This window comes from Condylostylus longicornis, unplaced genomic scaffold, assembly GCF_029603195.1.
Source record: "Condylostylus longicornis isolate FDR11 unplaced genomic scaffold, ASM2960319v2 ptg000072l, whole genome shotgun sequence".
NCBI lineage: Eukaryota > Metazoa > Arthropoda > Insecta > Diptera > Dolichopodidae > Condylostylus > Condylostylus longicornis.
In genome coordinates, this window is record NW_026578040.1 from 5692411 (window position 1) to 5764499 (window position 72089).

Sequence of the window (72089 nt, forward strand, 5' to 3'; positions counted from 1 at the left end):
GAAATTCGCTGGAGGAAAAAATTTCATGGGATGAATTAATAGCAACTATTAAATCTTTCAAAGGATCGTCTCCTGGTCCTGATGGGATAACGTATAAGATGATAGAAGAATCCGGCACTACTTTTCAATTACGGCTTTTAAATTTGTATAATGAAATCCTTGATAATGGTATTATTCCACAAGTTTGGAAAAATTGTACACTAAAGCCGATTAAAAAGCCGAATAAGGCTCCACATGAAATAAATAACTACAGAAATATATCTTTACTTAATACCATGGGAAAAATATTAGAAAAAATTATTTCCATAAGACTTAATTATGTAGCAGAGAACATTTTCAGTGATTCAATTCATGGCTTCAGAAAATGTAGAGGCCCTCAAACAATTATGCAGAAGATCGATTATATTGCAAATTTAGAACTTAAGAACAAAGGCCACATGGATTTAGTGAGTTGTGATCTTCACCAGGCTTTCGATTTTGTGCATAAAAGAAGAATTTTAGAAGTTCTGAAAAATTGGAAAGTGGGTGTTAAATGTGCAAAATATATTTATAATTTTATGACAAATAGAGTAGCAGCAGTTGAAGTTATGGGCTGTCTGTCCAGTAAGATTAAAATAGGGATGGGAATCCCTCAGGGTTCTCCTTTATCTGTTACACTTTTTAATGTTTTCATGAGCACTTTACCCAACCACATGATAAATTTTCCAGAAATTAAGCTTTTTATCTACGCTGATAATGTATTGATGTGCTGTGCAGGTGATAGAATGTCAAGAGAGAGAAGTGTGAATCGGGCCCTTCAATGTTTAGATGATTGGGCGAAAGAAAATGGCTCTAGCTTTCCTAACGATAAAACAGAAGCTATTCATTTTTGTCAAAAACGTGCTTGCGTGAAACCAGAAATTATCCACAACAATAAATTAATAACTTTCAAGAGCAATATAAGAATTTTAGGCATAGTTGTTGATTCCAGGATTAAGTACAATGTACATACTATTAATGTTATTAACAAAGTGAAGAAATCTAATGGTTTGTTAAAATTTCTATGTAGCAGAAGATGTGGACCGCCCCCTGAAACAGCCCTGAGAATAGCTAGATCGCTAGTTATGGGTACAATTGATTTTGGATTGATTTTCTATGGTTTTTCAGCTAAATCCAATTTACAAAAGCTTCAAGCAGCTTTGAATCAGACTGCCAGAATATCATTGGGTGCATTAAGTCCCACAAGATTAGATTCATTATTATTATTATCAGGATTCCCTTTATTGGAACATAGAACTGAAGAATTGGCTTTAAGCTTGGCTTCTAAAGCATTTATGGACGTAAATCACCCGCTACATGAGTTATTTCAAAACAGTTTATCAGTAGTAAATAAAGCAAGTGTTTCTATGGCGATAAAAACCTTTGTGAAGTCAGAAATAAGAGTTGGAACTATGGATTTCTCTAGTAACAGAAAACCATGGTGCAACGCTTCATCTTTAATTGATGATGAATTGGCGAACTTTGGAAAAAACGATCTTCACCCTGAAGTACACAGAAAAAGATTTCTAAATTATAGAAACAATTTTATTAGCAAAAAGTTTATATTTACGGATGCTACTAAGAATTATAATGGCGTTGCTATTGCTGTAGTTAACGAAAACTCTCTAATGAGAAGTTACGTCCTTCCTCCTGACGTGCCAGTTTTTGTGGCTGAGAGGTTGGCTGTCCTAAAAGCAATCGACTTAACAGAAAATTTTGAAAATGATGAATTCATTATTTGTACTGACAACCTAGCCCTTGTCAATCAATTAAAAAATACAAGATCAAAATCAAAAACCGCAAATTTAATTATTCAGAATCTTCTTAAAAACAATGGACGAATAAGAATTGCCTGGGTTCCTGGACATGTGGGAATTGCAGGTAATGAAAAGGCTGATGCAGAAGCAAAGATGACTCTTAATTCTCCAATGGAGTCGATAATACCCGCATCTTATACCTATGCCAAATCTCAAATAAAAAATTTTATTAAGGAATCCAGAAAAAATTATTGGGATTCCACTTGGCAACATTTAAGTGTGATGGAATTAGATAGGGAAGATACATGTTGCAGCAAAGAAAATATTAGATCTGATGCAATCAAATATAACAGGTTGAGACTAGGCTGTGCTTTATTTACTCATGGACATCACTTTAGAGATATTGAGCCAGAAAATTGTAGTAGATGTGAGGCTAGGCTTTCAATCAAGCACATTTTATCAGCATGTGAAATTACAAAAGATTTTTGGCCTATTAACTTCAAAACCCCTATTAAGGCACTTATAAATGACTCCATTGAAGACAGAAAAATGTTAAAGTGGCTATTGATGATTCATGGATTGTGGAATAAAATTTAAATCAGCTAATTTTCATAACTTAGAATTTTACTGAAAAATAAATTTTTCGTAATTAGTTTTCGTAGCTTTCATAAATTTCATAGATAGAAGAACTGATTAATTTTTATTATCATTTTAATATCAATTCTAAATAGTAAATATTGCATATATTCAGGAGAAAGGCTGTTTATGTTAATAGTTTTGTACTTGTTTAATAGTTTTAATAGCAAGTAAAATTTTAGAAATTTATGATTATAATGAATTGATTACTTTTTAATTTAATTTATTTTTTTAATTTATTATGAAAAATAGAAAAAATTTTGTTTTTTTTATTTATTTTGTTAATTAAATGAAATATGATTTTGTCATTACCCTTAAATATTAATTTAGATTTAAAAAAAGAAGATATTTTTGTACGATAAGCTTTGATTGTAAATGTTTTGAATATTATAATTTACTTTGATTCGTTGGCTCACAGATCAAGTTATCAAGAGTCATAATGTATTTGTCATAACATTTATGTATATGAGAAATAAATATAAAAATAAAAATAAAAAAAAAAAAAAAAATAAAATTACACTAATTAATGTGAAGGAATTTAAGAAAAAATTAATGGAATAAGTTCTTACCATAAAGCTGCAAATAACAACTAGAAGAATGAAAATTTTCGGAATGTTTTACTGAACTTTTTTCAACAATAACAACAATATTAAGAGATTTGCATCGGGAATCAATTTTCAAAACATTTTTAATACCAAAAAGAAGACATGTATTGTACAAGGGGTTTGAAATATGTGTTTTTGTAGAAAAAATGTTGGAACAACTCAAATTAAACAAATCTAATAATCTGGACTAGAAAAACTGCTTCTAAGTTTATTGTATAAGGTAAACAGCTGTATTTTCGACCAATTTTTCACACCTCTTACTAAAACACATCTTACTTTGATTTTCCTTTATTACATCATTGGTTTCGATCGGTTTAAACAAATTTTTAGATAAAATTTTTAATTTTTTATTCAGTTTGTTTCTATTTTGATCTTTTTAGTGTACCTAATTCAGTCCGTAAACAAGCTATAATATAAACTTATGGAGAAGAATATTATGGAAAGGAATATTATCCTATTATAGACACGAATCAACAAATTATTATGGACATGTTTACAGAACTTCTACACCTTTGAAGATAGAAAGCTGAAATTTTATACGAACATGCAAATTTTTGATACCATTTTTCTTCTACATCGTACCTTACAGGAGTCTGAAATTTTAGCAGCTCTTAGATATTCATAAATATTTTATTTCGTTAGAAGAATATTTTTTCCCGTCTCCACCCCTTCTCAACTTATCGCATCTTGAAATTTGTAAAATTTGAATTTTTGACGCCTTATATTTTAAAAACCACAAGCTTTTTTAAATTTCTATAAACGCAAAAAACCAACGGTAAATTCCATGACACTAAAAAGTATCTTTATTTTTCTTAGCTCATGCAATTTACCATTAAAATTGAGCATTATGTTAACCCCTCTTTATATTAATTTTTGCTTTATTTCAAAGACTGCATAAATCGCTCATCCTAAATATAATATGCAATCGTTTCGTTTATGAATGAAAATATTTTTAATATTTTCATTCATAAACGAAACGATTAATGGGAGGTGTACATAGACTGTATTTAAAAGCATTATTTTCACTTGTTGAAGAGAAAAATGCTACAATAAAAACCATTGGTTTGGCCCAACTTTATTATTGTATATATTTTAAAATTGCATTTTCTAATAATTTGCTAACATACTTAGTTTCTCTCTATATAGTTTCTATATAGTTGCTAGTTACTTAGTTTCTCTAACAAGAAAATGAGTATTAAGTGAATGTACCTAAAGCGGTCTTAAATGTTTTTAATCATTTTTCTAACTCTGAAGAAAAACCATAGAACCACAATAATAAAAAATATATTTTTTCTTAAATTTTAGGTGAAATTACAACATTCTCTGAAAAAATTGAACTATTCATGCTCCACAAAAACTAAATAATAAATTCAAAATTATATCGGAAGCGCTGTGGACCCGAAAATCAACTTAATTGTAAAAAAATAATTTAAAAACCTATTTAATTTTGATTTGTAACTTAATGTAAATTTTTTTAGAAGCAAATTATATGCATGGGACCGAATTATTGCCGTTTACCTAAATATAATTGGAACAAACGATGAAAATATTCAAATATCAACAATAAAATTGATAATTTTGAAACGTATTCATTCATCATTTCATTGTCTCAAATAAATTCCAAACTTCATAATGTTGCAAAATGTAAAAACAAACTAGTTTTATAAAATTTCACAATGAAACCTTAAAACTTTACATTAATAAGCGTAAATGCATAATATGTAGGGTATTTCTGACAAATTTATATTTTAAAAACTTTAAAATCATTATGATCATTAAAATTGTAATGATTTTTTCATTTAATTTTGTTTATTTAATTTATACTAAAGATGAAAATTACAATACAACTTTGTACTGTAATTTCTTGCTTTTCTGGGCCCCTAGAGAGAGGCAAAACACTAATTCTTGCTTTTTTCTGTTAATAGTGTTAATATAATTTTGATTTAATAAAAATATTTCACCTATTTTCTAATTTTTATGTTTAAATACAATGTAGGCAAAATTTGTGTTCGAACTCATTCACTACAATACAACCGAAACTTTAAATAGCAAACCCGAATTTCATTAAATTTCATTAAAATTGGGAATAATATTGCCGTTTCAAGGGAATATACATGGAAAACGTTTCAACAACTTAATCTAACCTAACACATAAACTAAACCTAATATTGATTCCCATTACACACCCCAAACTAAACCCTACCCGACTTGAATATAAACAAAATCTATAATTTAATCGCGCAATTTTAGTATAAATATATTCAAGAAAATTTTTATTTTTAAATATTAATGAGGATATTTTTTTTTTTTCATGAAAATTAAAAATTGCTTTTCAATTCAAAATCAGAATGAACATCATAAGTCAAAATTATAATTTCAATCAAAAATATTGTACATATTATAAAAATAATCAGAATTGAATCAAAATTTTAAAATTAATAACAAAATAGCTAAAATTACACTAATTAATGTGAAGGAATTTAAGAAAAAATTAATGGAATAAGTTCTTACCATAAAGCTGCAAATAACAACTAGAAGAATGAAAATTTTCGGAATGTTTTACTGAACTTTTTTCAACAATAACAACAATATTAAGAAATTTAAAAAGAAGACATGTATTGTACACGGAGTTTGAAATATGTATTTTTATAGAAAAAATGTTGGAACAACTCAAATTAAACAAAGCTAAGAATCTGGACCAGAAAAACTGCTTCTAAGTTTATTGTATAAGGTAAACAGCTGTATTTTCGACCAATTTTTCACACTTCTGACTAAAACACACCTTACTTTGATTTTCCTTTATTACTACATTGGTTTCGATCGGTTTAAACAAATTTTAGATAAAATTTTTAATTTTTAATTCAGTCTGTTTCTATTTTGATCTTTTTAGTGTACCTAATTCAGCCCGTAAACAAGCTATAATATAAACTTATGGAGAAGAATATTATGGAAAAGAATATTATCCTATTATAGACACGAATCAACACATTATTATGGACATGTTTACAAAACTTCTACCTTTGAAGATAGAAAGCTGAAATTTTATACGAACATGGATCTTTACTAGAATCTTATTTCTGTAGAAGGAAATTTTTACCTATTTCTCCCTCCCTAGAAGTTATACCCCCCTAAAACCCTAAGGATGCCATTTTTAGCACTTTTCCAAAAAATTTTTTGAAAAAAGTGCTTATTAGTTTCACTCTGTCCGTCCGTCCGTCCGTCCGTCCGTCCGTCTGTCCGTGTGACTGTTTACAAAACTTCTACACCCTTGAAGATAGAAAGCTGAAATTTTATATATACATAGATCTTTACTAGGAACTTATTTTTGTAGAACAAAATTTTTACCTATCTCCCCCCCTCTAGAAGTTATACCCCACCAAAACCCTAAAAATGGCCTTTTTTAAATATTTGTTGCAATGAAACCATAAGTATTTTTGAAATTTTGCAAACGCAGAAAGGCAGCGGCTTGCTTCCCCTAGCGCGGTATGCTATAGTTAAACTTTAGAAAAACAAAATGGCCGCCCAAATTTACCGTTATCTAAAGTCCTTTTTTTCCAAATTTTTGATGTCGTTTTTCTTCTAGATCCTATATTCTAGAACTTTGAAATTTTAGGGGCTTTTAGACATTAAGAAATAGTTCATTTCGTTAGAAGAATATTTTTTTCCATCTCCACCCCCTCTCAAGTTATCGCATCTTGAAATTTGTAAAATTTGAATTTTTGACACCCTATATTTCCGAAACCGCAAGCTTTTCCAAATTTTTATAAACGCAAAAAGCTAACGGTAAATTTCGTGACACTAAAAAATATAATTATTTTTCTTAACTCACACAATTAACCCTTAAAATCGAGCATTATGTTAACCCCTTTTTATGTTAATTTTTGCTTTATTTCAAAGACTGCATATATGCGTCATCCTAAATATATGCAATCCTAGTAATAGTTTTGTATATGAATGAAAATAATTTTTATAGTGTGATAGGTATACATAGACTGTATTTAAAAGCAGAATTTTCACTTGTTGAAGAGAAAAGTGCTACAATACAAACCATTGGTTTGACCCAACTTTATTTAATTATTTATTGCCGTGAAACCACAATCATTTTTCAAATTTTGTAAAAGCAGAAAAATAGTGGCTGGCTTCCTCTATTGCTGCATAACATTTCTGAAATGGCCGTTAAAATTTACCGTTATCTAAAATCCGTTTTTCCCAAATTTTTGATACCATTTTTCTTCTACATCGTACCTTACAGGAGTCTGAAATTTTAGCATCTCTTAGATATTTATAAATATTTTATTTCGTTAGAAGAACATTTTTTCCCATCTATACCCCTTCTCAAGTTATCGCATCTTGAAATTTGTAAAATTTGAATTTTTGACGCCTTATATTTTAAAAACCACAAGCTTTTTTAAATTTCTATAAACGCAAAAAACTAACGGTGAATTCCATGACACTAAAAAGTATCTTTATTTTTTTTAGCTCATGCAATTAACCCTTAAAATTAAGCATTATGTTAACCTCTCTTTATATTAATTTTTGCTTTATTTCAAAGACTGCATAAATCGCTCATCCTAAATATAATATGCAATCGTTTCGTTTATGAATGAAAATAATTTTAATAGTGTGGGAGGTGTACATAGACTGTATTTAAAAGCAGTATTTTCACTTGTTGAAGAGAAAAGTGCTACAATAAAAACCATTGGTTATTGTAGCAATTTGCTAACATACTTAGTTTCTCTCTATATAAAACTATTTCCTCAAAAAAGGAATAACAAGAAAATGAGTATTAAGTGAATGTACCTAAAGCGGTCTTAAATGTTTTTAATCATTTTTCTAACTCTGAAGAAAAACCATAGAACCACAATAATAAAAAATATATTTTTTCTTAAATTTTAGGTGAAATTACAACATTCTCTGAAAAAATTGAACTATTCATGCTCCACAAAAACTAAATAATAAATTCAAAATTATATCGGAAGCGCTGTGGACTCGAAAATCAACTTAATTGTAAAAAAATAATTTAAAAACCTATTTAATTTTGATTTGTAACTTAATGTAAATTTTTTTAGAAGCAAATTATATGCATAGGACCGAATTATTGCCGTTTACCTAAATATAATTGGAGCAAACGATGAAAATATTCACATATCAACAATAAAATTGATAATTTTGAAAAATATTCATTCATCATTTCATTGTCTCAAATAAATTCCAAACTTCATAATGTTGCAAAATGTAAAAACAAACTAGTTTTATAAAATTTCACAATGAAACCTTAAAACTTTACATTAATAAGCGTAAATGCATAATATGTAGGGTATTTCTGACAAATTTATATTTTAAAAACTTTAAAATCATTATGATCATTAAAATTGTAATGATTTTTTCATTTAATTTTGTTTATTTAATTTATACTAAAGATGAAAATTACAGTACAACTTTGTACTGTAATTTCTTGCTTTTCTGGGCCCCTAGAGAAAGGCAAAACACTAATTTTTGCTTTTTTCTGTTAATAGTGTTAATATAATTTTGATTTAATAAAAATATTTCACCTATTTTCTTATTTTTATGTTTAAATACAATGTAGGCAAAATTTGGGTTCGAACTCATTCACTACAATACAACCGAAACTTTAAATAGCAAACCCAAATTTCATGAAATTTCATTAAAAAAAAAAAATTATTGCATACAAAAAAAAATTTTTTTTTCAAAATGTAAAATTTGGATTTGAACTGAGGTCCCCATATTTCATATTATAAGGCAAAATTTTAAAATTCTTAAAGATTAAGACCTAAATCCGGACATAGAGTGGACAAGACACTGTTCCTAGCCTTGGGAATAATATTGCGGTTTCAAGGGAATATACATGGAAAACGTTTCAACAACTTAATCTAACCTAACACATAAACTAAACCTAATATTGATTCCCATTACACACCCCAAACTAAACCCTACCCGACTTGAATATAAACAAAATCTATAATTTAATCGCGCAATTTTAGTATAAATATATTCAAGAAAATTTTTATTTTTAAATATTAATGAGGATATTTTTTTTTTTTCATGAAAATTAAAAATTGCTTTTCAATTCAAAATCAGAATGAACATCATAAGTCAAAATTATAATTTCAATCAAAAATATTGTACATATTATAAAAATAATCAGAATTGAATCAAAATTTTAAAATTAATAACAAAATAGCTAAAATTACACCAATTAATGTGAAGGAATTTAAGAAAAAATTAATGGAATAAGTTCTTACCATAAAGCTGCAAATAACAACTAGAAGAATGAAAATTTTCGGAATGTTTTACTGAAATTTTTTCAACAATAACAACAATATTAAGAGATTTGCATCGGAAATCAATTTTTAAAACATTTTTAATACCAAAAAGAAGACATGTATTGTACAAGGAGTTTGAAATATGTATTTTTATAGAAAAAATGTTGGAACAACTCAAATTAAACAAATCTAAGAATCTGGACCAGAAAAACTGCTTCTAAGTTTATTGTATAAGGTAAACAGCTGTATTTTCGACCACTTTTTCACACTTCTGACTAAAACACATCTTACTTTGATTTTCCTTTATTACATCATTGGTTTCGATCGGTTTAAACAAATTTTTAGATAAAATTTTTAATTTTTTATTCAGTTTGTTTCTATTTTGATCTTTTTAGTGTACCTAATTCAGTCCGTAAACAAGCTATAATATAAACTTATGGAGAAGAATATTATGGAAAGGAATATTATCCTATTATAGACACGAATCAACAAATTATTATGGACATGTTTACAGAACTTCTACACCTTTGAAGATAGAAAGCTGAAATTTTATACGAACATGCAAATTTTTGATACCATTTTTCTTCTACATCGTCCCTTACAGGAATTTATATTAAATATTCATAAATATTTTATTTCTTTAGAAGAACATTTTTTTCCGTCTCCACCCCTTCTCAACTTATCGCATCTTGAAATTTGTAAAATTTGAATTTTTGACGCCTTATATTTTAGAAACCACAAGCTTTTTTAAATTTCTATAAACGCAAAAAACCAACGGTAAATTCCGTGACACTAAAAAGTATCTTTATTTTTCTTAGCTCATGCAATTAACCATTAAAATTGAGCATTATGTTAACCCCTCTTTATATTAATTTTTGCTTTATTTCAAAGACTGCATAAATCGCTCATCCTAAATATAATATGCAATCGTTTCGTTTATGAATGAAAATAATTTTAATAGTGTGGGAGGTGTACATAGACTGTATTTAAAAGCATTATTTTCAGTTGTTGAAGAGAAAAGTGCTACAATAAAAACCATTGGTTTGGCCCAACTTTATTATTGTATATATTTTAAAATTGCATTTTCTAATAAATTGCTAACATACTTAGTTTCTCTCTATTTAGTTTCTATATAGTTGCTAGTTACTTAGTTTCTCTAACAAGAAAATGAGTATTAAGTGAATGTACCTAAAGCGGTCTTAAATGTTTTTAATCATTTTTCTAACTCTGAAGAAAAACCATAGAACCACAATAATAAAAAATATATTTTTTCTTAAATTTTAGGTGAAATTACAACATTCTCTGAAAAAATTGAACTATTCATGCTCCACAAAAACTAAATAATAAATTCAAAATTATATCGGAAGCGCTGTGGACTCGAAAATCAACTTAATTGTAAAAAAATAATTTAAAAACCTATTTAATTTTGATTTGTAACTTAATGTAAATTTTTTTAGAAGCAAATTATATGCATGGGACCGATTTATTGCCGTTTACCTAAATATAATTGGAACAAACGATGAAAATATTCAAATATCAACAATAAAATTGATAATTTTGAAACGTATTCATTCATCATTTCATTGTCTCAAATAAATTCCAAACTTCATAATGTTGCAAAATGTAAAAACAAACTAGTTTTATAAAATTTCTCAATGAAACCTTAAAACTTTACATTAATAAGCGTAAATGCATAATATGTAGGGTATTTCTGACAAATTTATATTTTAAAAACTTTAAAATCATTATGATCATTAAAATTGTAATGATTTTTTCATTTAATTTTGTTTATTTAATTTACACTAAAGATGAAAATTACAGTACAACTTTGTACTGTAATTTCTTGCTTTTCTGGGCCCCTAGAGAGAGGCAAAACACTAATTCTTGCTTTTTTTCTGTTAATAGTGTTAATAAAATTTTGATTTAATAAAAATATTTCACCTATTTTCTTATTTTTATGTTTAAATACAATGTAGGCAAAATTTGGGTTCGAACTCATTCACTACAACACAACCGAAACTTTAAATAGCAAACCCAAATTTCATTAAATTTCGTTAAAAAAAAAAAAATTATTGCATACAAAAAAAAAATTTTTTTTTCAAAATGTAAAATTTGGATTTGAACTGAGGTCCCCATATTTCATATTAAAAGGCAAAATTTTAAAATTCTTAAAGATTAAGACCTAAATCCGGACATAGAGTGGACAAGACACTGTTCCTAGCCTTGGGAATGAACACTGAACCTAGCCTAGTTTCAAGGGAATATACATGGAAAACGTTTCAACAACTTAATCTAACCTAACACATAAACTAAACCTAATATTGATTCCCATTACACACCCCAAACTAAACCCTACCCGACTTGAATATAAACAAAATCTATAATTTAATCGCGCAATTTTAGTATAAATATATTCAAGAAAATTTTTATTTTTAAATATTAATGAGGATATTTTTTTTTTTCATGAAAATTAAAAATTGCTTTTCAATTCAAAATCAGAATGAACATAAGTCAAAATTATAATTACAATCAAAAATATTGTACATATTATAAAAATAAACTGTTAAGCTATTCCATCAAAACTTTAGGGATATATGTGACCTACAATTGGGCACATGACTGCCAAGTTTTATGAATCTTGCTTTATTATTTGTACGAATATTTAAAATTAGCTGTTAGAGTTATATGGCAACGAGCCGAACCTGTCAAGCCACTCCATCAAAACTTCAGAGATATATGTGACCTACAATTGGACACATGACTTGCAAGTTTTATGAATCTAGCTTTATTATTTGTACGTTTATTTAAAATTAGCTGTTGGAGTTATATGGCAACGAGCCGAACCTGTCAAGCCACTCTATCAAAACTTCAGAGATATATGTGACCTACAATTGGACACATGACTTGCAAGTTTTATGAATCTAGCTTTATTATTTGTACGTTTATTTAAAATTAGCTGTTGAAGTTGTACGGCAGCCACCCGAACCAATCAAGCCTTCCATGAAAATTTCAGGGTTATATGTGTCATTCCATTAAAATTTTCAAAACATATATGTAGAGTGTAATTGGACAGATCTGTGCAAAATTTGATATTAAGATCTTTATCATTTTTTGAAATATATAAACAAAACATCTTTGAGTTGTGTGGCAGCTACCCGAACCTGTTGTTCGATTCGGTCCAATTACAGTAGCAGCTGTCGCTTGCATGAAAGAAACAACTTGTGAAAGTTTGGTGCCGATTGCGTTATTCGTTTTGGGTTATTTTGCGATCGGACGGACATGGCTAAACCAAGAATATATATATATATGTCTACACCGGAGACGACTCCTTCAAGTGGCTACAAACTTGATACCAAAGTGAATATACCCTTCACGAAGGTGCAGGGTACAAAAAGTGCATAATTAAACAGATAATTAGCTCCTTTTAGATTCGATATGTTTTGAGTAATTTACTATAGAACCTCGTTTAAGTTAAGTCGTTCAAAATTGTAAATTACCGTCGACAACAGGCACTTTAAGCGAGGAATTCTTATATACTAGTTAGAATCCATGTACATATGTATGTATTTGGATTCTATAATGTATATACGAACAAAATACGTGAATGTATAATTAGTTAATACTAATAATATTTAGGATAACGTGTATAGCATACGATTATGCAAGGGGTCTCAGGTTCGAAACCTGAAAAATGCGGATTGTCAGATGAACTAGTTTTTTTATTGACATTTTTTTTTTTCTTATTTAAAATCGAATTAAAAAAGTTTTACCGAAAAAAATCAATATCAGCGAGTTTCTACCCTTAAATTTTTTTTTTTTTTGAAAAATATCCTATTTGTAAAAGTTTAACTAACATTTTCTTATTAAATTTTGTTTCAAAAATTTAGTGTCAAGAAATTCAATGTATATTTATGTTTTCCCTATTAAAACATTAATTTACAGCAAATCGCGAAAAGAACACATAACTAAATAAATACGTATATTTTCTCATAAAGCAATGTAGATTGTATTAACCTTAAAAATTTTGTTAATGAAATGTGCAATTCTTGTTATAACTCACACTTCCAAAAATAAATTTATAAAGAATATTTATACCACGAAAAGTTAATAACAATTACCCCCATTAGATGTAGTACCATTTTGCAAAGAATGGTCACATTGCATCTTGGGAGGGGGTGAAGGGGGAGGGCGGGTGGAATTCTTGCTTTTTTCTGTTAATAGTGTTAATATAATTTTGATTTAATAAAAATATTTCACCTATTTTCTTATTTTTATGTTTAAATACAATGTAGGCAAAATTTGGGTTCGAACTCATTCACTACAATACAACCGAAACTTTAAATAGCAAACCCAAATTTCATTAAATTTCATTAAAAAAAAAAAATTATTGCATACAAAAAAAAAATTTTTTTTTCAAAATGTAAAATTTGGATTTGAACTGAGGTCCCCATATTTCATATTAAAAGGCAAAATTTTAAAATTCTTAAAGATTAAGACCTAAATCCGGACATAGGGCGGACAAGACACTGTTCCTAGCCTTGGGAATAATATTGCGGTTTCAAGGGAATATACATGGAAAACGTTTCAACAACTTAATCTAACCTAACACATAAACTAAACCTAATATTGATTCCCATTACACACCCCAAACTAAACCCTACCCGACTTGAATATAAACAAAATCTATAATTTAATCGCGCAATTTTAGTATAAATATATTCAAGAAAATTTTTATTTTTAAATATTAATGAGGATATTTTTTTTTTTTCATGAAAATTAAAAATTGCTTTTCAATTCAAAATCAGAATGAACATCATAAGTCAAAATTATAATTTCAATCAAAAATATTGTACATATTATAAAAATAATCAGAATTGAATCAAAATTTTAAAATTAATAACAAAATAGCTAAAATTACACCAATTAATGTGAAGGAATTTAAGAAAAAATTAATGGAATAAGTTCTTACCATAAAGCTGCAAATAACAACTAGAAGAATGAAAATTTTCGGAATGTTTTACTGAACTTTTTTCAACAATAACAACAATATTAAGAGATTTGCATCGGGAATCAATTTTCAAAACATTTTTAATACCAAAAAGAAGACATGTATTGTACAAGGAGTTTGAATTATGTATTTTTGTAGAAAAAATGTTGGAACAACTCAAATTTAACAAATCTAAGAATCTGGACTAGAAAAACTGCTTCTAAGTTTATTGTATAAGGTAAACAGCTGTATTTTCGACCAATTTTTCACACCTCTTACTAAAACACATCTTACTTTGATTTTCCTTTATTACATCATTGGTTTCGATCGGTTTAAACAAATTTTTAGATAAAATTTTTAATTTTTTATTCAGTTTGTTTCTATTTTGATCTTTTTAGTGTACCTAATTCAGTCCGTAAACAAGCTATAATATAAACTTATGGAGAAGAATATTATGGAAAGGAATATTATCCTATTATAGACACGAATCAACAAATTATTATGGACATGTTTACAGAACTTCTACACCTTTGAAGATAGAAAGCTGAAATTTTATACGAACATGCAAATTTTTGATACCATTTTTCTTCTACATCGTACCTTACAGGAGTCTGAAATTTTAGCAGCTCTTAGATATTCATAAATATTTTATTTCGTTAGAAGAACATTTTTTCCCGTCTCCACCCCTTCTCAACTTATCGCATCTTGAAATTTGTAAAATTTGAATTTTTGACGCCTTATATTTTAAAAACCACAAGCTTTTTTAAATTTCTATAAACGCAAAAAACCAACGGTAAATTCCATGACACTAAAAAGTATCTTTATTTTTCTTAGCTCATGCAATTAACCATTAAAATTGAGCATTATGTTAACCCCTCTTTATATTAATTTTTGCTTTATTTCAAAGACTGCATAAATCGCTCATCCTAAATATAATATGCAATCGTTTCGTTTATGAATGAAAATAATTTTAATAGTGTGGGAGGTTTACATAGACTGTATTTAAAAGCATTATTTTCACTTGTTGAAGAGAAAAGTGCTACAATAAAAACCATTGGTTTGGCCCAACTTTATTATTGTATATATTTTAAAATTGCATTTTCTAATAATTTGCTAACATACTTAGTTTCTCTCTATATAGTTTCTATATAGTTGCTAGTTACTTAGTTTCTCTAACAAGAAAATGAGTATTAAGTGAATGTACCTAAAGCGGTCTTAAATGTTTTTAATCATTTTTCTAACTCTGAAGAAAAACCATAGAACCACAATAATAAAAAATATATTTTTTCTTAAATTTTAGGTGAAATTACAACATTCTCTGAAAAAATTGAACTATTCATGCTCCACAAAAACTAAATAATAAATTCAAAATTATATCGGAAGCGCTGTGGACTCGAAAATCAACTTAATTGTAAAAAAATAATTTAAAAACCTATTTAATTTTGATTTGTAACTTAATGTAAATTTTTTTAAAAGCAAATTATATGCATGGGACCGAATTATTGCCGTTTACCTAAATATAATTGGAACAAACGATGAAAATATTCAAATATCAACAATAAAATTGATAATTTTGAAACGTATTCATTCATCATTTCATTGTCTCAAATAAATTCCAAACTTCATAATGTTGCAAAATGTAAAAACAAACTAGTTTTATAAAATTTCTCAATGAAACCTTAAAACTTTACATTAATAAGCGTAAATGCATAATATGTAGGGTATTTCTGACAAATTTATATTTTAAAAACTTTAAAATCATTATGATAATTAAAATTGTAATGATTTTTTCATTTAATTTTGTTTATTTAATTTATACTAAAGATGAAAATTACAGTACAACTTTGTACTGTAATTTCTTGCTTTTCTGGGCCCCTAGAGAGAGGCAAAACACTAATTCTTGCTTTTTTCTGTTAATAGTGTTAATATAATTTTGATTTAATAAAAATATTTCACCTATTTTCTTATTTTTATGTTTAAATACAATGTAGGCAAAATTTGGGTTCGAACTCATTCACTACAATACAACCGAAACTTTAAATAGCAAACCCAAATTTCATTAAATTTCATTAAAAAAAAAAAATTATTGCATACAAAAAAAAAATTTTTTTTTCAAAATGTAAAATTTGGATTTGAACTGAGGTCCCCATATTTCATATTAAAAGGCAAAATTTTAAAATTCTTAAAGATTAAGACCTAAATCCGGACATAGGGCGGACAAGACACTGTTCCTAGCCTTGGGAATAATATTGCGGTTTCAAGGGAATATACATGGAAAACGTTTCAACAACTTAATCTAACCTAACACATAAACTAAACCTAATATTGATTCCCATTACACACCCCAAACTAAACCCTACCCGACTTGAATATAAACAAAATCTATAATTTAATCGCGCAATTTTAGTATAAATATATTCAAGAAAATTTTTATTTTTAAATATTAATGAGGATATTTTTTTTTTTTCATGAAAATTAAAAATTGCTTTTCAATTCAAAATCAGAATGAACATCATAAGTCAAAATTATAATTTCAATCAAAAATATTGTACATATTATAAAAATAATCAGAATTGAATCAAAATTTTAAAATTAATAACAAAATAGCTAAAATTACACCAATTAATGTGAAGGAATTTAAGAAAAAATTAATGGAATAAGTTCTTACCATAAAGCTGCAAATAACAACTAGAAGAATGAAAATTTTCGGAATGTTTTACTGAACTTTTTTCAACAATAACAACAATATTAAGAGATTTGCATCGGGAATCAATTTTCAAAACATTTTTAATACCAAAAAGAAGACATGTATTGTACAAGGAGTTTGAATTATGTATTTTTGTAGAAAAAATGTTGGAACAACTCAAATTTAACAAATCTAAGAATCTGGACTAGAAAAACTGCTTCTAAGTTTATTGTATAAGGTAAACAGCTGTATTTTCGACCAATTTTTCACACCTCTTACTAAAACACATCTTACTTTGATTTTCCTTTATTACATCATTGGTTTCGATCGGTTTAAACAAATTTTTAGATAAAATTTTTAATTTTTTATTCAGTTTGTTTCTATTTTGATCTTTTTAGTGTACCTAATTCAGTCCGTAAACAAGCTATAATATAAACTTATGGAGAAGAATATTATGGAAAGGAATATTATCCTATTATAGACACGAATCAACAAATTATTATGGACATGTTTACAGAACTTCTACACCTTTGAAGATAGAAAGCTGAAATTTTATACGAACATGCAAATTTTTGATACCATTTTTCTTCTACATCGTACCTTACAGGAGTCTGAAATTTTAGCAGCTCTTAGATATTCATAAATATTTTATTTCGTTAGAAGAACATTTTTTCCCGTCTCCACCCCTTCTCAACTTATCGCATCTTGAAATTTGTAAAATTTGAATTTTTGACGCCTTATATTTTAAAAACCACAAGCTTTTTTAAATTTCTATAAACGCAAAAAACCAACGGTAAATTCCATGACACTAAAAAGTATCTTTATTTTTCTTAGCTCATGCAATTAACCATTAAAATTGAGCATTATGTTAACCCCTCTTTATATTAATTTTTGCTTTATTTCAAAGACTGCATAAATCGCTCATCCTAAATATAATATGCAATCGTTTCGTTTATGAATGAAAATAATTTTAATAGTGTGGGAGGTTTACATAGACTGTATTTAAAAGCATTATTTTCACTTGTTGAAGAGAAAAGTGCTACAATAAAAACCATTGGTTTGGCCCAACTTTATTATTGTATATATTTTAAAATTGCATTTTCTAATAATTTGCTAACATACTTAGTTTCTCTCTATATAGTTTCTATATAGTTGCTAGTTACTTAGTTTCTCTAACAAGAAAATGAGTATTAAGTGAATGTACCTAAAGCGGTCTTAAATGTTTTTAATCATTTTTCTAACTCTGAAGAAAAACCATAGAACCACAATAATAAAAAATATATTTTTTCTTAAATTTTAGGTGAAATTACAACATTCTCTGAAAAAATTGAACTATTCATGCTCCACAAAAACTAAATAATAAATTCAAAATTATATCGGAAGCGCTGTGGACTCGAAAATCAACTTAATTGTAAAAAAATAATTTAAAAACCTATTTAATTTTGATTTGTAACTTAATGTAAATTTTTTTAAAAGCAAATTATATGCATGGGACCGAATTATTGCCGTTTACCTAAATATAATTGGAACAAACGATGAAAATATTCAAATATCAACAATAAAATTGATAATTTTGAAACGTATTCATTCATCATTTCATTGTCTCAAATAAATTCCAAACTTCATAATGTTGCAAAATGTAAAAACAAACTAGTTTTATAAAATTTCTCAATGAAACCTTAAAACTTTACATTAATAAGCGTAAATGCATAATATGTAGGGTATTTCTGACAAATTTATATTTTAAAAACTTTAAAATCATTATGATAATTAAAATTGTAATGATTTTTTCATTTAATTTTGTTTATTTAATTTATACTAAAGATGAAAATTACAGTACAACTTTGTACTGTAATTTCTTGCTTTTCTGGGCCCCTAGAGAGAGGCAAAACACTAATTCTTGCTTTTTTCTGTTAATAGTGTTAATATAATTTTGATTTAATAAAAATATTTCACCTATTTTCTTATTTTTATGTTTAAATACAATGTAGGCAAAATTTGGGTTCGAACTCATTCACTACAATACAACCGAAACTTTAAATAGCAAACCCAAATTTCATTAAATTTCATTAAAAAAAAAAAATTATTGCATACAAAAAAAAAATTTTTTTTTCAAAATGTAAAATTTGGATTTGAACTGAGGTCCCCATATTTCATATTAAAAGGCAAAATTTTAAAATTCTTAAAGATTAAGACCTAAATCCGGACATAGGGCGGACAAGACACTGTTCCTAGCCTTGGGAATAATATTGCGGTTTCAAGGGAATATACATGGAAAACGTTTCAACAACTTAATCTAACCTAACACATAAACTAAACCTAATATTGATTCCCATTACACACCCCAAACTAAACCCTACCCGACTTGAATATAAACAAAATCTATAATTTAATCGCGCAATTTTAGTATAAATATATTCAAGAAAATTTTTATTTTTAAATATTAATGAGGATATTTTTTTTTTTTCATGAAAATTAAAAATTGCTTTTCAATTCAAAATCAGAATGAACATCATAAGTCAAAATTATAATTTCAATCAAAAATATTGTACATATTATAAAAATAATCAGAATTGAATCAAAATTTTAAAATTAATAACAAAATAGCTAAAATTACACCAATTAATGTGAAGGAATTTAAGAAAAAATTAATGGAATAAGTTCTTACCATAAAGCTGCAAATAACAACTAGAAGAATGAAAATTTTCGGAATGTTTTACTGAACTTTTTTCAACAATAACAACAATATTAAGAGATTTGCATCGGGAATCAATTTTCAAAACATTTTTAATACCAAAAAGAAGACATGTATTGTACAAGGAGTTTGAATTATGTATTTTTGTAGAAAAAATGTTGGAACAACTCAAATTTAACAAATCTAAGAATCTGGACTAGAAAAACTGCTTCTAAGTTTATTGTATAAGGTAAACAGCTGTATTTTCGACCAATTTTTCACACCTCTTACTAAAACACATCTTACTTTGATTTTCCTTTATTACATCATTGGTTTCGATCGGTTTAAACAAATTTTTAGATAAAATTTTTAATTTTTTATTCAGTTTGTTTCTATTTTGATCTTTTTAGTGTACCTAATTCAGTCCGTAAACAAGCTATAATATAAACTTATGGAGAAGAATATTATGGAAAGGAATATTATCCTATTATAGACACGAATCAACAAATTATTATGGACATGTTTACAGAACTTCTACACCTTTGAAGATAGAAAGCTGAAATTTTATACGAACATGCAAATTTTTGATACCATTTTTCTTCTACATCGTACCTTACAGGAGTCTGAAATTTTAGCAGCTCTTAGATATTCATAAATATTTTATTTCGTTAGAAGAACATTTTTTCCCGTCTCCACCCCTTCTCAACTTATCGCATCTTGAAATTTGTAAAATTTGAATTTTTGACGCCTTATATTTTAAAAACCACAAGCTTTTTTAAATTTCTATAAACGCAAAAAACCAACGGTAAATTCCATGACACTAAAAAGTATCTTTATTTTTCTTAGCTCATGCAATTAACCATTAAAATTGAGCATTATGTTAACCCCTCTTTATATTAATTTTTGCTTTATTTCAAAGACTGCATAAATCGCTCATCCTAAATATAATATGCAATCGTTTCGTTTATGAATGAAAATAATTTTAATAGTGTGGGAGGTTTACATAGACTGTATTTAAAAGCATTATTTTCACTTGTTGAAGAGAAAAGTGCTACAATAAAAACCATTGGTTTGGCCCAACTTTATTATTGTATATATTTTAAAATTGCATTTTCTAATAATTTGCTAACATACTTAGTTTCTCTCTATATAGTTTCTATATAGTTGCTAGTTACTTAGTTTCTCTAACAAGAAAATGAGTATTAAGTGAATGTACCTAAAGCGGTCTTAAATGTTTTTAATCATTTTTCTAACTCTGAAGAAAAACCATAGAACCACAATAATAAAAAATATATTTTTTCTTAAATTTTAGGTGAAATTACAACATTCTCTGAAAAAATTGAACTATTCATGCTCCACAAAAACTAAATAATAAATTCAAAATTATATCGGAAGCGCTGTGGACTCGAAAATCAACTTAATTGTAAAAAAATAATTTAAAAACCTATTTAATTTTGATTTGTAACTTAATGTAAATTTTTTTAAAAGCAAATTATATGCATGGGACCGAATTATTGCCGTTTACCTAAATATAATTGGAACAAACGATGAAAATATTCAAATATCAACAATAAAATTGATAATTTTGAAACGTATTCATTCATCATTTCATTGTCTCAAATAAATTCCAAACTTCATAATGTTGCAAAATGTAAAAACAAACTAGTTTTATAAAATTTCTCAATGAAACCTTAAAACTTTACATTAATAAGCGTAAATGCATAATATGTAGGGTATTTCTGACAAATTTATATTTTAAAAACTTTAAAATCATTATGATAATTAAAATTGTAATGATTTTTTCATTTAATTTTGTTTATTTAATTTATACTAAAGATGAAAATTACAGTACAACTTTGTACTGTAATTTCTTGCTTTTCTGGGCCCCTAGAGAGAGGCAAAACACTAATTCTTGCTTTTTTCTGTTAATAGTGTTAATATAATTTTGATTTAATAAAAATATTTCACCTATTTTCTTATTTTTATGTTTAAATACAATGTAGGCAAAATTTGGGTTCGAACTCATTCACTACAATACAACCGAAACTTTAAATAGCAAACCCAAATTTCATTAAATTTCATTAAAAAAAAAAAATTATTGCATACAAAAAAAAAATTTTTTTTTCAAAATGTAAAATTTGGATTTGAACTGAGGTCCCCATATTTCATATTAAAAGGCAAAATTTTAAAATTCTTAAAGATTAAGACCTAAATCCGGACATAGGGCGGACAAGACACTGTTCCTAGCCTTGGGAATAATATTGCGGTTTCAAGGGAATATACATGGAAAACGTTTCAACAACTTAATCTAACCTAACACATAAACTAAACCTAATATTGATTCCCATTACACACCCCAAACTAAACCCTACCCGACTTGAATATAAACAAAATCTATAATTTAATCGCGCAATTTTAGTATAAATATATTCAAGAAAATTTTTATTTTTAAATATTAATGAGGATATTTTTTTTTTTTCATGAAAATTAAAAATTGCTTTTCAATTCAAAATCAGAATGAACATCATAAGTCAAAATTATAATTTCAATCAAAAATATTGTACATATTATAAAAATAATCAGAATTGAATCAAAATTTTAAAATTAATAACAAAATAGCTAAAATTACACCAATTAATGTGAAGGAATTTAAGAAAAAATTAATGGAATAAGTTCTTACCATAAAGCTGCAAATAACAACTAGAAGAATGAAAATTTTCGGAATGTTTTACTGAACTTTTTTCAACAATAACAACAATATTAAGAGATTTGCATCGGGAATCAATTTTCAAAACATTTTTAATACCAAAAAGAAGACATGTATTGTACAAGGAGTTTGAATTATGTATTTTTGTAGAAAAAATGTTGGAACAACTCAAATTTAACAAATCTAAGAATCTGGACTAGAAAAACTGCTTCTAAGTTTATTGTATAAGGTAAACAGCTGTATTTTCGACCAATTTTTCACACCTCTTACTAAAACACATCTTACTTTGATTTTCCTTTATTACATCATTGGTTTCGATCGGTTTAAACAAATTTTTAGATAAAATTTTTAATTTTTTATTCAGTTTGTTTCTATTTTGATCTTTTTAGTGTACCTAATTCAGTCCGTAAACAAGCTATAATATAAACTTATGGAGAAGAATATTATGGAAAGGAATATTATCCTATTATAGACACGAATCAACAAATTATTATGGACATGTTTACAGAACTTCTACACCTTTGAAGATAGAAAGCTGAAATTTTATACGAACATGCAAATTTTTGATACCATTTTTCTTCTACATCGTACCTTACAGGAGTCTGAAATTTTAGCAGCTCTTAGATATTCATAAATATTTTATTTCGTTAGAAGAACATTTTTTCCCGTCTCCACCCCTTCTCAACTTATCGCATCTTGAAATTTGTAAAATTTGAATTTTTGACGCCTTATATTTTAAAAACCACAAGCTTTTTTAAATTTCTATAAACGCAAAAAACCAACGGTAAATTCCATGACACTAAAAAGTATCTTTATTTTTCTTAGCTCATGCAATTAACCATTAAAATTGAGCATTATGTTAACCCCTCTTTATATTAATTTTTGCTTTATTTCAAAGACTGCATAAATCGCTCATCCTAAATATAATATGCAATCGTTTCGTTTATGAATGAAAATAATTTTAATAGTGTGGGAGGTTTACATAGACTGTATTTAAAAGCATTATTTTCACTTGTTGAAGAGAAAAGTGCTACAATAAAAACCATTGGTTTGGCCCAACTTTATTATTGTATATATTTTAAAATTGCATTTTCTAATAATTTGCTAACATACTTAGTTTCTCTCTATATAGTTTCTATATAGTTGCTAGTTACTTAGTTTCTCTAACAAGAAAATGAGTATTAAGTGAATGTACCTAAAGCGGTCTTAAATGTTTTTAATCATTTTTCTAACTCTGAAGAAAAACCATAGAACCACAATAATAAAAAATATATTTTTTCTTAAATTTTAGGTGAAATTACAACATTCTCTGAAAAAATTGAACTATTCATGCTCCACAAAAACTAAATAATAAATTCAAAATTATATCGGAAGCGCTGTGGACTCGAAAATCAACTTAATTGTAAAAAAATAATTTAAAAACCTATTTAATTTTGATTTGTAACTTAATGTAAATTTTTTTAAAAGCAAATTATATGCATGGGACCGAATTATTGCCGTTTACCTAAATATAATTGGAACAAACGATGAAAATATTCAAATATCAACAATAAAATTGATAATTTTGAAACGTATTCATTCATCATTTCATTGTCTCAAATAAATTCCAAACTTCATAATGTTGCAAAATGTAAAAACAAACTAGTTTTATAAAATTTCTCAATGAAACCTTAAAACTTTACATTAATAAGCGTAAATGCATAATATGTAGGGTATTTCTGACAAATTTATATTTTAAAAACTTTAAAATCATTATGATAATTAAAATTGTAATGATTTTTTCATTTAATTTTGTTTATTTAATTTATACTAAAGATGAAAATTACAGTACAACTTTGTACTGTAATTTCTTGCTTTTCTGGGCCCCTAGAGAGAGGCAAAACACTAATTCTTGCTTTTTTCTGTTAATAGTGTTAATATAATTTTGATTTAATAAAAATATTTCACCTATTTTCTTATTTTTATGTTTAAATACAATGTAGGCAAAATTTGGGTTCGAACTCATTCACTACAATACAACCGAAACTTTAAATAGCAAACCCAAATTTCATTAAATTTCATTAAAAAAAAAAAATTATTGCATACAAAAAAAAAATTTTTTTTTCAAAATGTAAAATTTGGATTTGAACTGAGGTCCCCATATTTCATATTAAAAGGCAAAATTTTAAAATTCTTAAAGATTAAGACCTAAATCCGGACATAGGGCGGACAAGACACTGTTCCTAGCCTTGGGAATAATATTGCGGTTTCAAGGGAATATACATGGAAAACGTTTCAACAACTTAATCTAACCTAACACATAAACTAAACCTAATATTGATTCCCATTACACACCCCAAACTAAACCCTACCCGACTTGAATATAAACAAAATCTATAATTTAATCGCGCAATTTTAGTATAAATATATTCAAGAAAATTTTTATTTTTAAATATTAATGAGGATATTTTTTTTTTTTCATGAAAATTAAAAATTGCTTTTCAATTCAAAATCAGAATGAACATCATAAGTCAAAATTATAATTTCAATCAAAAATATTGTACATATTATAAAAATAATCAGAATTGAATCAAAATTTTAAAATTAATAACAAAATAGCTAAAATTACACCAATTAATGTGAAGGAATTTAAGAAAAAATTAATGGAATAAGTTCTTACCATAAAGCTGCAAATAACAACTAGAAGAATGAAAATTTTCGGAATGTTTTACTGAACTTTTTTCAACAATAACAACAATATTAAGAGATTTGCATCGGGAATCAATTTTCAAAACATTTTTAATACCAAAAAGAAGACATGTATTGTACAAGGAGTTTGAAATATGTATTTTTGTAGAAAAAATGTTGGAGCAACTCAAATTAAACAAATCTAAGAATCTGGACTAGAAAAACTGCTTCTAAGTTTATTGTATAAGGTAAACAGCTGTATTTTCGACCAATTTTTCACACCTCTTACTAAAACACATCTTACTTTGATTTTCCTTTATTACATCATTGGTTTCGATCGGTTTAAACAAATTTTTAGATAAAATTTTTAATTTTTTATTCAGTTTGTTTCTATTTTGATCTTTTTAGTGTACCTAATTCAGTCCGTAAACAAGCTATAATATAAACTTATGGAGAAGAATATTATGGAAAGGAATATTATCCTATTATAGACACGAATCAACAAATTATTATGGACATGTTTACAGAACTTCTACACCTTTGAAGATAGAAAGCTGAAATTTTATACGAACATGCAAATTTTTGATACCATTTTTCTTCTACATCGTACCTTACAGGAGTCTGAAATTTTAGCAGCTCTTAGATATTCATAAATATTTTATTTCGTTAGAAGAACATTTTTTCCCGTCTCCACCCCTTCTCAACTTATCGCATCTTGAAATTTGTAAAATTTGAATTTTTGACGCCTTATATTTTAAAAACCACAAGCTTTTTTAAATTTCTATAAACGCAAAAAACCAACGGTAAATTCCATGACACTAAAAAGTATCTTTATTTTTCTTAGCTCATGCAATTAACCATTAAAATTGAGCATTATGTTAACCCCTCTTTATATTAATTTTTGCTTTATTTCAAAGACTGCATAAATCGCTCATCCTAAATATAATATGCAATCGTTTCGTTTATGAATGAAAATATTTTTAATAGTGTGGGAGGTGTACATAGACTGTATTTAAAAGCATTATTTTCACTTGTTGAAGAGAAAAGTGCTACAATAAAAACCATTGGTTTGGCCCAACTTTATTATTGTATATATTTAAAATTGCATTTTCTAATAATTTGCTAACATACTTAGTTTCTCTCTATATAGTTTCTATATAGTTGCTAGTTACTTAGTTTCTCTAACAAGAAAATGAGTATTAAGTGAATGTACCTAAAGCGGTCTTAAATGTTTTTAATCATTTTTCTAACTCTGAAGAAAAACCATAGAACCACAATAATAAAAAATATATTTTTTCTTAAATTTTAGGTGAAATTACAACATTCTCTGAAAAAATTGAACTATTCATGCTCCACAAAAACTAAATAATAAATTCAAAATTATATCGGAAGCGCTGTGGACTCGAAAATCAACTTAATTGTAAAAAAATAATTTAAAAACCTATTTAATTTTGATTTGTAACTTAATGTAAATTTTTTTAGAAGCAAATTATATGCATGGGACCGAATTATTGCCGTTTACCTAAATATAATTGGAACAAACTATGAAAATATTCAAATATCAACAATAAAATTGATAATTTTGAAACCATATTCATTCATCGTTTCATTGTCTCAAATAAATTCCAAACTTCATAATGTTGCAAAATGTAAAAACAAACTAGTTTTATAAAATTTCACAATGAAACCTTAAAACTTTACATTAATAAGCGTAAATGCATAATATGTAGGGTATTTCTGACAAATTTATATTTTAAAAAACTTTAAAATCATTATGATCATTAAAATTGTAATGATTTTTTCATTTAATTTTGTTTATTTAATTTATACTAAAGATGAAAATTACAGTACAACTTTGTACTGTAATTTCTTGCTTTTCTGGGCCCCTAGAGAGAGGCAAAACTCTAATTCTTGCTTTTTTCTGTTAATAGTGTTAATATAATTTTGATTTAATAAAAATATTTCACCTATTTTCTTATTTTTATGTTTAAATACAATGTAGGCAAAATTTGGGTTCGAACTCATTCACTACAATACAACCGAAACTTTAAATAGCAAACCCAAATTTCATTAAATTTCATTAAAAAAAAAAAATTATTGCATACAAAAAAAAAATTTTTTTTTCAAAATGTAAAATTTGGATTTGAACTGAGGTCCCCATATTTCATATTATAAGGCAAAATTTTAAAATTCTTAAAGATTAAGACCTAAATCCGGACATAGGGTGGACAAGACACTGTTCCTAGCCTTGGGAATAATATTGCGGTTTCAAGGGAATATACATGGAAAACGTTTCAACAACTTAATCTAACCTAACACATAAACTAAACCTAATATTGATTCCCATTACACACCCCAAACTAAACCCTACCCGACTTGAATATAAACAAAATCTATAATTTAATCGCGCAATTTTAGTATAAATATATTCAAGAAAATTTTTATTTTTAAATATTAATGAGGATATTTTTTTTTTTTTCATGAAAATTAACAATTGCTTTTCAATTCAAAATCAGAATGAACATCATAAGTCAAAATTATAATTTCAATCAAAAATATTGTACATATTATAAAAATAATCAGAATTGAATCAAAATTTTAAAATTAATAACAAAATAGCTAAAATTACACTAATTAATGTGAAGGAATTTAAGAAAAAAATTAATGGAATAAGTTCTTACCATAAAGCTGCAAATAACAACTAGAAGAATGAAAATTTTCGGAATGTTTTACTGAACTTTTTTCAACAATAACAACAATATTAAGAGATTTGCATCGGGAATCAATTTTCAAAACATTTTTAATACCAAAAAGAAGACATGTACTGTACAAGGAGTTTGAAATATGTATTTTTATAGAAAAAATGTTGGAACAACTCAAATTAAACAAATCTAAGAATCTGGACTAGAAAAAACTGCTTCTAAGTTTATTGTATAAGGTAAACAGCTGTATTTTCGACCAATTTTTCACACCTCTTACTAAAACAAATCTTACTTTGATTTTCCTTTATTACATCATTGGTTTCGATCAGTTTAAACAAATTTTTAGATAAAATTTTTAATTTTTTATTCAGTTTGTTTCTATTTTGATCTTTTAGTGTACCTAATTCAGTCCGTAAACAAGCTATAATATAAACTTATGGAGAAGAATATTATGGAAAAGAATATTATCCTATTATAGACACGAATCAACAAATTATTATGGACATGTTTACAGAACTTCTACACCTTTGAAGATAGAAAGCTGAAATTTTATACGAACATGCAAGTTTTTTGATACCATTTTTCTTCTACATCGTACCTTACAGGAGTCTGAAATTTTAGCAGCTCTTAGATATTCATAAATATTTTATTTCGTTAGAAGAACATTTTTTCCCGTCTCCACCCCTTCTCAACTTATCGCATCTTGAAATTTGTAAAATTTGAATTTTTGGCGCCTTATATTTTAAAAACCACAAGCTTTTTTAAATTTCTATAAACGCAAAAAAACCAACGGTAAATTCCATGACACTAAAAAGTATCTTTATTTTTCTTAGCTCATGCAATTAACCATTAAAATTGAGCATTATGTTAACCCCTCTTTATATTAATTTTTGCTTTATTTCAAAGACTGCATAAATCGCTCATCCTAAATATAATATGCAATCGTTTCGTTTATGAATGAAAATAATTTTAATAGTGTGGGAGGTGTACATAGACTGTATTTAAAAGCATTATTTTCACTTGTTGAAGAGAAAAGTGCTACAATAAAAACCATTGGTTTGGCCCAACTTTATTATTGTATATATTTTAAAATTGCATTTTCTAATAATTTGCTAACATACTTAGTTTCTCTCTATATAGTTTCTATATAGTTGCTAGTTACTTAGTTTCTCTAACAAGAAAATGAGTATTAAGTGAATGTACCTAAAGCGGTCTTAAATGTTTTTAATCATTTTTCTAACTCTGAAGAAAAACCATAGAACCACAATAATAAAAAATATATTTTTTCTTAAATTTTAGGTGAAATTACAACATTCTCTGAAAAAATTGAACTATTCATGCTCCACAAAAACTAAATAATAAATTCAAAATTATATCGGAAGCGCTGTGGACTCGAAAATCAACTTAATTGTAAAAAAATAATTTAAAAACCTATTTAATTTTGATTTGTAACTTAATGTAAATTTTTTTAGAAGCAAATTATATGCATGGGACCGAATTATTGACGTTTACCTAAATATAATTGGAACAAACGATGAAAATATTCAAATATCAACAATAAAATTGATAATTTTGAAACGTATTCATTCATCATTTCATTGTCTCAAATAAATTCCAAACTTCATAATGTTGCAAAATGTAAAAACAAACTAGTTTTATAAAATTTCTCAATGAAACCTTAAAACTTTACATTAATAAGCGTAAATGCATAATATGTAGGGTATTTCTGACAAATTTATATTTTAAAAACTTTAAAATCATTATGATCATTAAAATTGTAATGATTTTTTCATTTAATTTTGTTTATTTAATTTATACTAAAGATGAAAATTACAGTACAACTTTGTACTGTAATTTCTTGCTTTTCTGGGCCCCTAGAGAGAGGCAAAACACTAATTATTGCTTTTTTTCTGTTAATAGTGTTAATATAATTTTGATTTAATAAAAATATTTCACCTATTTTCTTATTTTTATGTTTAAATACAATGTAGGCAAAATTTGGGTTCGAACTCATTCACTACAATACAACCGAAACTTTAAATAGCAAACCCAAATTTCATTAAATTTCATTAAAAAAAAAAAATTATTGCATACAAAAAAAAAATTTTTTTTTCAAAATGTAAAATTTGGATTTGAACTGAGGTCCCCATATTTCATATTAAAAGGCAAAATTTTAAAATTCTTAAAGATTAAGACCTAAATCCGGACATAGAGTGGACAAGACACTGTTCCTAGCCTTGGGAATAATATTGCGGTTTCAAGGGAATATACATGGAAAACGTTTCAACAACTTAATCTAACCTAACACATAAACTAAACCTAATATTGATTCCCATTACACACCCCAAACTAAACCTTACCCGACTTGAATATAAACAAAATCTATAATTTAATCGCGCAATTTTAGTATAAATATATTCAAGAAAATTTTTATTTTTAAATATTAATGAGGATATTTTTTTTTTTTCATGAAAATTAAAAATTGCTTTTCAATTCAAAATCAGAATGAACATCATAAGTCAAAATTATAATTTCAATCAAAAATATTGTACATATTATAAAAATAATCAGAATTGAATCAAAATTTTAAAATTAATAACAAAATAGCTAAAATTACACTAATTAATGTGAAGGAATTTAAGAAAAAATTAATGGAATAAGTTCTTACCATAAAGCTGCAAATAACAACTAGAAGAATGAAAATTTTCGGAATGTTTTACTGAACTTTTTTCAACAATAACAACAATATTAAGAGATTTGCATCGGGAATCAATTTTCAAAACATTTTTAATACCAAAAAGAAGACATGTATTGTACAAGGAGTTTGAATTATGTATTTTTGTAGAAAAAATGTTGGAACAACTCAAATTAAACAAATCTAAGAATCTGGACTAGAAAAATTGCTTCTAAGTTTATTGTATAAGGTAAACAGCTGTATTTTCGACCAATTTTTCACACCTCTTACTAAAACACATCTTACTTTGATTTTCCTTTATTACATCATTGGTTTCGATCGGTTTAAACAAATTTTTAGATAAAATTTTTAATTTTTTATTCAGTTTGTTTCTATTTTGATCTTTTTAGTGTACCTAATTCAGTCCGTAAACAAGCTATAATATAAACTTATGGAGAAGAATATTATGGAAAAGAATATTATCCTATTATAGACACGAATCAACAAATTATTATGGACATGTTTACAGAACTTCTACACCTTTGAAGATAGAAAGCTGAAATTTTATACGAACATGCAAATTTTTGATACCATTTTTCTTCTACATCGTACCTTACAGGAGTCTGAAATTTTAGCAGCTCTTAGATATTCATAAATATTTTATTTCGTTAGAAGAACATTTTTTCCCGTCTCCACCCCTTCTCAACTTATCGCATCTTGAAATTTGTAAAATTTGAATTTTTGACGCCTTATATTTTAAAAACCACAAGCTTTTTTAAATTTCTATAAACGCAAAAAACCAACGGTAAATTCCATGACACTAAAAAGTATCTTTATTTTTCTTAGCTCATGCAATTAACCATTAAAATTGAGCATTATGTTAACCCCTCTTTATATTAATTTTTACTTTATTTCAAAGACTGCATAAATCGCTCATCCTAAATATAATATGCAATCGTTTCGTTTATGAATGAAAATATTTTTAATAGTGTGGGAGGTGTACATAGACTGTATTTAAAAGCATTATTTTCACTTGTTGAAGAGAAAAGTGCTACAATAAAAACCATTGGTTTGGCCCAACTTTATTATTGTATATATTTTAAAATTGCATTTTCTAATAATTTGCTAACATAGTTAGTTTCTCTCTATATAGTTTCTATATAGTTGCTAGTTACTTAGTTTCTCTAACAAGAAAATGAGTATTAAGTGAATGTACCGAAAGCGGTCTTAAATGTTTTTAATCATTTTTCTAACTCTGAAGAAAAACCATAGAACCACAATAATAAAAAATATATTTTTTCTTAAATTTTAGGTGAAATTACAACATTCTCTGAAAAAATTGAACTATTCATGCTCCACAAAAACTAAATAATAAATTCAAAATTATATCGGAAGCGCTGCGGACTCGAAAATCAACTTAATTGTAAAAAAATAATTTAAAAACCTATTTAATTTTGATTTGTAACTTAATGTAAATTTTTTTAGAAGCAAATTATATGCATGGGACCGAATTATTGCCGTTTACCTAAATAATAATTGGAACAAACGATGAAAATATTCACATATCAACAATAAAATTGATAATTTTGAAAAATATTCATTCATCATTTCATTGTCTCAAATAAATTCCAAACTTCATAATGTTGCAAAATGTAAAAACAAACTAGTTTTATAAAATTTCTCAATGAAACCTTAAAACTTTACATTAATAAGCGTAAATGCATAATATGTAGGGTATTTCTGACAAATTTATATTTTAAAAACTTTAAAATCATTATGATCATTAAAATTGTAATGATTTTTTCATTTAATTTTGTTTATTTAATTTATACTAAAGATGAAAATTACAGTACAACTTTGTACTGTAATTTCTTGCTTTTCTGGGCCCCTAGAGAGAGGCAAAACACTAATTCTTGCTTTTTTTCTGTTAATAGTGTTAATATAATTTTGATTTAATAAAAATATTTCACCTATTTTCTTATTTTTATGTTTAAATACAATGTAGGCAAAATTTGGGTTCGAACTCATTCACTACAATACAACCGAAACTTTAAATAGCAAACCCAAATTTCATTAAATTTCATTAAAAAAAAAAAATTATTGCATACAAAAAAAAATTTTTTTTTCAAAATGTAAAATTTGGATTTGAACTGAGGTCCCCATATTTCATATTAAAAGGCAAAATTTTAAAATTCTTAAAGATTAAGACCTAAATCCGGACATAGGGTGGACAAGACACTGTTCCTAGCCTTGGGAATAATATTGCGGTTTCAAGGGAATATACATGGAAAACGTTTCAACAACTTAATCTAACCTAACACATAAACTAAACCTAATATTGATTCCCATTACACACCCCAAACTAAACCCTACCCGACTTGAATATAAACAAAATCTATAATTTAATCGCGCAATTTTAGTATAAATATATTCAAGAAAATTTTTATTTTTAAATATTAATGAGGATATTTTTTTTTTTTTTCATGAAAATTAAAAATTGCTTTTCAATTCAAAATCAGAATGAACATCATAAGTCAAAATTATAATTTCAATCAAAAATATTGTACATATTATAAAAATAATCAGAATTGAATCAAAATTTTAAAATTAATAACAAAATAGCTAAAATTACACCAATTAATGTGAAGGAATTTAAGAAAAAATTAATGGAATAAGTTCTTACCATACAGCTGCAAATAACAACTAGAAGAATGAAAATTTTCGGAATGTTTTATTGAACTTTTTTCAACAATAACAACAATATTAAGAGATTTGCATAGGGAATCAATTTTCAAAACATTTTTAATACCAAAAAGAAGACATGTATTGTACAAGGAGTTTGAATTATGTATTTTTGTAGAAAAAATGTTGGAACAACTCATATTAAACAAATCTAAGAATCTGGACTAGAAAAACTGCTTCTAAGTTTATTGTATAAGGTAAACAGCTGTATTTTCGACCAATTTTTCACACCTCTTACTAAAACACATCTTACTTTGATTTTCCTTTATTACATCATTGGTTTCGATCGGTTTAAACAAATTTTTAGATAAAATTTTTAATTTTTTATTCAGTTTGTTTCTATTTTGATCTTTTTAGTGTACCTAATTCAGTCCGTAAACAAGCTATAATATAAACTTATGGAGAAGAATATTATGGAAAGGAATATTATCCTATTATAGACACGAATCAACAAATTATTATGGACATGTTTACAGAACTTCTACACCTTTGAAGATAGAAAGCTGAAATTTTATACGAACATGCAAATTTTTGATACCATTTTTCTTCTACATCGTACCTTACAGGAGTCTGAAATTTTAGCAGCTCTTAGATATTCATAAATATTTTATTTCGTTAGAAGAACATTTTTTACCGTCTCCACCCCTTCTCAACTTATCGCATCTTGAAATTTGTAAAATTTGAATTTTTGACGCCTTATATTTTAAAAACCACAAGCTTTTTTAAATTTCTATAAACGCAAAAAACCAACGGTAAATTCCATGACACTAAAAAGTATCTTTATTTTTCTTAGCTCATGCAATTAACCATTAAAATTGAGCATTATGTTAACCCCTCTTTATATTAATTTTTGCTTTATTTCAAAGACTGCATAAATCGCTCATCCTAAATATAATATGCAATCGTTTCGTTTATGAATGAAAATATTTTTAATAGTGTGGGAGGTGTACATAGACTGTATTTAAAAGCATTATTTTCACTTGTTGAAGAGAAAAGTGCTACAATAAAAACCATTGGTTTGGCCCAACTTTATTATTGTATATATTTTAAAATTGCATTTTCTAATAATTTGCTAACATAGTTAGTTTCTCTCTATATAGTTTCTATATAGTTGCTAGTTACTTAGTTTCTCTAACAAGAAAATGAGTATTAAGTGAATGTACCGAAAGCGGTCTTAAATGTTTTTAATCATTTTTCTAACTCTGAAGAAAAACCATAGAACCACAATAATAAAAAATATATTTTTTCTTAAATTTTAGGTGAAATTACAACATTCTCTGAAAAAATTGAACTATTCATGCTCCACAAAAACTAAATAATAAATTCAAAATTATATCGGAAGCGCTGCGGACTCGAAAATCAACTTAATTGTAAAAAAATAATTTAAAAACCTATTTAATTTTGATTTGTAACTTAATGTAAATTTTTTTAGAAGCAAATTATATGCATGGGACCGAATTATTGCCGTTTACCTAAATAATAATTGGAACAAACGATGAAAATATTCACATATCAACAATAAAATTGATAATTTTGAAAAATATTCATTCATCATTTCATTGTCTCAAATAAATTCCAAACTTCATAATGTTGCAAAATGTAAAAACAAACTAGTTTTATAAAATTTCTCAATGAAACCTTAAAACTTTACATTAATAAGCGTAAATGCATAATATGTAGGGTATTTCTGACAAATTTATATTTTAAAAACTTTAAAATCATTATGATCATTAAAATTGTAATGATTTTTTCATTTAATTTTGTTTATTTAATTTATACTAAAGATGAAAATTACAGTACAACTTTGTACTGTAATTTCTTGCTTTTCTGGGCCCCTAGAGAGAGGCAAAACACTAATTCTTGCTTTTTTTTCTGTTAATAGTGTTAATATAATTTTGATTTAATAAAAATATTTCACCTATTTTCTTATTTTTATGTTTAAATACAATGTAGGCAAAATTTGGGTTCGAACTCATTCACTACAATACAACCGAAACTTTAAATAGCAAACCCAAATTTCATTAAATTTCATTAAAAAAAAAAAATTATTGCATACAAAAAAAAAATTTTTTTTTCAAAATGTAAAATTTGGATTTGAACTGAGGTCCCCATATTTCATATTAAAAGGCAAAATTTTAAAATTCTTAAAGATTAAGACCTAAATCCGGACATAGGGTGGACAAGACACTGTTCCTAGCCTTGGGAATAATATTGCGGTTTCAAGGGAATATACATGGAAAACGTTTCAACAACTTAATCTAACCTAACACATAAACTAAACCTAATATTGATTCCCATTACACACCCCAAACTAAACCCTACCCGACTTGAATATAAACAAAATCTATAATTTAATCGCGCAATTTTAGTATAAATATATTCAAGAAAATTTTTATTTTTAAATATTAATGAGGATATTTTTTTTTTTTTTCATGAAAATTAAAAATTGCTTTTCAATTCAAAATCAGAATGAACATCATAAGTCAAAATTATAATTTCAATCAAAAATATTGTACATATTATAAAAATAATCAGAATTGAATCAAAATTTTAAAATTAATAACAAAATAGCTAAAATTACACCAATTAATGTGAAGGAATTTAAGAAAAAATTAATGGAATAAGTTCTTACCATACAGCTGCAAATAACAACTAGAAGAATGAAAATTTTCGGAATGTTTTATTGAACTTTTTTCAACAATAACAACAATATTAAGAGATTTGCATAGGGAATCAATTTTCAAAACATTTTTAATACCAAAAAGAAGACATGTATTGTACAAGGAGTTTGAATTATGTATTTTTGTAGAAAAAATGTTGGAACAACTCATATTAAACAAATCTAAGAATCTGGACTAGAAAAACTGCTTCTAAGTTTATTGTATAAGGTAAACAGCTGTATTTTCGACCAATTTTTCACACCTCTTACTAAAACACATCTTACTTTGATTTTCCTTTATTACATCATTGGTTTCGATCGGTTTAAACAAATTTTTAGATAAAATTTTTAATTTTTTATTCAGTTTGTTTCTATTTTGATCTTTTTAGTGTACCTAATTCAGTCCGTAAACAAGCTATAATATAAACTTATGGAGAAGAATATTATGGAAAGGAATATTATCCTATTATAGACACGAATCAACAAATTATTATGGACATGTTTACAGAACTTCTACACCTTTGAAGATAGAAAGCTGAAATTTTATACGAACATGCAAATTTTTGATACCATTTTTCTTCTACATCGTACCTTACAGGAGTCTGAAATTTTAGCAGCTCTTAGATATTCATAAATATTTTATTTCGTTAGAAGAACATTTTTTCCCGTCTCCACCCCTTCTCAACTTATCGCATCTTGAAATTTGTAAAATTTGAATTTTTGGCGCCTTATATTTTAAAAACCACAAGCTTTTTTAAATTTCTATAAACGCAAAAAACCAACGGTAAATTCCATGACACTAAAAAGTATCTTTATTTTTCTTAGCTCATGCAATTAACCATTAAAATTGAGCATTATGTTAACCCCCCTTTATATTAATTTTTGCTTTATTTCAAAGACTGCATAAATCGCTATATAGTTTCTATATAGTTGCTAGTTACTTAGTTTCTCTAACAAGAAAATGAGTATTAAGTGAATGTACCTAAAGCGGTCTTAAATGTTTTTAATCATTTTTCTAACTCTGAAGAAAAACCATAGAACCACAATAATAAAAAATATATTTTTTCTTAAATTTTAGGTGAAATTACAACATTCTCTGAAAAAATTGAACTATTCATGCTCCACAAAAACTAAATAATAAATTCAAAATTATATCGGAAGCGCTGTGGACTCGAAAATCAACTTAATTGTAAAAAAATAATTTAAAAACCTATTTAATTTTGATTTGTAACTTAATGTAAATTTTTTTAGAAGCAAATTATATGCATGGGACCGAATTATTGCCGTTTACCTAAATATAATTGGAACAAACGATGAAAATATTCAAATATCAACAATAAAATTGATAATTTTGAAACGTATTCATTCATCATTTCATTGTCTCAAATAAATTCCAAACTTCATAATGTTGCAAAATGTAAAAACAAACTAGTTTTATAAAATTTCTCAATGAAACCTTAAAACTTTACATTAATAAGCGTAAATGCATAATATGTAGGGTATTTCTGACAAATTTATATTTTAAAAACTTTAAAATCATTATGATCATTAAAATTGTAATGATTTTTTCATTTAATTTTGTTTATTTAATTTATACTAAAGATGAAAATTACAGTACAACTTTGTACTGTAATTTCTTGCTTTTCTGGGCCCCTAGAGAGAGGCAAAACACTAATTCTTGCTTTTTTTCTGTTAATAGTGTTAATATAATTTTGATTTAATAAAAATATTTCACCTATTTTCTTATTTTTATGTTTAAATACAATGTAGGCAAAATTTGTGTTCGAACTCATTCACTACAATACAACCGAAACTTTAAATAGCAAACCCAAATTTCATTAAATTTCATTAAAAAAAAAAAAATTATTGCATACAAAAAAAAAATTTTTTTTTCAAAATGTAAAATTTGGATTTGAACTGAGGTCCCCATATTTCATATTATAAGGCAAAATTTTAAAATTCTTAAAAATTAAGACCTAAATCCGGACATAGGGTGGACAAGACACTGTTCCTAGCCTTGGGAATAATATTGCGGTTTCAAGGGAATATACATGGAAAACGTTTCAACAACTTAATCTAACCTAACACATAAACTAAACCTAATATTGATTCCCATTACACACCCCAAACTAAACCCTACCCGACTTGAATATAAACAAAATCTATAATTTAATCGCGCAATTTTAGTATAAATATATTCAAGAAAATTTTTATTTTTAAATATTAATGAGGATATTTTTTTTTTTTCATGAAAATTAAAAATTGCTTTTCAATTCAAAATCAGAATGAACATCATAAGTCAAAATTATAATTTCAATCAAAAATATTGTACATATTATAAAAATAATCAGAATTGAATCAAAATTTTAAAATTAATAACAAAATAGCTAAAATTACACTAATTAATGTGAAGGAATTTAAGAAAAAATTAATGGAATAAGTTCTTACCATAAAGCTGCAAATAACAACTAGAAGAATGAAAATTTTCGGAATGTTTTACTGAACTTTTTTGAACAATAACAACAATATTAAGAGATTTACATCGGGAATCAATTTTCGAAACATTTTTAATACCAAAGAGAAGACATGTATTGTACAAGGAGTTTGAAATATGTATTTTTATAGAAAAAATGTTGGAACAACTCAAATTAAACAAATCTAAGAATCTGGACTAGAAAAACTGCTTCTAAGTTTATTGTATAAGGTAAACAGCTGTATTTTCGACCAATTTTTCACACCTCTTACTAAAACACATCTTACTTTGATTTTCCTTTATTACATCATTGGTTTCGATCGGTTTAACCCTCCTTTATACCTTGTGTAGAAAGCTACACAAAAAGTTTTTTATTTATGAATTTTGCGGCAACTATTGTCACCAAAATCAAGAAACTTCATGACTTTGTTAGTTTCTCTATTTAACACCAGAAACACATAATTTTAAAGACTTTAAGGTGGATGTCATTGCTTAATTTAAAAATATCTCTTTTTGTCCCATGTGTGTAGATTTCTACACATATGAGATTTTTGGTTATTTGATGTCATTATCACTGCTTCAAAATATAACAGAACAGGATTCTGATTTTGAAAACGAATCCCCAGCTTCAAAACGCCTAAAAACCATTCCAGAACAGCTCAAAGGAAGAGGTAGATGCCACATTTGCTACGAAGAAGTTTAAAAGAAAAAAAATAACGTACATGAGACAATCTGCTGTTTGTGCAAAAAACCATGTTGTAAAGCGGAGCACAATAGATATGTTTGCACAAAATGTTTTTCAAATAAATTCATTTAATATATTTTCACCTTTTTCTACATTTTGATTTGAATAAAGTATAAAAAAATAATAGATATTTCATATGTGTAGAAATCTACACATGAAGTATAAAAACGTAGTTTTTTTTTAAGAACAAAGGAGGGTTAAACAAATTTTTAGATAAAATTTTTAATTTTTTATTCAGTTTGTTTCTATTTTGATCTTTTTAGTGTACCTAATTCAGTCCGTAAACAAGCTATAATATAAACTTATGGAGAAGAATATTATGGAAAAGAATATTATCCTATTATAGACACGAATTAACAAATTATTATGGACATGTTTACAGAACTTCTACACCTTTGAAGATAGAAAGCTGAAATTTTATACGAACATGCAAATTTTTGATAGCATTTTTCTTCTACATCGTACCTTACAGGAGTCTGAAATTTTAGCAGCTCTTAGATATTCATAAATATTTTATTTCGTTAGAAGAACATTTTTTCCCGTCTCCACCCCTTCTCAACTTATCGCATCTTGAAATTTGTAAAATTTGAATTTTTGGAGATTTATATTTTAAAAACCACAAGCTTTTTTAAATTTCTATAAACGCAAAAAACCAACGGTAAATTCCATGACACTAAAAAGTATCTTTATTTTTCTTAGCTCATGCAATTAACCATTAAAATTGAGCATTATGTTAACCCCTCTTTATATTAATTTTTGCTTTATTTCAAAGACTGCATAAATCGCTCATCCTAAATATAATATGCAATCGTTTCGTTTATGAATGAAAATAATTTTAATAGTGTGGGAGGTGTACATAGACTGTATTTAAAAGCATTATTTTCACTTGTTGAAGAGAAAAGTGCTACAATAAAAACCATTGGTTTGGCCAACTTTATTTTTGTATATATTTTAAAATTGCATTTTCTAATAATTTGCTAACATACTTAGTTTCTCTCTATATAGTTTCTATATAGTTGCTAGTTACTTAGTTTCTCTAACAAGAAAATGAGTATTAAGTGAATGTACCTAAAGCGGTCTTAAATGTTTTTAATCATTTTTCTAACTCTGAAGAAAAACCATAGAACCACAATAATAAAAAATATATTTTTTCTTAAATTTTAGGTGAAATTACAACATTCTCTGAAAAAATTGAACTATTCATGCTCCACAAAAACTAAATAATAAATTCAAAATTATATCGGAAGCGCTGTGGACTCGAAAATCAACTTAATTGTAAAAAAATAATTTAAAAACCTATTTAATTTTGATTTGTAACTTAATGTAAATTTTTTTAGAAGCAAATTATATGCATGGGACCGAATTATTGCCGTTTACCTAAATATAATTGGAACAAACGATGAAAATATTCAAATATCAACAATAAAATTGATAATTTTGAAACGTATTCATTCATCATTTCATTGTCTCAAATAAATTCCAAACTTCATAATGTTGCAAAATGTAAAAACAAACTAGTTTTATAAAATTTCTCAATGAAACCTTAAAACTTTACATTAATAAGCGTAAATGCATAATATGTAGGGTATTTCTGACAAATTTATATTTTAAAAACTTTAAAATCATTATGATCATTAAAATTGTAATGATTTTTTCATTTAATTTTGTTTATTTAATTTATACTAAAGATGAAAATTACAGTACAACTTTGTACTGTAATTTCTTGCTTTTCTGGGCCCCTAGAGAGAGGCAAAACACTAATTCTTGCTTTTTTTCTGTTAATAGTGTTAATATAATTTTGATTTAATAAAAATATTTCACCTATTTTCTTATTTTTATGTTTAAATACAATGTAGGCAAAATTTGTGTTCGAACTCATTCACTACAATACAACCGAAACTTTAAATAGCAAACCCAAATTTCATTAAATTTCATTAAAAAAAAAAAAATTATTGCATACAAAAAAAAAATTTTTTTTTCAAAATGTAAAATTTGGATTTGAACTGAGGTCCCCATATTTCATATTATAAGGCAAAATTTTAAAATTCTTAAAAATTAAGACCTAAATCCGGACATAGGGTGGACAAGACACTGTTCCTAGCCTTGGGAATAATATTGCGGTTTCAAGGGAATATACATGGAAAACGTTTCAACAACTTAATCTAACCTAACACATAAACTAAACCTAATATTGATTCCCATTACACACCCCAAACTAAACCCTACCCGACTTGAATATAAACAAAATCTATAATTTAATCGCGCAATTTTAGTATAAATATATTCAAGAAAATTTTTATTTTTAAATATTAATGAGGATATTTTTTTTTTTTCATGAAAATTAAAAATTGCTTTTCAATTCAAAATCAGAATGAACATCATAAGTCAAAATTATAATTTCAATCAAAAATATTGTACATATTATAAAAATAATCAGAATTGAATCAAAATTTTAAAATTAATAACAAAATAGCTAAAATTACACTAATTAATGTGAAGGAATTTAAGAAAAAATTAATGGAATAAGTTCTTACCATAAAGCTGCAAATAACAACTAGAAGAATGAAAATTTTCGGAATGTTTTACTGAACTTTTTTGAACAATAACAACAATATTAAGAGATTTACATCGGGAATCAATTTTCGAAACATTTTTAATACCAAAGAGAAGACATGTATTGTACAAGGAGTTTGAAATATGTATTTTTATAGAAAAAATGTTGGAACAACTCAAATTAAACAAATCTAAGAATCTGGACTAGAAAAACTGCTTCTAAGTTTATTGTATAAGGTAAACAGCTGTATTTTCGACCAATTTTTCACACCTCTTACTAAAACACATCTTACTTTGATTTTCCTTTATTACATCATTGGTTTCGATCGGTTTAACCCTCCTTTATACCTTGTGTAGAAAGCTACACAAAAAGTTTTTTATTTATGAATTTTGCGGCAACTATTGTCACCAAAATCAAGAAACTTCATGACTTTGTTAGTTTCTCTATTTAACACCAGAAACACATAATTTTAAAGACTTTAAGGTGGATGTCATTGCTTAATTTAAAAATATCTCTTTTTGTCCCATGTGTGTAGATTTCTACACATATGAGATTTTTGGTTATTTGATGTCATTATCACTGCTTCAAAATATAACAGAACAGGATTCTGATTTTGAAAACGAATCCCCAGCTTCAAAACGCCTAAAAACCATTCCAGAACAGCTCAAAGGAAGAGGTAGATGCCACATTTGCTACGAAGAAGTTTAAAAGAAAAAAAATAACGTACATGAGACAATCTGCTGTTTGTGCAAAAAACCATGTTGTAAAGCGGAGCACAATAGATATGTTTGCACAAAATGTTTTTCAAATAAATTCATTTAATATATTTTCACCTTTTTCTACATTTTGATTTGAATAAAGTATAAAAAAATAATAGATATTTCATATGTGTAGAAATCTACACATGAAGTATAAAAACGTAGTTTTTTTTTAAGAACAAAGGAGGGTTAAACAAATTTTTAGATAAAATTTTTAATTTTTTATTCAGTTTGTTTCTATTTTGATCTTTTTAGTGTACCTAATTCAGTCCGTAAACAAGCTATAATATAAACTTATGGAGAAGAATATTATGGAAAAGAATATTATCCTATTATAGACACGAATTAACAAATTATTATGGACATGTTTACAGAACTTCTACACCTTTGAAGATAGAAAGCTGAAATTTTATACGAACATGCAAATTTTTGATAGCATTTTTCTTCTACATCGTACCTTACAGGAGTCTGAAATTTTAGCAGCTCTTAGATATTCATAAATATTTTATTTCGTTAGAAGAACATTTTTTCCCGTCTCCACCCCTTCTCAACTTATCGCATCTTGAAATTTGTAAAATTTGAATTTTTGGAGATTTATATTTAAAAACCACAAGCTTTTTTAAATTTCTATAAACGCAAAAAACCAACGGTAAATTCCATGACACTAAAAAGTATCTTTATTTTTCTTAGCTCATGCAATTAACCATTAAAATTGAGCATTATGTTAACCCCTCTTTATATTAATTTTTGCTTTATTTCAAAGACTGCATAAATCGCTCATCCTAAATATAATATGCAATCGTTTCGTTTATGAATGAAAATAATTTTAATAGTGTGGGAGGTGTACATAGACTGTATTTAAAAGCATTATTTTCACTTGTTGAAGAGAAAAGTGCTACAATAAAAACCATTGGTTTGGCCAACTTTATTTTTGTATATATTTTAAAATTGCATTTTCTAATAATTTGCTAACATACTTAGTTTCTCTCTATATAGTTTCTATATAGTTGCTAGTTACTTAGTTTCTCTAACAAGAAAATGAGTATTAAGTGAATGTACCTAAAGCGGTCTTAAATGTTTTTAATCATTTTTCTAACTCTGAAGAAAAACCATAGAACCACAATAATAAAAAATATATTTTTTCTTAAATTTTAGGTGAAATTACAACATTCTCTGAAAAAATTGAACTATTCATGCTCCACAAAAACTAAATAATAAATTCAAAATTATATCGGAAGCGCTGTGGACTCGAAAATCAACTTAATTGTAAAAAAATAATTTAAAAACCTATTTAATTTTGATTTGTAACTTAATGTAAATTTTTTTAGAAGCAAATTATATGCATGGGACCGAATTATTGCCGTTTACCTAAATATAATTGGAACAAACGATGAAAATATTCAAATATCAACAATAAAATTGATAATTTTGAAACGTATGTATTCATTCATCATTTCATTGTCTCAAATAAATTCCAAACTTCATAATGTTGCAAAATGTAAAAACAAACTAGTTTTATAAAATTTCACAATGAAACCTTAAAACTTTACATTAATAAGCGTAAATGCATAATATGTAGGGTATTTCTGACAAATTTATATTTTAAAAACTTTAAAATCATTATGATCATTAAAATTGTAATGATTTTTTCATTTAATTTTGTTTATTTAATTTATACTAAAGATGAAAATTACAGTACAACTTTGTACTGTAATTTCTTGCTTTTCTGGGCCCCTAGAGAGAGGCAAAACACTAATTCTTGCTTTTTTTCTGTTAATAGTGTTAATATAATTTTGATTTAATAAAAATATTTCACCTATTTTCTTATTTTTATGTTTAAATACAATGTAGGCAAAATTTGGGTTCGAACTCATTCACTACAATACAACCGAAACTTTAAATAGCAAACCCAAATTTCATTAAATTTCATTAAAAAAAAAAAAATTATTGCATACAAAAAAAAAAATTTTTTTTTCAAAATGTAAAATTTGGATTTGAACTGAGGTCCCCATATTTCATATTATAAGGCAAAATTTTAAAATTCTTAAAGATTAAGACCTAAATCCGGACATAGGGTGGACAAGACACTGTTCCTAGCCTTGGGAATAATATTGCGGTTTCAAGGGAATATACATGGAAAACGTTTCAACAACTTAATCTAACCTAACACATAAACTAAACCTAATATTGATTCCCATTACACACCCCAAACTAAACCCTACCCGACTTGAATATAAACAAAATCTATAATTTAATCGCGCAATTTTAGTATAAATATATTCAAGAAAATTTTTATTTTTAAATATTAATGAGGATATTTTTTTTTTTTCATGAAAATTAAAAATTGCTTTTCAATTCAAAATCAGAATGAACATCATAAGTCAAAATTATAATTTCAATCAAAAATATTGTACATATTATAAAAATAATCAGAATTGAATCAAAATTTTAAAATTAATAACAAAATACCTAAAATTACACTAATTAATGTGAAGGAATTTAAGAAAAAATTAATGGAATAAGTTCTTACCATAAAGCTGCAAATAACAACTAGAAGAATGAAAATTTTCGGAATGTTTTACTGAACTTTTTTCAACAATAACAACAATATTAAGAGATTTGCATCGGGAATCAATTTTCAAAACATTTTTAATACCAAAAAGAAGACATGTATTGTACACGGAGTTTGAAATATGTATTTTTATAGAAAAAATGTTGGAACAACTCAAATTAAACAAATCTAAGAATCTGGACTAGAAAAACTGCTTCTAAGTTTATTGTATAAGGTAAACAGCTGTATTTTCGACCAATTTTTCACACCTCTTACTAAAACACATCTTACTTTGATTTTCCTTTATTACATCATTGGTTTCGATCGGTTTAAACAAATTTTTAGATAAAATTTTTAATTTTTTATTCAGTTTGTTTCTATTTTGATCTTTTTAGTGTACCTAATTCAGTCCGTAAACAAGCTATAATATAAACTTATGGAGAAGAATATTATGGAAAAGAATATTATCCTATTATAGACACGAATCAACAAATTATTATGGACATGTTTACAGAACTTCTACACCTTTGAAGATAGAAAGCTGAAATTTTATACGAACATGCAAATTTTTGATACCATTTTTCTTCTACATCGTACCTTACAGGAGTCTGAAATTTTAGCAGCTCTTAGATATTCATAAATATTTTATTTCGTTAGAAGAACATTTTTTCCCGTCTCCACCCCTTCTCAACTTATCGCATCTTGAAATTTGTAAAATTTGAATTTTTGGAGCCTTATATTTTAAAAACCACAAGCTTTTTTAAATTTCTATAAACGCAAAAAACCAACGGTAAATTCCATGACACTAAAAAGTATCTTTATTTTTCTTAGCTCATGCAATTAACCATTAAAATTGAGCATTATGTTAACCCCTCTTTATATTAATTTTTGCTTTATTTCAAAGACTGCATAAATCGCTCATCCTAAATATAATATGCAATCGTTTCGTTTATGAATGAAAATAATTTTAATAGTGTGGGAGGTGTACATAGACTGTATTTAAAAGCATTATTTTCACTTGTTGAAGAGAAAAGTGCTACAATAAAAACCATTGGTTTGGCCCAACTTTATTATTGTATATATTTTAAAATTGCATTTTCTAATAATTTGCTAACATACTTAGTTTCTCTCTATATAGTTTCTATATAGTTGCTAGTTACTTAGTTTTCTCTAACAAGAAAATGAGTATTAAGTGAATGTACCTAAAGCGGTCTTAAATGTTTTTAATCATTTTTCTAACTCTGAAGAAAAACCATAGAACCACAATAATAAAAAATATATTTTTTCTTAAATTTTAGGTGAAATTACAACATTCTCTGAAAAAATTGAACTATTCATGCTCCACAAAAACTAAATAATAAATTCAAAATTATATCGGAAGCACTGTGGACTCGAAAATCAACTTAATTGTAAAAAAATAATTTAAAAACCTATTTAATTTTGATTTGTAACTTAATGTAAATTTTTTTAGAAGCAAATTATATGCATGGGACCGAATTATTGCCGTTTACCTAAATATAATTGGAACAAACGATGAAAATATTCAAATATCAACAATAAAATTGATAATTTTGAAACGTATTCATTCATCATTTCATTGTCTCAAATAAATTCCAAACTTCATAATGTTGCAAAATGTAAAAACAAACTAGTTTTATAAAATTTCACAATGAAACCTTAAAACTTTACATTAATAAGCGTAAATGCATAATATGTAGGGTATTTCTGACAAATTTATATTTTAAAAACTTTAAAATCATTATGATCATTAAAATTGTAATGATTTTTTCATTTAATTTTGTTTATTTAATTTATACTAAAGATGAAAATTACAGTACAACTTTGTACTGTAATTTCTTGCTTTTCTGGGCCCCTAGAGAGAGGCAAAACACTAATTCTTGCTTTTTTTCTGTTAATAGTGTTAATATAATTTTGATTTAATAAAAATATTTCACCTATTTTCTTATTTTTATGTTTAAATACAATGTAGGCAAAATTTGTGTTCGAATTCATTCACTACAACACAACCGAAACTTTAAATAGCAAACCCAAATTTCATTAAATTTCATTAAAAAAAAAAAAATTATTGCATACAAAAAAAAAATTTTTTTTTCAAAATGTAAAATTTGGATTTGAACTGAGGTCCCCATATTTCATATTATAAGGCAAAATTTTAAAATTCTTAAAGATTAAGACCTAAATCCGGACATAGGGTGGACAAGACACTGTTCCTAGCCTTGGGAATAATATTGCGGTTTCAAGGGAATATACATGGAAAACGTTTCAACAACTTAATCTAACCTAACACATAAACTAAACCTAATATTGATTCCCATTACACACCCCAAACTAAACCCTACCCGACTTGAATATAAACAAAATCTATAATTTAATCGCGCAATTTTAGTATAAATATATTCAAGAAAATTTTTATTTTTAAATATTAATGAGGATATTTTTTTTTTTTCATGAAAATTAAAAATTGCTTTTCAATTCAAAATCAGAATGAACATCATAAGTCAAAATTATAATTTCAATCAAAAATATTGTACATATTATAAAAATAATCAGAATTGAATCAAAATTTTAAAATTAATAACAAAATAGCTAAAATTACACTAATTAATGTGAAGGAATTTAAGAAAAAATTAATGGAATAAGTTCTTACCATAAAGCTGCAAATAACAACTAGAAGAATGAAAATTTTCGGAATGTTTTACTGAACTTTTTTCAACAATAACAACAATATTAAGAGATTTGCATCGGGAATCAATTTTCAAAACATTTTTAATACCAAAAAGAAGACATGATTGTACAAGGAGTTTGAAATATGTATTTTTATAGAAAAAATGTTGGAACAACTCAAATTAAACAAATCTAAGAATCTGGACTAGAAAAACTGCTTCTAAGTTTATTGTATAAGGTAAACAGCTGTATTTTCGACCAATTTTTCACACCTCTTACTAAAACACATCTTACTTTGATTTTCCTTTATTACATCATTGGTTTCGATCGGTTTAAACAAATTTTTAGATAAAATTTTTAATTTTTTATTCAGTTTGTTTCTATTTTGATCTTTTTAGTGTACCTAATTCAGTCCGTAAACAAGCTATAATATAAACTTATGGAGAAGAATATTATGGAAAAGAATATTATCCTATTATAGACACGAATCAACAAATTATTATGGACATGTTTACAGAACTTCTACACCTTTGAAGATAGAAAGCTGAAATTTTATACGAACATGCAAATTTTTGATAGCATTTTTCTTCTACATCGTACCTTACAGGAGTCTGAAATTTTAGCAGCTCTTAGATATTCATAAATATTTTATTTCGTTAGAAGAACATTTTTTCCCGTCTCCACCCCTTCTCAACTTATCGCATCTTGAAATTTGTAAAATTTGAATTTTTGGTAACGGTAAATTCCATGACACTAAAAAGTATCTTTATTTTTCTTAGCTCATGCAATTAACCATTAAAATTGAGCATTATGTTAACCCCTCTTTATATTAATTTTTGCTTTATTTCAAAGACTGCATAAATCGCTCATCCTAAATATAATATGCAATCGTTTCGTTTATGAATGAAAATAATTTTAATAGTGTGGGAGGTGTACATAGACTGTATTTAAAAGCATTATTTTCACTTGTTGAAGAGAAAAGTGCTACAATAAAAACCATTGGTTTGGCCCAACTTTATTATTGTATATATTTTAAAATTGCATTTTCTAATAATTTGCTAACATACTTAGTTTCTCTCTATATAGTTTCTATATAGTTGCTAGTTACTTAGTTTCTCTAACAAGAAAATGAGTATTAAGTGAATGTACCTAAAGCGGTCTTAAATGTTTTTAATCATTTTTCTAACTCTGAAGAAAAACCATAGAACCACAATAATAAAAAATATATTTTTTCTTAAATTTTAGGTGAAATTACAACATTCTCTGAAAAAATTGAACTATTCATGCTCCACAAAAACTAAATAATAAATTCAAAATTATATCGGAAGCGCTGTGGACTCGAAAATCAACTTAATTGTAAAAAAATAATTTAAAAACCTATTTAATTTTGATTTGTAACTTAATGTAAATTTTTTTAGAAGCAAATTATATGCATGGGACCGAATTATTGCCGTTTACCTAAATATAATTGGAACAAACGATGAAAATATTCAAATATCAACAATAAAATTGATAATTTTGAAACGTATTCATTCATCATTTCATTGTCTCAAATAAATTCCAAACTTCATAATGTTGCAAAATGTAAAAACAAACTAGTTTTATAAAATTTCTCAATGAAACCTTAAAACTTTACATTAATAAGCGTAAATGCATAATATGTAGGGTATTTCTGACAAATTTATATTTTAAAAACTTTAAAATCATTATGATCATTAAAATTGTAATGATTTTTTCATTTAATTTTGTTTATTTAATTTATACTAAAGATGAAAATTACAGTACAACTTTGTACTGTAATTTCTTGCTTTTCTGGGCCCCTAGAGAGAGGCAAAACACTAATTCTTGCTTTTTTTCTGTTAATAGTGTTAATATAATTTTGATTTAATAAAAATATTTCACCTATTTTCTTATTTTTATGTTTAAATACAATGTAGGCAAAATTTGGGTTCGAACTCATTCACTACAATACAACCGAAACTTTAAATAGCAAACCCAAATTTTATTAAATTTCATTAAAAAAAAAAAAAATTATTGCATACAAAAAAAAAAATTTTTTTTTCAAAATGTAAAATTTGGATTTGAACTGAGGTCCCCATATTTCATATTATAAGGCAAAATTTTAAAATTCTTAAAGATTAAGACCTAAATCCGGACATAGGGTGTACAAGACACTGTTCCTAGCCTTGGGAATAATATTGCGGTTTCAAGGGAATATACATGGAAAACGTTTCAACAACTTAATCTAACCTAACACATAAACTAAACCTAATATTGATTCCCATTACACACCCCAAACTAAACCCTACCCGACTTGAATATAAACAAAATCTATAATTTAATCGCGCAATTTTAGTATAAATATATTCAAGAAAATTTTTATTTTTAAATATTAATGAGGATATTTTTTTTTTTTTCATGAAAATTAAAAATTGCTTTTCAATTCAAAATCAGAATGAACATCATAAGTCAAAATTATAATTTCAATCAAAAATATTGTACATATTATAAAAATAATCAGAATTGAATCAAAATTTTAAAATTAATAACAAAATAGCTAAAATTACACTAATTAATGTGAAGGAATTTAAGAAAAAATTAATGGAATAAGTTCTTACCATAAAGCTGCAAATAACAACTAGAAGAATGAAAATTTTCGGAATGTTTTACTGAACTTTTTTCAACAATAACAACAATATTAAGAGATTTGCATCGGGAATCAATTTTCAAAACATTTTTAATACCAAAAAGAAGACATGTATTGTACAAGGAGTTTGAAATATGTATTTTTATAGAAAAAATGTTGGAACAACTCAAATTAAACAAATCTAAGAATCTGGACTAGAAAAACTGCTTCTAAGTTTATTGTATAAGGTAAACAGCTGTATTTTCGACCAATTTTTCACACCTCTTACTAAAACACATCTTACTTTGATTTTCCTTTATTACATCATTGGTTTCGATCGGTTTAAACAAATTTTTAGATAAAATTTTTAATTTTTTATTCAGTTTGTTTCTATTTTGATCTTTTTAGTGTACCTAATTCAGTCCGTAAACAAGCTATAATATAAACTTATGGAGAAGAATATTATGGAAAAAGAATATTATCCTATTATAGACACGAATCAACAAATTATTATGGACATGTTTACAGAACTTCTACACCTTTGAAGATAGAAAGCTGAAATTTTATACGAACATGCAAATTTTTGATACCATTTTTCTTCTACATCGTACCTTACAGGAGTCTGAAATTTTAGCAGCTCTTAGATATTCATAAATATTTTATTTCGTTAGAAGAACATTTTTTCCCGTCTCCACCCCTTCTCAACTTATCGCATCTTGAAATTTGTAAAATTTGAATTTTTGGTAACGGTAAATTCCATGACACTAAAAAGTATCTTTATTTTTCTTAGCTCATGCAATTAACCATTAAAATTGAGCATTATGTTAACCCCTCTTTATATTAATTTTTGCTTTATTTCAAAGACTGCATAAATCGCTCATCCTAAATATAATATGCAATCGTTTCGTTTATGAATGAAAATAATTTTAATAGTGTGGGAGGTTTACATAGACTGTATTTAAAAGCATTATTTTCACTTGTTGAAGAGAAAAGTGCTGCAATAAAAACCATTGGTTTGGCCCAACTTTATTATTGTATATATTTTAAAATTGCATTTTCTAATAATTTGCTAACATACTTAGTTTCTCTCTATATAGTTTCTATATAGTTGCTAGTTACTTAGTTTCTCTAACAAGAAAATGAGTATTAAGTGAATGTACCTAAAGCGGTCTTAAATGTTTTTAATCATTTTTCTAACTCTGAAGAAAAAACCATAGAACCACAATAATAAAAAATATATTTTTTCTTAAATTTTAGGTGAAATTACAACATTCTCTGAAAAAATTGAACTATTCATGCTCCACAAAAACTAAATAATAAATTCAAAATTATATCGGAAGCGCTGTGGACTCGAAAATCAACTTAATTGTAAAAAAATAATTTAAAAACCTATTTAATTTTGATTTGTAACTTAATGTAAATTTTTTTAGAAGCAAATTATATGCATGGGACCGAATTATTGCCGTTTACATAAATATAATTGGAACAAACGATGAAAAAATTCAAATATCAACAATAAAATTGATAATTTTGAAACGTATTCATTCATCATTTCATTGTCTCAAATAAATTCCAAACTTCATAATGTTGCAAAATGTAAAAACAAACTAGTTTTATAAAATTTCTCAATGAAACCTTAAAACTTTACATTAATAAGCGTAAATGCATAATATGTAGGGTATTTCTGACAAATTTATATTTTAAAAAACTTTAAAATCATTATGATCATTAAAATTGTAATGATTTTTTCATTTAATTTTGTTTATTTAATTTATACTAAAGATGAAAATTACAGTACAACTTTGTACTGTAATTTCTTGCTTTTCTGGGCCCCTAGAGAGAGGCAAAACACTAATTCTTGCTTTTTTTCTGTAAGTAGTGTTAATATAATTTTGATTTAATAAAAATATTTCACCTATTTTCTTATTTTTATGTTTAAATACAATGTAGGCAAAATTTGGGTTCGAACTCATTCACTACAATACAACCGAAACTTTAAATAGCAAACCCAAATTTCATTAAATTTCATTAAAAAAAAAAAAAATTATTGCATACAAAAAAAAAAAATTTTTTTTTCAAAATGTAAAATTTGGATTTGAACTGAGGTCCCCATATTTCATATTATAAGGCAAAATTTTAAAATTCTTAAAGATTAAGACCTAAATCCGGACATAGGGTGGACAAGACACTGTTCCTAGCCTTGGGAATAATATTGCGGTTTCAAGGGAATATACATGGAAAACGTTTCAACAACTTAATCTAACCTAACACATAAACTAAACCTAATATTGATTCCCATTACACACCCCAAACTAAACCCTACCCGACTTGAATATAAACAAAATCTATAATTTAATCGCGCAATTTTAGTATAAATATATTCAAGAAAATTTTTATTTTTAAATATTAATGAGGATATTTTTTTTTTTTCATGAAAATTAAAAATTGCTTTTCAATTCAAAATCAGAATGAACATCATAAGTCAAAATTATAATTTCAATCAAAAATATTGTACATATTATAAAAATAATCAGAATTGAATCAAAATTTTAAAATTAATAACAAAATAGCTAAAATTACACTAATTAATGTGAAGGAATTTAAGAAAAAATTAATGGAATAAGTTCTTACCATAAAGCTGCAAATAACAACTAGAAGAATGAAAATTTTCGGAATGTTTTACTGAACTTTTTTCAACAATAACAACAATATTAAGAGATTTGCATCGGGAATTAATTTTCAAAACATTTTTAATACCAAAAAGAAGACATGTATTGTACAAGGAGTTTGAAATATGTATTTTTATAGAAAAAATGTTGGAACAACTCAAATTAAACAAATCTAAGAATCTGGACTAGAAAAACTGCTTCTAAGTTTATTGTATAAGGTAAACAGCTGTATTTTCGACCAATTTTTCACACCTCTTACTAAAACACATCTTACTTTGATTTTCCTTACTTTGATTTTCCTTTATTACATCATTGGTTTCGATCGGTTTAAACAAATTTTTAGATAAAATTTTTAATTTTTTATTCAGTTTGTTTTTATTTTGATCTTTTTAGTGTACCTAATTCAGTCCGTAAACAAGCTATAATATAAACTTATGGAGAAGAATATTATGGAAAAGAATATTATCCTATTATAGACACGAATCAACAAATTATTATGGACATGTTTACAGAACTTCTACACCTTTGAAGATAGAAAGCTGAAATTTTATACGAACATGCAAATTTTTGATACCATTTTTCTTCTACATCGTACCTTACAGGAGTCTGAAATTTTAGCAGCTCTTAGATATTCATAAATATTTTATTTCGTTAGAAGAACATTTTTTCCCGTCTCCACCCCTTCTCAACTTATCGCATCTTGAAATTTGTAAAATTAGAATTTTTGGAGCCTTATATTTTAAAAACCACAAGCTTTTTTAAATTTCTATAAACGCAAAAAACCAACGGTAAATTCCATGACACTAAAAAGTATCTTTATTTTTCTTAGCTCATGCAATTAACCATTAAAATTGAGCATTATGTTAACCCCTCTTTATATTAATTTTTGCTTTATTTCAAAGACTGCATAAATCGCTCATCCTAAATATAATATGCAATCGTTTCGTTTATGAATGAAAATAATTTTAATAGTGTGGGAGGTGTACATAGACTGTATTTAAAAGCATTATTTTCACTTGTTGAAGAGAAAAGTGCTACAATAAAAACCATTGGTTTGGCCCAACTTTATTATTGTATATATTTTAAAATTGCATTTTCTAATAATTTGCTAACATACTTAGTTTCTCTCTATATAGTTTCTATATAGTTGCTAGTTACTTAGTTTCTCTAACAAGAAAATGAGTATTAAGTGAATGTACCTAAAGCGGTCTTAAATGTTTTTAATCATTTTTCTAACTCTGAAGAAAAACCATAGAACCACAATAATAAAAAATATATTTTTTCTTAAATTTTAGGTGAAATTACAACATTCTCTGAAAAAATTGAACTATTCATGCTCCACAAAAACTAAATAATAAATTCAAAATTATATCGGAAGCGCTGTGGACTCGAAAATCAACTTAATTGTAAAAAAATAATTTAAAAACCTATTTAATTTTGATTTGTAACTTAATGTAAATTTTTTTAGAAGCAAATTATATGCATGGGACCGAATTATTGCCGTTTACCTAAATATAATTGGAACAAACGATGAAAATATTCAAATATCAACAATAAAATTGATAATTTTGAAACGTATTCATTCATCATTTCATTGTCTCAAATAAATTCCAAACTTCATAATGTTGCAAAATGTAAAAACAAACTAGTTTTATAAAATTTCTCAATGAAACCTTAAAACTTTACATTAATAAGCGTAAATGCATAATATGTAGGGTATTTCTGACAAATTTATATTTTAAAAACTTTAAAATCATTATGATCATTAAAATTGTAATGATTTTTTCATTTAATTTTGTTTATTTAATTTATGCTAAAGATGAAAATTACAGTACAACTTTGTACTGTAATTTCTTGCTTTTCTAGGCCCCTAGAGAGAGGCAAAACACTAATTCTTGCTTTTTTCTGTTAATAGTGTTAATATAATTTTGATTTAATAAAAATATTTCACCTATTTTCTTATTTTTATGTTTAAATACAATGTAGGCAAAATTTGGGTTCGAACTCATTCACTACAATACAACCGAAACTTTAAATAGCAAACCCAAATTTCATTAAATTTCATTAAAAAAAAAATTATTGCATACAAAAAAAAAATTTTTTTTTCAAAATGTAAAATTTGGATTTGAACTGAGGTCCCCATATTTCATATTATAAGGCAAAATTTTAAAATTCTTAAAGATTAAGACCTAAATCCGGACATAGGGTGGACAAGACACTGTTCCTAGCCTTGGGAATAATATTGCGGTTTCAAGGGAATATACATGGAAAACGTTTCAACAACTTAATCTAACCTAACACATAAACTAAACCTAATATTGATTCCCATTACACACCCCAAACTAAACCCTACCCGACTTGAATATAAACAAAATCTATAATTTAATCGCGCAATTTTAGTATAAATATATTCAAGAAAATTTTTATTTTTAAATATTAATGAGGATATTTTTTTTTTTTCATGAAAATTAAAAATTGCTTTTCAATTCAAAATCAGAATGAACATCATAAGTCAAAATTATAATTTCAATCAAAAATATTGTACATATTATAAAAATAATCAGAATTGAATCAAAATTTTAAAATTAATAACAAAATAGCTAAAATTACACTAATTAATGTGAAGGAATTTAAGAAAAAATTAATGGAATAAGTTCTTACCATAAAGCTGCAAATAACAACTAGAAGAATGAAAATTTTCGGAATGTTTTACTGAACTTTTTTCAACAATAACAACAATATTAAGAGATTTGCATCGGGAATCAATTTTCAAAACATTTTTAATACCAAAAAGAAGACATGTATTGTACAAGGAGTTTGAAATATGTATTTTTATAGAAAAAATGTTGGAACAACTCAAATTAAACAAATCTAAGAATCTGGAGTAGAAAAACTGCTTCTAAGTTTATTGTATAAGGTAAACAGCTGTATTTTCGACCAATTTTTCACACCTCTTACTAAAACACATCTTACTTTGATTTTCCTTTATTACATCATTGGTTTCGATCGGTTTAAACAAATTTTTAGATAAAATTTTTAATTTTTTATTCAGTTTGTTTCTATTTTGATCTTTTTAGTGTACCTAATTCAGCCCGTAAACAAGCTATAATATAAACTTATGGAGAAGAATATTATGGAAAAGAATATTATCCTATTATAGACACGAATCAACAAATTATTATGGACATGTTTACAGAACTTCTACACCTTTGAAGATAGAAAGCTGAAATTTTATACGAACATGCAAATTTTTGATAGCATTTTTCTTCTACATCGTACCTTACAGGAGTCTGAAATTTTAGCAGCTCTTAGATATTCATAAATATTTTATTTCGTTAGAAGAACATTTTTTCCCGTCTCCACCCCTTCTCAACTTATCGCATCTTGAAATTTGTAAAATTTGAATTTTTGGCGCCTTATATTTTAAAAACCACAAGCTTTTTTAAATTTCTATAAACGCAAAAAACCAACGGTAAATTCCATGACACTAAAAAGTATCTTTATTTTTCTTAGCTCATGCAATTAACCATTAAAATTGAGCATTATGTTAACCCCTCTTTATATTAATTTTTGCTTTATTTCAAAGACTGCATAAATCGCTCATCCTAAATATAATATGCAATCGTTTCGTTTATGAATGAAAATAATTTTAATAGTGTGGGAGGTGTACATAGACTGTATTTAAAAGCAGTATTTTCACTTGTTGAAGAGAAAAGTGCTACAATAAAAACCATTGGTTTGGCCCAACTTTATTATTGTATATATTTTAAAATTGCATTTTCTAATAATTTGCTAACATACTTAGTTTCTCTCTATATAGTTTCTATATAGTTGCTAGTTACTTAGTTTCTCTAACAAGAAAATGAGTATTAAGTGAATGTACCTAAAGCGGTCTTAAATATTTTTAATCATTTTTCTAACTCTGAAGAAAAACCATAGAACCACAATAATAAAAAATATATTTTTTCTTAAATTTTAGGTGAAATTACAACATTCTCTGAAAAAATTGAACTATTCATGCTCCACAAAAACTAAATAATAAATTCAAAATTATATCGGAAGCGCTGTGGACTCGAAAATCAACTTAATTGTAAAAAAATAATTTAAAAACCTATTTAATTTTGATTTGTAACTTAATGTAAATTTTTTTAGAAGCAAATTATATGCATGGGACCGAATTATTGCCGTTTACCTAAATATAATTGGAACAAACGATGAAAATATTCAAATATCAACAATAAAATTGATAATTTTGAAACGTATTCATTCATCATTTCATTGTCTCAAATAAATTCCAAACTTCATAATGTTGCAAAATGTAAAAACAAACTAGTTTTATAAAATTTCTCAATGAAACCTTAAAACTTTACATTAATAAGCGTAAATGCATAATATGTAGGGTATTTCTGACAAATTTATATTTTAAAAACTTTAAAATCATTATGATCATTAAAATTGTAATGATTTTTTCATTTAATTTTGTTTATTTAATTTATACTAAAGATGAAAATTACAGTACAACTTTGTACTGTAATTTCTTGCTTTTCTGGGCCCCTAGAGAGAGCCAAAACACTAATTCTTGCTTTTTTTCTGTTAATAGTGTTAATATAATTTTGATTTAATAAAAATATTTCACCTATTTTCTTATTTTTATGTTTAAATACAATGTAGGCAAAATTTGGGTTCGAACTCATTCACTACAATACAACCGAAACTTTAAATAGCAAACCCAAATTTCATTAAATTTCATTAAAAAAAAAAATTATTGCATACAAAAAAAAAAATTTTTTTTTCAAAATGTAAAATTTGGATTTGAACTGAGGTCCCCCATATTTCATATTATAAGGCAAAATTTTAAAATTCTTAAAGATTAAGACCTAAATCCGGACATAGGGTGGACAAGACACTGTTCCTAGCCTTGGGAATAATATTGCGGTTTCAAGGGAATATACATGGAAAACGTTTCAACAACTTAATCTAACCTAACACATAAACTAAACCTAATATTGATTCCCATTACACACCCCAAACTAAACCCTACCCGACTTGAATATAAACAAAATCTATAATTTAATCGCGCAATTTTAGTATAAATATATTCAAGAAAATTTTTATTTTTAAATATTAATGAGGATATTTTTTTTTTTTCATGAAAATTAAAAATTGCTTTTCAATTCAAAATCAGAATGAACATCATAAGTCAAAATTATAATTTCAATCAAAAATATTGTACATATTATAAAAATAATCAGAATTGAATCAAAATTTTAAAATTAATAACAAAATAGCTAAAATTACACTAATTAATGTGAAGGAATTTAAGAAAAAATTAATGGAATAAGTTCTTACCATAAAGCTGCAAATAACAACTAGAAGAATGAAAATTTTCGGAATGTTTTACTGAACTTTTTTCAACAATAACAACAATATTAAGAGATTTGCATCGGGAATCAATTTTCAAAACATTTTTAATACCAAAAAGAAGACATGTATTGTACAAGGAGTTTGAAATATGTATTTTTATAGAAAAAATGTTGGAACAACTCAAATTAAACAAATCTAAGAATCTGGACTAGAAAAACTGCTTCTAAGTTTAGTGTATAAGGTAAACAGTTGTATTTTCGACCAATTTTTCACACCTCTTACTAAAACACATCTTACTTTGATTTTCCTTTATTACATCATTGGTTTCGATCGGTTTAAACAAATTTTTAGATAAAATTTTTAATTTTTTATTCAGTTTGTTTCTATTTTGATCTTTTTAGTGTACCTAATTCAGTCCGTAAACAAGCTATAATATAAACTTATGGAGAAGAATATTATGGAAAAGAATATTATCCTATTATAGACACGAATCAACAAATTATTATGGACATGTTTACAGAACTTCTACACCTTTGAAGATAGAAAGCTGAAATTTTATACGAACATGCAAATTTTTGATAGCATTTTTCTTCTACATCGTACCTTACAGGAGTCTGAAATTTTAGCAGCTCTTACATATTTATAAATATTTTATTTCGTTAGAAGAACATTTTTTCCCATCTCCACCCCTTCTCAAGTTATCGCATCTTGAAATTTGTAAAATTTGAATTTTTGACGCCTTATATTTTAAAAACCACAAGCTTTTTTAAATTTCTATAAACGCAAAAAACCAACGGTAAATTCCATGACACTAAAAAGTATCTTTATTTTTCTTAGCTCATGCAATTAACCCTTAAAATTGAGCATTATGTTAACCCCTCTTTATATTAATTTTTGCTTTATTTCAAAGACTGCATAAATCGCTCATCCTAAATATAATATGCAATCGTTTCGTTTATGAATGAAAATAATTTTAATAGTGTGGGAGGTTTACATAGACTGTATTTAAAAGCATTATTTTCACTTGTTGAAGAGAAAAGTGCTACAATAAAAACCATTGGTTTGGCCCAACTTTATTATTGTATATATTTTAAAATTGCATTTTCTAATAATTTGCTAACATACTTAGTTTCTCTCTATATAGTTTTTATATAGTTGCTAGTTACTTAGTTTCTCTAACAAGAAAATTAGTATTAAGTGAATGTACCTAAAGCGGTCTTAAATGTTTTTAATCATTTTTCTAACTCTGAAGAAAAACCATAGAACCACAATAATAAAAAATATATTTTTTCTTAAATTTTAGTTGAAATTACAACATTCTCTGAAAAAATTGAACTATTCATGCTCCACAAAAACTAAATAATAAATTCAAAATTATATCGGAAGCGCTGTGGACTCGAAAATCAACTTAATTGTAAAAAAATAATTTAAAAAACCTATTTAATTTTGATTTGTAACTTAATGTAAATTTTTTTAGAAGCAAATTATATGCATGGGACCGAATTATTGCCGTTTACCTAAATATAATTGGAACAAACGATGAAAATATTCAAATATCAACAATAAAATTGATAATTTTGAAACATATTCATTCATCATTTCATTGTCTCAAATAAATTCCAAACTTCATAATGTTGCAAAATGTAAAAACAAACTTGTTTTATAAAATTTCTCAATGAAACCTTAAAACTTTACATTAATAAGCGTAAATGCATAATATGTAGGGTATTTCTGACAAATTTATATTTTAAAAACTTTAAAATCATTATGATCATTAAAATTGTAATGATTTTTTCATTTAATTTTGTTTATTTAATTTATACTAAAGATGAAAATTACAGTACAACTTTGTACTGTAATTTCTTGCTTTTCTGGGCCCCTAGAGAGAGGCAAAACCCTAATTCTTGCTTTTTTCTGTTAATAGTGTTAATATAATTTTGATTTAATAAAAATATTTCACCTATTTTCTTATTTTTATGTTTAAATACAATGTAGGCAAAATTTGGGTTCGAACTCATTCACTACAATACAACCGAAACTTTAAATAGCAAACCCAAATTTCATTAAATTTCATTAAAAAAAAAAAATTATTGCATACAAAAAAAAAATTTTTTTTTCAAAATGTAAAATTTGGATTTGAACTGAGGTCCCCATATTTCATATTAAAAGGCAAAATTTTAAAATTCTTAAAGATTAAGACCTAAATCCGGACATAGAGTGGACAAGACACTGTTCCTAGCCTTGGGAATAATATTGCGGTTTCAAGGGAATATACATGGAAAACGTTTCAACAACTTAATCTAACCTAACACATAAACTAAACCTAATATTGATTCCCATTACACACCCCAAACTAAACCTTACCCGACTTGAATATAAACAAAATCTATAATTTAATCGCGCAATTTTAGTATAAATATATTCAAGAAAATTTTTATTTTTAAATATTAATGAGGATATTTTTTTTTTTTCATGAAAATTAAAAATTGCTTTTCAATTCAAAATCAGAATGAACATCATAAGTCAAAATTATAATTTCAATCAAAAATATTGTACATATTATAAAAATAATCAGAATTGAATCAAAATTTTAAAATTAATAACAAAATAGCTAAAATTACACTACTTAATGTGAAGGAATTTAAGAAAAAATTAATGGAATAAGTTCTTACCATAAAGCTGCAAATAACAACTAGAAGAATGAAAATTTTCGGAATGTTTTACTGAACTTTTTTGAACAATAACAACAATATTAAGAGATTTGCATCGGGAATCAATTTTCAAAACATTTTTAATACCAAAAAGAAGACATGTATTGTACAAGGAGTTTGAAATATGTATTTTTGTAGAAAAAATGTTGGAACAACTCAAATTAAACAAATCTAAGAATCTGGACTAGAAAAACTGCTTCTAAGTTTATTGTATAAGGTAAACAGCTGTATTTTCGACCAATTTTTCACACCTCTGACTAAAACACACCTTACTTTGATTTTCCTTTATTACATCATTGGTTTCGATCGGTTTAAACAAATTTTTAGATAAAATTTTTAATTTTTTATTCAGTTTGTTTCTATTTTGATCTTTTTAGTGTACCTAATTCAGTCCGTAAACAAGCTATAATATAAACTTATGGAGAAGAATATTATGGAAAGGAATATTATCCTATTATAGACACGAATCAACAAATTATTATGGACATGTTTACAGAACTTCTACACCTTTGAAGATAGAAAGCTGAAATTTTATACGAACATGCAAATTTTTGATACCATTTTTCTTCTACATCGTACCTTACAGGAGTCTGAAATTTTAGCAGCTCTTAGATATTCATAAATATTTTATTTCGTTAGAAGAACATTTTTTCCCGTCTCCACCCCTTCTCAACTTATCGCATCTTGAAATTTGTAAAATTTGAATTTTTGACGCCTTATATTTTAAAAACAAAACACAAAAAACCAACGGTAAATTCCATGACACTAAAAAGTATCTTTATTTTTCTTAGCTCATGCAATTAACCATTAAAATTGAGCATTATGTTAACCCCTCTTTATATTAATTTTTGCTTTATTTCAAAGACTGCATAAATCGCTCATCCTAAATATAATATGCAATCGTTTCGTTTATGAATGAAAATATTTTTAATAGTGTGGGAGGTGTACATAAACTGTATTTAAAAGCATTATTTTCACTTGTTGAAGAGAAAAGTGCTACAATAAAAACCATTGGTTTGGCCCAACTTTATTATTGTATATATTTTAAAATTGCATTTTCTAATAATTTGCTAACATACTTAGTTTCTCTCTATATAGTTTCTATATAGTTGCTAGTTACTTAGTTTCTCTAACAAGAAAATGAGTATTAAGTGAATGTACCTAAAGCGGTCTTAAATGTTTTTAATCATTTTTCTAACTCTGAAGAAAAACCATAGAACCACAATAATAAAAAATATATTTTTTCTTAAATTTTAGGTGAAATTACAACATTCTCTGAAAAAATTGAACTATTCATGCTCCACAAAAACTAAATAATAAATTCAAAATTATATCGGAAGCGCTGTGGACTCGAAAATCAACTTAATTGTAAAAAAATAATTTAAAAACCTATTTAATTTTGATTTGTAACTTAATGTAAATTTTTTTAGAAGCAAATTATATGCATGGGACCGAATTATTGCCGTTTACCTGAATAATAATTGGAACAAACGATGAAAATATTCAAATATCAACAATAAAATTGATAATTTTGAAACGTATTCATTCATCATTTCATTGTCTCAAATAAATTCCAAACTTCATAATGTTGCAAAATGTAAAAACAAACTAGTTTTATAAAATTTCTCAATGAAACCTTAAAACTTTACATTAATAAGCGTAAATGCATAATATGTAGGGTATTTCTGACAAATTTATATTTTAAAAACTTTAAAATCATTATGATCATTAAAATTGTAATGATTTTTTCATTTAATTTTGTTTATTTAATTTATACTAAAGATGAAAATTACAGTACAACTTTGTACTGTAATTTCTTGCTTTTCTGGGCCCCTAGAGAGAGGCAAAACACTAATTCTTGCTTTTTTCTGTTAATAGTGTTAATATAATTTTGATTTAATAAAAATATTTCACCTATTTTCTTATTTTTATGCTTAAATACAATGTAGGCAAAATTTGGGTTCGAACTCATTCACTACAACACAACCGAAACTTTAAATAGCAAACCCAAATTTCATTAAATTTCATTAAAAAAAAAAATTATTGCATACAAAAAAAAAATTTTTTTTTCAAAATGTAAAATTTGGATTTGAACTGAGGTCCCCATATTTCATATTAAAAGGCAAAATTTTAAAATTCTTAAAGATTAAGACCTAAATCCGGACATAGGGTGGACAAGACACTGTTCCTAGCCTTGGGAATAATATTGCGGTTTCAAGGGAATATACATGGAAAACGTTTCAACAACTTAATCTAACCTAACACATAAACTAAACCTAATATTGATTCCCATTACACACCCCAAACTAAACCCTACCCGACTTGAATATAAACAAAATCTATAATTTAATCGCGCAATTTTAGTATAAATATATTCAAGAAAATTTTTATTTTTAAATATTAATGAGGATATTTTTTTTTCATGAAAATTAAAAATTGCTTTTCAATTCAAAATCAGAATGAACATCATAAGTCAAAATTATAATTTCAATCAAAAATATTGTACATATTATAAAAATAATCAGAATTGAATCAAAATTTTAAAATTAATAACAAAATAGCTAAAATTACACCAATTAATGTGAAGGAATTTAAGAAAAAATTAATGGAATAAGTTCTTACCATAAAGCTGCAAATAACAACTAGAAGAATGAAAATTTTCAGAATGTTTTACTGAACTTTTTTCAACAATAACAACAATATTAAGAGATTTGCATCGGGAATCAATTTTCAAAACATTTTTAATACCAAAAAGAAGACATGTATTGTACAAGGAGTTTGAAATATGTATTTTAGTAGAAAAAATGTTGGAACAACTCAAATTAAACAAATCTAAGAATCTGGACTAGAAAAAACTGCTTCTAAGTTTATTGTATAAGGTAAACAGCTGTATTTTCGACCAATTTTTCACACCTCTTACTAAAACACATCTTACTTTGATTTTCCTTTATTACATCATTGGTTTCGATCGGTTTAAACAAATTTTTAGATAAAATTTTTAATTTTTTATTCAGTTTGTTTCTATTTTGATCTTTTTAGTGTACCTAATTCAGTCCATAAACAAGCTATAATATAAACTTATGGAGAAGAATATTATGGAAAAGAATATTATCCTATTATAGACACGAATCAACAAATTATTATGGACATGTTTACAGAACTTCTACACCTTTGAAGATAGAAAGCTGAAATTTTATACGAACATGGATCTTTACTAGAATCTTATTTCTGTAGAAGGAAATTTTTACCTATTTCTCCCTCCCTAGAAGTTATACCCCCCTAAAACCCTAAAGATGCCATTTTTTAACTATTTATTGCCGTGAAACCATAATCATTTTTCAAATTTTGTAAAAGCAGAAAAATAGTGGCTGGCTTCCTCTATTGCTGCATAACATTTCTGAAATGGCCGTTAAAATTTACCGTTATCTAAAATCCGTTTTTCCCAAATTTTTGATACCATTTTTCTTCTACATCGTACCTTACAGGAGTCTGAAATTTTAGCAGCTCTTAGATATTTATAAATATTTTATTTCGTTAGAAGAACATTTTTTCCCATCTCCACCCCTTCTCAAGTTATCGCATCTTGAAATTTGTAAAATTTGAATTTTTGACGCCTTATATTTTAAAAACCACAAGCTTTTTTAAATTTCTATAAACGCAGAAAACTAACGGTGAATTCCATGACACTAAAAAGTATCTTTATTTTTCTTAGCTCATGCAATTAACCCTTAAAATTGAGCATTATGTTAACCCCTCTTTATATTAATTTTTGCTTTATTTCAAACACTGCATAAATCGCTCATCCTAAATATAATATGCAATCGTTTCGTTTATGAATGAAAATAATTTTAATAGTGTGGGAGGTGTACATAGACTGTATTTAAAAGCAGTATTTTCACTTGTTGAAGAGAAAAGTGCTACAATAAAAACCATTGGTTTGGCCCAACTTTATTATTGTATATATTTTAAAATTGCATTTTCTAATAATTTGCTAACATACTTAGTTTCTCTCTATATAAAACTATTTCCTCAAAAAAGGAATAACAAGAAAATGAGTATTAAGTGAATGTACCTAAAGCGGTCTTAAATGTTTTTAATCATTTTTCTAACTCTGAAGAAAAACCATAGAACCACAATAATAAAAAATATATTTTTTCTTAAATTTTAGGTGAAATTACAACATTCTCTGAAAAATTTAACTATTCATGCTCCACAAAAACTAAATAATAAATTAAAAATTATATCGGAAGCGCTGTGGACTCGAAAATCAACTTAATTGTAAAAAAATAATTTAAAAACCTATTTAATTTTGATTTGTAACTTAATGTAAATTTTTTTAGAAGAAAATTATATGCATGGGACCGAAGTATTGTCGTTTACCTAAATATAATTGGAACAAACGATGAAAATATTCACATATCAACAATAAAATTGATAATTTTGAAAAATATTCATTCATCATTTCATTGTCTCAAATAAATTCCAAACTTCATAATGTTGCAAAAAGTAAAAACAAACTAGTTTTATAAAATTTCACAATGAAACCTTAAAACTTTACATTGATAAGCGTAAATGCATAATATGTAGGGTATTTCTGACAAATTTATATTTTAAAAACTTTAAAATCATTATGATCATTAAAATTGTAATGATTTTTTCATTTAATTTTGTTTATTTAATTTATACTAAAGATCAAAATGTAAAATTTGGATTTGAACTGAGGTCCCCATATTTCATATTATAAGGCAAAATTTTAAAATTCTTAAAGATTAAGACCTAAATCCGGACATAGAGTGGACAAGACACTGTTCCTAGCCTTGGGAATAATATTGCGGTTTCAAGGGAATATACATGGAAAACGTTTCAACAACTTAATCTAACCTAACACATAAACTAAACCTAATATTGATTCCCATTACACACCCTAAACTAAACCCTACCCGACTTGAATATAAACAAAATCTATAATTTAATCGCGCAATTTTAGTATAAATATATTCAAGAAAATTTTTATTTTTAAATATTAATGAGGATATTTTTTTTTTTTTTCATGAAAATTAAAAATTGCTTTTCAATTCAAAATCAGAATGAACATCATAAGTCAAAATTATAATTTCAATCAAAAATATTGTACATATTATAAAAATAATCAGAATTGAATCAAAATTTTAAAATTAATAACAAAATAGCTAAAATTACACTAATTAATGTGAAGGAATTTAAGAAAAAATTAATGGAATAAGTTCTTACCATAAAGCTGCAAATAACAACTAGAAGAATGAAAATTTTCGGAATGTTTTACTGAACTTTTTTCAACAATAACAACAATATTAAGAGATTTACATCGGGAATCAATTTTCAAAACATTTTTAATACCAAAAAGAAGACATGTATTGTACACGGAGTTTGAAATATGTATTTTTATAGAAAAAATGTTGGAACAACTCAAATTAAACAAAGCTAAGAATCTGGACCAGAAAAACTGCTTCTAAGTTTATTGTATAAGGTAAACAGCTGTATTTTCGACCAATTTTTCACACTTCTGACTAAAACACACCTTACTTTGATTTTCCTTTATTACTACATTGGTTTCGATCGGTTTAAACAAATTTTTAGATAAAATTTTTAATTTTTAATTCAGTCTGTTTCTATTTTGATCTTTTTAGTGTACCTAATTCAGCCCGTAAACAAGCTATAATATAAACTTATGGAGAAGAATATTATGGAAAAGAATATTATCCTATTATAGACACGAATCAACAAATTATTATGGACATGTTTACAAAACTTCTACACCTTTGAAGATAGAAAGCTGAAATTTTATACGAACATGGATCTTTACTAGAATCTTATTTCTGTAGAAGGAAATTTTTACCTATTTCTCCCTCCCTAGAAGTTATACCCCCCTAAAACCCTAAAGATGCCATTTTTTAACTATTTATTGCCGTGAAACCATAATCATTTTTCAAATTTTGTAAAAGCAGAAAAATAGTGACTGGCTTCCTCTATTGCTGCATAACATTTTCTGCATAACTTAGCTCATGCAATTAACCGTTTTTCCCAAATTTTTGATACCATTTTTCTTCTACATCGTACCTTACAGGAGTCTGAAATTTTAGCAGCTCTTACATATTTATAAATATTTTATTTCGTTAGAAGAACATTTTTTCCCATCTCCACCCCTTCTCAAGTTATCGCATCTTGAAATTTGTAAAATTTGAATTTTTGACGCCTTATATTTTAAAAACCACAAGCTTTTTTAAATTTCTATAAACGCAAAAAACCAACGGTAAATTCCATGACACTAAAAAGTATCTTTATTTTTCTTAGCTCATGCAATTAACCATTAAAATTGAGCATTATGTTAACCCCTCTTTATATTAATTTTTGCTTTATTTCAAAGACTGCATAAATCGCTCATCCTAAATATAATGTGCAATCGTTTCGTTTATGAATGAAAATAATTTTAATAGTGTGGGAGGTGTACATAGACTGTATTTAAAAGCATTATTTTCACTTGTTGAAGAGAAAAGTGCTACAATAAAAACTTATTATTGTATATATTTTAAAATTGCATTTTCTAATAATTTGCTAACATACTTAGTTTCTCTCTATATAGTTTCTATATAGTTGCTAGTTACTTAGTTTCTCTAACAAGAAAATGAGTATTAAGTGAATGTACCTAAAACGGTCTTAAATGTTTTTAATCATTTTTCTAACTCTGAAGAAAAACCATAGAACCACAATAATAAAAAATATATTTTTTCTTAAATTTTAGGTGAAATTACAACATTCTCTGAAAAAATTGAACTATTCATGCTTCACAAAAACTAAATAATAAATTCAAAATTATATCGGAAGCGCTGTGGACTCGAAAATCAACTTAATTGTAAAAAAATAATTTAAAAACCTATTTAATTTTGATTTGTAACTTAATGTAAATTTTTTTAGAAGCAAATTATATGCATGGGACCGAATTATTGCCGTTTACCTAAATATAATTGGAACAAACGATGAAAAAATTCACATATCAACAATAAAATTGATAATTTTGAAAAATATTCATTCATCATTTCATTGTCTCTAGTTTTATAAAATTTCACAATGAAACCTTAAAACTTTACATTAATAAATGCATAATATGTAGGGTATTTCTGACAAATTTATATTTTAAAAACTTTAAAATCATTATGATCATTAAAATTGTAATGATTTTTTCATTTAATTTTGTTTATTTAATTTATACTAAAGATGAAAATTACAGTACAACTTTGTACTGTAATTTCTTGCTTTTCTGGGCCCCTAGAGAGAGGCAAAACACTAATTCTTGCTTTTTTCTGTTAATAGTGTTAATATAATTTTGATTTAATAAAAATATTTCACCTATTTTCTTATTTTTATGTTTAAATACAATGTAGGCAAAATTTGTGTTCGAACTCATTCACTACAATACAACCGAAACTTTAAATAGCAAACCCAAATTTCATTAAATTTCATTAAAAAAACAAAAATTATTGCATACAAAAAAAAATTTTTTTTTTCAAAATGTAAAATTTGGATTTGAACTGAGGTCCCCATATTTCATATTATAAGGCAAAATTTTAAAATTTTTAAAGATTAAGACCTAAATCCGGACATAGAGTGGACAAGACACTGTTCCTAGCCTTGGGAATAATATTGCGGTTTCAAGGGAATATACATGGAAAACGTTTCAACAACTTAATCTAACCTAACACATAAACTAAACCTAATATTGATTCCCATTACACACCCTAAACTAAACCCTACCCGACTTGAATATAAACAAAATCTATAATTTAATCGCGCAATTTTAGTATAAATATATTCAAGAAAATTTTTATTTTTAAATATTAATGAGGATATTTTTTTTTTTTCATGAAAATTAAAAATTGCTTTTCAATTCAAAATCAGAATGAACATCATAAGTCAAAATTATAATTTCAATCAAAAATATTGTACATATTATAAAAATAATTAGAATTGAATCAAAATTTTAAAATTAATAACAAAATAGCTAAAATTACACTAATTAATGTGAAGGAATTTAAGAAAAAATTAATGGAATAAGTTCTTACCATAAAGCTGCAAATAACAACTAGAAGAATGAAAATTTTCGGAATGTTTTACTGAACTTTTTTGAACAATAACAACAATATTAAGAGATTTACATCGGGAATCAATTTTCAAAACATTTTTAATACCAAAAAGAAGACATGTATTGTACACGGAGTTTGAAATATGTATTTTTATAGAAAAAATGTTGGAACAACTCAAATTAAACAAAGTTAAGAATCTGGACTAGAAAAACTGCTTCTAAGTTTACTGTATAAGGTAAACAGCTGTATTTTCGACCAATTTTTCACACTTCTGACTAAAACACACCTTACTTTGATTTTCCTTTATTACTACATTGGTTTCGATCGGTTTAAACAAATTTTTAGATAAAATTTTTAATTTTTAATTCAGTCTGTTTCTATTTTGATCTTTTTAGTGTACCTAATTCAGCCCGTAAACAAGCTATAATATAAACTTATGGAGAAGAATATTATGGAAAAGAATATTATCCTATTATAGACACGAATCAACAAATTATTATGGACATGTTTACAAAACTTCTACACCTTTGAAGATAGAAAGCTGAAATTTTATACGAACATGGATCTTTACTAGAATCTTATTTCTGTAGAAGGAAATTTTTACCTATTTCTCCCTCCCTAGAAGTTATACCCCCCTAAAACCCTAAAGATGCCATTTTTTAACTATTTATTGCCGTGAAACCATAATCATTTTTCAAATTTTGTAAAAGCAGAAAAATAGTGGCTGGCTTCCTCTATTGCTGCATAACATTTCTGAAATGGCCGTTAAAATTTACCGTTATCTAAAATCCGTTTTTCCCAAATTTTTGATACCATTTTTCTTCTACATCGTACCTTACAGGAGTCTGAAATTTTAGCAGCTCTTAGATATTTATAAATATTTTATTTCGTTAGAAGAACATTTTTTCCCATCTCCACCCCTTCTCAAGTTATCGCATCTTGAAATTTGTAAAATTTGAATTTTTGACGCCTTATATTTTAAAAACCACAAGCTTTTTTAAATTTCTATAAACGCAGAAAACTAACGGTGAATTCCATGACACTAAAAAGTATCTTTATTTTTCTTAGCTCATGCAATTAACCCTTAAAATTGAGCATTATGTTAACCCCTCTTTATATTAATTTTTGCTTTATTTCAAACACTGCATAAATCGCTCATCCTAAATATAATATGCAATCGTTTCGTTTATGAATGAAAATAATTTTAATAGTGTGGGAGGTGTACATAGACTGTATTTAAAAGCAGTATTTTCACTTGTTGAAGAGAAAAGTGCTACAATAAAAACCATTGGTTTGGCCCAACTTTATTATTGTATATATTTTAAAATTGCATTTTCTAATAATTTGCTAACATACTTAGTTTCTCTCTATATAAAACTATTTCCTCAAAAAAGGAATAACAAGAAAATGAGTATTAAGTGAATGTACCTAAAGCGGTCTTAAATGTTTTTAATCATTTTTCTAACTCTGAAGAAAAACCATAGAACCACAATAATAAAAAATATATTTTTTCTTAAATTTTAGGTGAAATTACAACATTCTCTGAAAAATTTAACTATTCATGCTCCACAAAAACTAAATAATAAATTAAAAATTATATCGGAAGCGCTGTGGACTCGAAAATCAACTTAATTGTAAAAAAATAATTTAAAAACCTATTTAATTTTGATTTGTAACTTAATGTAAATTTTTTTAGAAGAAAATTATATGCATGGGACCGAAGTATTGTCGTTTACCTAAATATAATTGGAACAAACGATGAAAATATTCACATATCAACAATAAAATTGATAATTTTGAAAAATATTCATTCATCATTTCATTGTCTCAAATAAATTCCAAACTTCATAATGTTGCAAAATGTAAAAACAAACTAGTTTTATAAAATTTCACAATGAAACCTTAAAACTTTACATTGATAAGCGTAAATGCATAATATGTAGGGTATTTCTGACAAATTTATATTTTAAAAACTTTAAAATCATTATGATCATTAAAATTGTAATGATTTTTTCATTTAATTTTGTTTATTTAATTTATACTAAAGATCAAAATGTAAAATTTGGATTTGAACTGAGGTCCCCATATTTCATATTATAAGGCAAAATTTTAAAATTCTTAAAGATTAAGACCTAAATCCGGACATAGAGTGGACAAGACACTGTTCCTAGCCTTGGGAATAATATTGCGGTTTCAAGGGAATATACATGGAAAACGTTTCAACAACTTAATCTAACCTAACACATAAACTAAACCTAATATTGATTCCCATTACACACCCCAAACTAAACCCTACCCGACTTGAATATAAACAAAATCTATAATTTAATCGCGCAATTTTAGTATAAATATATTCAAGAAAATTTTTATTTTTAAATATTAATGAGGATATTTTTTTTTTTTTCATGAAAATTAAAAATTGCTTTTCAATTCAAAATCAGAATGAACATCATAAGTCAAAATTATAATTTCAATCAAAAATATTGTACATATTATAAAAATAATCAGAATTGAATCAAAATTTTAAAATTAATAACAAAATAGCTAAAATTACACTAATTAATGTGAAGGAATTTAAGAAAAAATTAATGGAATAAGTTCTTACCATAAAGCTGCAAATAACAACTAGAAGAATGAAAATTTTCGGAATGTTTTACTGAACTTTTTTCAACAATAACAACAATATTAAGAGATTTACATCGGGAATCAATTTTCAAAACATTTTTAATACCAAAAAGAAGACATGTATTGTACACGGAGTTTGAAATATGTATTTTTATAGAAAAAATGTTGGAACAACTCAAATTAAACAAAGCTAAGAATCTGGACCAGAAAAACTGCTTCTAAGTTTATTGTATAAGGTAAACAGCTGTATTTTCGACCAATTTTTCACACTTCTGACTAAAACACACCTTACTTTGATTTTCCTTTATTACTACATTGGTTTCGATCGGTTTAAACAAATTTTTAGATAAAATTTTTAATTTTTAATTCAGTCTGTTTCTATTTTGATCTTTTTAGTGTACCTAATTCAGCCC